The 71,167-nt window shown below is 49.4% G+C and overlaps 2 protein-coding genes across 2 annotated transcripts; one reads left to right on the top strand and one right to left on the bottom strand.

Annotated features, from left to right (window-relative positions):
* Window positions 1-31,980: 31,980 nt before the first annotated feature.
* On the bottom strand, window positions 31,981-35,407 carry LOC111589769 (pentatricopeptide repeat-containing protein At4g18975, chloroplastic). Its single transcript, XM_023300662.2, has 3 exons — window positions 34,688-35,407; window positions 34,199-34,411; window positions 31,981-32,597 (listed from the first exon to the last, which is right to left on the bottom strand). Exons 1-3 carry the CDS (start codon window positions 34,724-34,726, stop codon window positions 32,406-32,408), a joined length of 444 nt encoding a protein of 147 aa, XP_023156430.1. The 5' UTR covers window positions 34,727-35,407; the 3' UTR covers window positions 31,981-32,405.
* A 39-nt stretch (window positions 35,408-35,446) lies between these two features.
* On the top strand, window positions 35,447-37,348 carry LOC103634329 (pentatricopeptide repeat-containing protein At4g18975, chloroplastic). The gene is made up of 2 exons (XM_020541445.3): window positions 35,447-35,654; window positions 36,688-37,348. The coding sequence occupies exons 1-2, from the start codon at window positions 35,457-35,459 to the stop codon at window positions 36,877-36,879; spliced, it is 390 nt and encodes a 129-aa protein (XP_020397034.3). The 5' UTR covers window positions 35,447-35,456; the 3' UTR covers window positions 36,880-37,348.
* The last annotated feature ends 33,819 nt before the right edge of the window (window positions 37,349-71,167 follow it).

Raw genomic sequence — 71,167 nt, 5'->3', positions numbered from 1 at the left:
CAACACAACATAGAGCAACTAGAACAAGTGCAATATCACTTCAAATAAAACTCAAATTTATTTTGATTCAATTTTAGCATATATGGATCATCCTTTGCCACCACTTGGTCTGTTTTTGCAAATCAAACTCAAATCTCTATCTCTAAGTCAAACACACATGTTGAAGCATAAAGAGAGTCATTCCACAAGAGATTGATCAAAGATTTCAAAAACTCCCCCTATTTCCCATAATCAATACTTCTCCCCACAAAAAGCCAACTTTTGACAAGAGAGACAACAAAAGAGTTTTGACAAACCAAAAGCTCTATTCTACTATTACAAGAGAGACAACAAAAGAGTTTTGACAAACCAAAAGCTCTATTCTACTATTTTCAAAATCTCTATTTTCAAAATCTCTCAAGTGGTAGCTGATCCATTTATTGCTTTGGCCTTTATTTTCTCCCCCTTTGGCATCAAGCACCAAAACAGGATCAATCTTGGCCCCAGAACCCCATTGCCTCACCAAAATCTTCAATAAGAATACAAAGGCAATAAGAGTACATGAGATGAACTTGGAATAAGTTACCCTCTCATCGGAGTGCAGTGGAAGTCTTTCATGGTCCAAGTCCACCTTTTCCCTTTTAATTCTCCTTTGAGACTAAAACAAGCAAACTCAAGCATACGGTTAGTCTCAAAGGGTCAAGTTGTAACACATCTCCCCCTAAAACTGTGCATCACTTTGCAACGGACTTGTGAGGTCCAGGGAGTGTTTGTACAACTTGAGCACCACAATAAGCAACAAAATGCAGAATGAACATGATCAAAGGCATAAACACATGTATGCTACAATTCAATCCAAGTTCCGCGAATCTAAGACATTAAGCTCACTACGCAACCTGCAAAAGGTCTTCTCATCTAGAGGCTTGGTAAAGATATCGGCTAGCTGGTTCTCGGTGCTAACATGAAACACTTCGATATCTCCCTTTTGCTGGTGGTCTCTCAAAAAGTGATGCCGGATGTCTATGTGCTTTGTGCGGCTGTGTTCAACAGGATTTTCCGCCATGCGGATAGCACTCTCATTATCACATAGGAGTGGGACTTTGCTCAGATTGTAGCCAAAGTCCCGGAGGGTTTGCCTCATCCAAAGTAGTTGCGCGCAACACTATCCTGCGGCAACATACTCGGCCTCAGCGGTGGATAGGGCAACGGAGGTTTGTTTCTTAGAGTTCCACGACACCAGGGACCTTCCTAAGAATTGGCACGTCCCTGATGTACTCTTCCTATCGACCTTACATCCAGCATAGTCGGAATCTGAATATCCAACCAAGTCAAATGTAGACCCTTTTGGATACCAGAGCCCGAAGCAAGGCGTAGCAACCAAATATCTTAGAATTCGCTTCACCGCCACTAAGTGACACTCCTTAGGAGCGAATTGAAATCTAGCACACATGCATACGCTAAGCATAATATCCGGTCTACTAGCACATAAATAAAGTAAAGACCCTATCATTGACCGGTATGCTTTTTGATCAACGGACTTACCTCCTTTGTTGAGGTCGGTGTGTCCGTCGGTTCCCATCGGCGTCTTTGCGGGCTTGGCGTCCTTCATCCCAAACCTCTTTAGCAAATCTTGTGTGTACTTCGTTTGGGAGATGAAGGTGCCGTCCTTGAGTTGCTTCACTTGGAACCCAAGGAAGTAGTTCAACTCGCCCATCATCGACATCTCGAATTTCTGCGTCATTACCCTGCTAAACTCTTCACAAGACTTTTGGTTAGTAGAACCAAATATTATGTCATCGACATAAATTTGGCACACAAACAAATCACCATCACATGTCTTAGTAAAGAGAGTTGGATCGGCTTTCCCGACCTTGAAAGCATTAACAATTAGAAAGTCTCTAAGGCATTCATACCATGCTCTTGGGGCTTGCTTAAGTCCATAGAGCGCCTTAGAGAGCTTACACACGTGGTCGGGGTACCGTTCATCCTTGAAGCCAGGGGGTTGCTCCACGTACACCTCCTCTTTGATCGGCCCGTTGAGGAAAGCGCTCTTCACATCCATTTGGTACAACCTGAAAGAATGGTGAGCGGCATATGCTAGCAAGATACGAATTGATTCTAGCCTAGCCACAGGAGCAAAAGTCTCCTCAAAGTCCAAACCTGCGACTTGGGCATAACCTTTTGCCACAAGTCGAGCCTTGTTCCTCGTCACCACTCCGTGCTCGTCTTGTTTGTTGCGGAACACCCACTTGGTTCCTACAACATTTTGCTTGGGACGAGGTACCAGCGTCCAAACTTCATTTCTCTTGAAGTTGTTGAGCTCCTCTTGCATGGCCAACACCCAGTCCGGATCTAGCAAGGCCTCTTCTATCCTGAAAGGCTCAATAGAAGAGACAAAGGAATAATGCTCACAAAAATTAACTAATCGAGATCGAGTAGTTACTCCCTTGCTAATATCACCCAGAATTTGGTCGACGGGATGATCCCTTTGAATCATCGCTCGAACTTGGGTTAGAGGTGTCGGTTGCGCTTCTTCCTCCATCACTTGATCACCTTGTGCTCCCCCTTGATCACACGCCTCCTTTTGATGAACCTGTTCATCGTCTTGAGTTGGGGGAAGCACCATTGTTGAGGAAAAAGGTCGATCTTGCTCCAATTGTTCCTGTGGTCGCACATCACCAATCGCCATGGTGCGCATAGCGGCCGTTGGAACGTCTTCTTCATCTACATCATCAAGATCAACAACTTGCTCTCTTGGAGAGCCATTAGTCTCATCAAATACAACGTCGCTAGAGACTTCAACCAAACCCAATGATTTGTTGAAGACTCTATACGCCTTTGTATTTGAGTCATAACCTAACAAAAACCCTTCTACAGCTTTGGGAGCAAATTTAGAATTTCTACCCTTCTTCACTAGAATGTAGCACTTGCTCCCAAATACACGAAAGTAAGATACATTGGGTTTGTTACCGGTTAGCAGCTCATATGAAGTCTTTTTGAGGAGGCGATGAAGGTAGACCCTGTTGATGGCGTGGCAAGCTGTGTTCACGGCTTCCGACCAAAAGCACTCGGGGGTCTTGTATTCTCCAAGCATCGTCCTTGCCATATCGATTAGCGTCCTGTTCTTCCTCTCTACCACACCATTTTGCTGTGGTGTGTAGGGAGCGGAGAACTCGTGCTTGATCCCTTCCTCCTCAAGGAACTCCTCCACTTGAAGGTTCTTGAACTCGGACCCGTTGTCGCTCCTTATCTTTTTCACCTTGAGCTCAAACTCATTTTGAGCTCTCCTGAGGAAGCGCTTGAGGGTCCCTTGGGTTTCAGACTTATCCTGCAAAAAGAACACCCAAGTGAAGCGGGAAAAGTCATCAACAATAACTAAACCATACTTACTTCCTCCTATGCTTAGATAGGCGACGGGTCCGAAGAGGTCCATATGTAGTAACTCTAGGGGTCTTGAAGTGGTCATCACATTCTTGCTGTGATGCGCTCCTCCCACTTGTTTACCTGCTTGACAAGCTGCACAAGGTCTATCTTTTTCGAAATGCACATTAGTCAAACCTATCACGTGTTCTCCCTTTAGAAGCTTGTGAAGGTTCTTCATCCCCACATGTGCTAAGCGGCGATGCCACAGCCAGCCCATGCCAGTCTTAGCAATTAAGCATGCATCTAGACCGGCCTCCTCTTTTGCAAAATCAACTAAATAAAGTTTGCCGTCTAATACACCCTTAAATGCTAGTGAACCATCACTTGTTCTAAAGACAGACACATCTACATTTGTAAAAAGACAATTATATCCCATATTGCATAGTTGGCTAACAGATAGCAAATTGTAGCCAAGAGACTCAACTAAAAACACATTAGAGATAGAGTGCTCATTAGAAATTGCAATTTTACCTAACCCTTTTACCTTGCCTTGATTCCCATCACCGAATATAATTGAATCTTGGGAATCTTTATTCTTGACATAGGAGGTGAACATCTTCTTCTCCCCCGTCATATGGTTTGTGCATCCGCTGTCGATAATCCAGCTTGAACCCCCGGATGCATAAACCTGCAAGGCAAATTTAGGCTTGGGTCTTACGTACCCAACTCATGTTGGGTCCTACCAGGTTAGTGCAAATATCCTTAGGGACCCAAATGCAAGTTTTGTCTCCCTTGCATTTTGCCCCTAACTTCCTAGCAACTATTTTCCTATCCTTTCTACAAATAGCAAAGGAAGCATTTAAAGCACAATAAATTGTAGAAGGTTCATTTACTTTCCTAGGAACATTAACAACATTTTTCCTAGGCATATTATGAATAACATTTCTCCTACCAACATTTCTATCATGCATATAAGAAGAACTAGAAGCAAACATGGCATGAGAATCAAAGACATTATATGCATTACAACTCCTATAAGCATTTCTAGGTTGTCTTCTATCATGGTACATAAAGGCATGGTTCTTTTGCACACTACTAGCCATAGGGGCCTTCCCTTTTTCCTTGGCGGAGATGGGAGCCTTATGGCTTGTCAAGTTCTTGGCTTCCCTCTTGTAGCCAAGTCCATCCTTAATTGAGGGGTGTCTACAAATCGTGTAGGCATCCCTTGCAAATTTTAGCTTGTCAAATTCATTCTTGCTAGTCTTAAGTTGGGCATTAAGACTAGCTAATTCATCATTTAATTTGGAAATTGAAACTAAATGATCACTACAAGCATCAATGTTAAAATCTTTACACCTATTACAAGTTTCAACAATTTCTACACAAGAATTAGATTTACTAGCTACTTCTAGTTTAGCATTTAAATCATCATTAAAACTTTTTAACTTAGCAATAGTTTCATGAAAAGAAGATAATTCACTAGCGAGCATTTCATTCCTCTTAATTTCTAGAGCAAGAGATTTCTGAGCTTCTACAAATTTATCATGCTCTTCATACAACAAATCCTCTTGCTTTTCTAAAAGTATATTCCTATCATTCAAGGCATCAATTAATTCATTAATCTTGTCTACCTTGGTTCTATCTAATCCCTTGAATAAGCATGAGTAATCTATCTCATCATCATCACTAGACTCATCCTCACTTGAAGAAGCGTAAGTACTAGTATGAGTGCTTACTTTCTTCTCTCTTGCCATGAGGCAAGTGTGACGCTCGTTGGGGAAGAGGGATGACTTGTTGAAGGCTGTGGCGGCGAGTCCTTCATTGTCGGAGTCGGAGGAGGAGCAATCCGAATCCCACTCCTTTCCGATATGTGCCTCGCCCTTGGCCTTCTTGTAATGCTTCTTCTTCTCCCTTTTGTTCCCCTTTTCCTGGTCACTTTCATTATCGGGACAGTTAGCAATGAAATGACCAAGCTTACCGCATTTGAAGCATGAGCGCTTCCCTTTGGCTTTGGTCTTGCTTGGTTGTCCCTTGCGACCTTTAAGCACCGTCTTGAATCTTTTGATGATGAGAGCCATCTCTTCATCATTAAGTCCGGCCGCCTCAAACTGTGCCACCTTGCTAGGTAGCGCCTCCTTGCTTCGTGTTGCCTTGAGAGCAAGGGGTTGCGGCTCGTTGATCTGACCATTCAAGGCGTCGTCCACGTACCTCGCCTCCTTGATCATCATTCGCCCGCTAACGAATTTCCCAAGAACTTCTTCGGGCGACATCTTGGTGTACCTGGGATTTTCACGAATATTGTTCACCAAATGAGGATCAAGAACGGTAAATGACCTTAGCATTAGGCGGACGACGTCGTGGTCCGTCCATCGCGTGCTCCCGTAGCTCCTTATTTTGTTGATAAGGGTCTTGAGCCGGTTGTATGTTTGTGTCGGCTCCTCGCCCCTTATCATCGCGAACCGTCCAAGCTCGCCCTCCACCAACTCCATTTTGGTGAGCAAGGTGACGTCGTTTCCCTCATGAGAGATCTTGAGGGTGTCCCAGATCTCCTTGGCATTGTCCAAGCCGCTCACCTTGTGATACTCGTCCCTGCACAAAGAAGCTAGCAACACAGTAGTAGCTTGTGCATTTTTATGAATCTGTTCATTAATAAACACAGGGCTATCTGAGCTATCAAATTTCATTCCACTTTCCACAATCTCCCAAATGCTTGGATGGAGAGAAAACAGGTGAGTACGCATTTTGTGGCTCCAAAATCTGTAATCCTCTCCATCAAAGTGAGGGGGCTTGCCAAGTGGAATGGGGAGCAATTGAGCATTTGAACTATGCGGGATGCGCGAATAATCGAAAGAAAAGTTTGAGTTAACCGTCTTTCGTCTATCGTAGTCATCGTCGTCCTTTTGGGAGGAGGAAGATTTGTCGCTGTCGTAGTAGACAATTTCCTTGATGCGCCTTGTCTTCTTCTTCCTCCCGTCTTTTCTTTTGTGGCCCGAGCCTGAGTCGGTGGGCCTGTCATCATTGGACTCGTTGACGAAGGTCTCCTTCTCCTTGTCGTTGATCACCATCCCCTTGCCCTTAGGATCCATCTCTTCGGGCGGTTAGTCCCTTTCTTGAAGAGAACGGCTCTGATACCAATTGAGTGCACCTAGAGGGGGGTGAATAGGTGATCCTGTAACACTTCAAAAACTTAAGCCACAAAACTTGGTTACTTGTTAGCACAGTAATTTGCCAAGTGGCTAGAGAGGAGTCAAAACACAATAACCACAATAAATCAATCACAGAGATGGCACGGTGGTTATCCCGTGGTTCGGCCAAGACCAACGCTTGCCTACTCCACGTTGTGGCGTCCCAACGGATGAGGGTTACAATCAACCCCTCTCAAGCGGTCCAAAGACCCACTTGAATACCACGGTGTTTTGCTTGCTTTTTCTCAATCCCGTTTGCGAGGAATCTCCACAACTTGGAGTCTCTCGCCCTTACACTTGAAGTTCACAAAGAAACACGGAGTAAGGGAGGGAAGCAACACACACAAATCCACAGCAAAATGCGCACACACACGGCCAAGAATCAAGCTCAAAAGACTATCTCAAAGTTCTCACTAGAACATAGATCGAATCACTGAGAATGATAAACGAATGCGCAAAGACTGAGTGTGGATGATCAAGAATGCTCTAAGGTTGCTTGGTGTGCTCCTCCATGCGCCTAGGGTCCCTTTTATAGCCCCAAGGCAGCTAGGAGCCGTTGAGAGCAAATCTGGAAGGCCAATCTTGCCTTCTGTCGTCGGGCGCACCGGACAGTCCGGTGCACACCGGACAGTGTCCGGTGCCCGATTTCCTTCCTTAACTGGCGCTGCCGACCGTTGGCCGCCAGAGAGCCGTTGGCGCACCGGACATGTCCGGTGCACACCGGACAGTCCGGTGCCCCCTTCCGACCGTTGGCTCGGCCACATGTCGCGAGCGGATTCCGCGGCCGACCGTTGGCTCACCGGACAGTCCGGTGCACACCGGACAGTCCGGTGAATTTTAGCCGTACGTCGTCGGCGAATTCCCGAGAGCGGCCACTTCGCGCCGAGTCAGCCTGGCGCACCGGACACTGTCCGGTGCACCACTGGACAGTCCGGTGTGCCAGACCGAGCTGAGTCTTGGCTGTACACAGCCAAGTCTTTTTCACCTCTTTTCTTTTCTTCTTCTTTCTGTTTCTAACACTTAGACAAGTATATTAGTACACAAAACCAATGTACTAAGGCTTAGAAACATACCTTTACTCTTGATTTGCACTTTGTCCATCCATGAGCATAAATTCACATTTAAGCACTTGTGTTGGCACTCAATCACCAAAATACTTAGAAATGGCCCAAGGGCACATTTCCCTTTCAATTTGTTAGTTAAAACATAGGATGCATCAAAAGTTTTAAATGAAATGTTATGATCATTTGATGCACTAGGAGTTTTTTTCTTAGGCAACTTAGCACGGGTTGGTTGCCTAGAACTAGATGTCTCACCCTTATACATAAAAGCATGGTTAGGGCCAGAGTGAGACTTCCTAGAATGAATTCTCCTAATTTTGCTCTCAGGATAACCGGCAGGGTACAAAATGTAACCCTCGTTATCTTGAGGCATGGGAGCCTTGCCCTTAACAAAATTAGACAATTTCTTAGGAGGGGCATTAAGTTTGACATTGTCCCCCTTTTGGAAGCTAATGCCATCCTTGATGCCAGGGCGTCTCCCACTATAAAGCATGCTACGAGCAAATTTAAAATTTTCATTTTCAAGTTCATGCTCGGCAATTTTAGCATCTAATTTTGCTATATGATCATTTTGTTGTTTAATTAAAGCCATGTGATCATGAATAGCATTAATATCAACATCTCTACATCTAGTGTAAATAGTAGTGTGTTCAACGGTAGATGTAGAGGGTTTGCAAGATTTTAATTCTACAACCTTAGCATGCAATATATCATTTCTACTTCTAAGGTCGGAAATGGTAGCATTGCAAACATCTAATTCTTTAGCCTTAGCAAGCAATTTTCATTTTCAATCCTAAGGCTAGCAAGAGACATGTTTAATTCTTCAATCTTAGCAAGCAAATCATCATCATCATTTCTAAGATTGGGAATTGAAACATTACGAGCAATAGAATCAACCTTAGCTAACAAATTAGAATTCTCATTTCTAAGGTTGTCTATAGTCTCATGGCAAGTGCTTAGCTCACTAGATAATTTTTCACATTTTTCAACTTCTAGAGCATAAGCATTTTTAATTTTAACATGCTTTTTGTTTTCTTTGATTAGGAAGTCCTCTTGGGAGTCCAAGAGATCATCCTTCTCATGGATGGCACTAATTAATTCATTTAATTTCTCTTTTTGTTGCATGTTTAAGTTGGCAAAAAGAGTACGCAAATTGTCTTCCTCATCACTAGCATTATCATCACTAGAGGACTCATATCTAGTGGAGGATTTAGATTTAACCTTCTTTTTGTCGTCCTTTGCCATGAGGCACTTGTGGCCGACGTTGGGGAAGAGAAGGCCCTTGGTGACGGCGATGTTGGCGGCGTCCTCATCGTCGGAGGAGTCGCTAGAGCTTTCGTCGGAGTCCCACTCGCGACAAACATGGGCATCGCCGCCCTTCTTCTTGTAGTACCTCTTCTTCTCCTTTCTTCTCCCCTTCTTGTCGTCGCCCCTGTCACTACAAATAGGACATTTTGCTATAAAGTGACCGGGCTTACCACACTTGTAGCAAACCTTCTTGGAGCGGGGCTTGTAGTCTTTCCCCCTCCTTTGCTTGAGGATTTGGCGAAAGCTTTTGATGACAAGCGCCATTTCCTCGTTGTCGAGCTTGGAGGTGAGAGCACCTAGAGGGGGGGTGAATAGGTGATCCTGTAAAACTTTAAACTTAGGCCACAAAAACTTGGTTAAGTGTTAGCACAATAATCGCCAAGTGGCTAGAGAGGAGTCTCAACAAAACATAATAACCACGAAGATATCAATCACAGAGATGGCACAATGGTTATCCCGTGGTTCGGCCAAGACCAACGCTTGCCTACTCCATGTTGTGGCGTCCCAACGGACGAGGGTTGCAATCAACCCCTCTCAAGCGGTCCAAAGACCCACTTGAATACCACGGTGTTTTGCTTTGCTTTTCTTAATCCCGTTCGCGAGGAATCTCCACAACTTGGAGTCTCTCGGCCTTACAAAGATGTTCACAAAGAAGCACGGAGTAAGGGAGGGATTAGCAACTCACACAAGACACAAAGATCACAGCAAGTACGCACACACAAGACCCAGACTTAAGCTCAAAAGACTAGCACACTAGAACGGAGCTCAAATCACTAGAATGTCGAACAAGTGCGCAAGAATGGAGTGTGAGTGATCAAGAGTGCTCAAGGAATGCTTGGTGTACTCCTTCATGCGCCTAGGGGTCCCTTTTATAGCCCCAAGGCAGCTAGGAGCCGTTGAGAACAATCCGGGAAGGCAATTCTTGCCTTCTGTCGCCTGGCGCACCGGACAGTCCGGTGCACCACCGGACACTGTCCGGTGCGGATTTCCTTCCTTATTTGGCGAAGCCGACCGTTGGCAGCCTTGGAGCCGTTGGCGCACCGGACACTGTCTGGTGCACACCGGACAGTCCGGTGCCCCCTCCCGACCGTTGGCTCGGCCACGTGTCTTGCGCAGATCGCGCAGCCGACCGTTGGCCCGGCCGACCGTTGGCTCACCGGACAGTCCGGTGCACACCGGACAGTCCGGTGAATTATAGTCGTACGCCGTCAATTTCTTCCCGAAAGCAGCAAGTTCGCCTGAGCCAGACTGGCACACCGGACACTGTCCGGTGCACCACCGGACAGTCCGGTGCACCTAGACAGAGCTAGCTTTGGCTGAAACAAAGCTATCTCTCTCCAATTTGTTTTCTCCTGTTTCCAGCACTTAGACACAATACATTAGTCCATAAAACAATGTACTAAGTCTAGAAACATACCTTTTGACATGATTTGCACTTTGTCCACTACATTGCATAGATCAACACAAGAGCACTTGCGTTGGCACTCAATCACCAAAATACTTAGAAATGGCCCAAGGGCACATTTCCCTTTCAATCTCCCCCTTTTTGGTGATTTATGCCAACACAACATAAAGCAACTAGAACAAGTGCAATATCAATTCAAATAAGAACTCAAATTTGTTTTGCATCAAATTTGGCATATATGGATCATTCTTTGCCACCACTTGGTTTGTTTTTGCAAATCAAACTCAAATTTCTATCTCTAAGTCAAACACACTTGTTAAGACATAAAGAGAGTCATTCCAAGAGAAATTGATTCAAGATTTCACAAACTCCCCCTTTTTCCCATAATCAACACTTCTCCCCATAAGAAGCCAACTTTTGATAAAAAGAGCCAATAAGAGTATTTTGACAAAACAAAAGCTCTATTCTATTATTTTCAAAATTCTCAAGTGGTAGCTGATCCATTTATTGCTTTGGCCTTTATTTTCTCCCCCTTTGGCATCAAGCACCAAAACGGGATCAATCTTGGCCCTATAACCCCATTGCCTCACCAAAAATCTTCAACTAAGAGTAGAAGGCAATAAGAGTACTAAGATGAACTTGGAAAAAGTTACTCTTTCATCGGAGTGCAGTGGAAGTCTTGCATGGTCCAAGTCCACCTTTTTCCTTTCAAACCTCCTTTGAGACTAAAATAAGCAAACTTAAGCACACGATTAGTCTCAAAGGGTCAAGTTGTAGCACATCTCCCCCTAAATTTGTGCATCACTTGCAAAGGACTTGTGAGGTCCGGGGAGTGCTTGTACAACTTGAGCACCATAAATAAACAACAAAATGCATAAGGAACATGATCAAAGGCATAAACACATGTATGCTATAAATCAATCCAAGTTCCGCGAATCTAAGACATTTAGCTCACTACGCAACTTGCAAAAGGTCTGCTCATCTAAAGGCTTGGTAAAGATATTGGCTAGCTGGTTCTCGGAGCTAACATGAAACACTTCGATATCTCCCTTTTGCTGGTGGTCTCTCAAAAAGTGATGTCGGATGTCTATGTGCTTTGTGCGGCTGTGTTCAACAGGATTATCCGCCAAGCGGATAGCACTCTCATTATCACATAGGAGTGGGACTTTGCTCAAATTGTAGCCAAAGTCCATGAGGGTTTGCCTCATCCAAAGTAGTTGCGCGCAACACTGTCCTGCGGCAACATACTCGGCCTCAGCGGTGGATAGGGCAACAGAGGTTTGTTTCTTAGAACTCTATGACACCAGGGACCTTCCTAAGAATTGGCACGTCCCCGATGTACTCTTCCTATCGACCTTACATCTAGCATAGTCGGAGTCTGAATATCCAATCAAGTCAAAGGTAGACCCCTGTGGATACCAGATCCCGAAACAAGGCGTAGCGACTAAATATCTAAGAATTCGCTTCACAGCCACTAAGTGACACTCCTTAGGGTCGGATTGAAATCTAGCACACATGCATACGCTAAGCATAATATCCGGTCTACTAGCACATAAATAAAGTAACGACCCTATCATTGACCGGTATGTTTTTTGATCAACGGACTTACCTCCTTTGTTGAGGTCGGTGTGTCCGTCGGTTCCCATTGGAGTCTTTGTAGGCTTGGCGTCCTTCATCCCAAACCGCTTGATCAAGTCTTGCGTGTACTTGGTTTGAGAGATGAAAGTTCCATCCTTGAGTTGCTTCACTTGGAACCCAAGGAAGTAGCTTAACTCGCCCATCATCGACATCTCGAATTTCTGAGTCATCACCCTGCTAAACTCTTCACAAGACTTTTGGTTAGTAGAACCAAATATTATGTCATCGACATAAATTTGGCACAACAAAAGATCACCATCACAAGTCTTAGTAAAAAGAGTTGGATCGGCTTTCCCAACCTTGAAAGCATTAGCAATTAAAAAGTCTCTAAGGCATTCATACCATGCTCTTGGGGCTTGCTTAAGTCCATAGAGCGCCTTAGAGAGCTTACATACGTGGTCGGGGTACCGTTCATCCTCGAAGCTAGGGGGTTGCTCCACGTACACCTCCTCCTTGATTGGCCCGTTGAGGAAAGCACTCTTCACATCCATTTGGAACAACCTGAAAGAATGGTGAGCGGCATATGCTAGCAAAATACGAATGGACTCTAGCCTAGCCACAGGAGCAAAAGTCTCCTCAAAGTCCAAACCTGCGACTTGGGCATAACCTTTTGCCACAAGTCTTGCCATGTTCCTTATCACCACCTCGTGCTCGTCTTGTTTGTTGCGGAACACCCACTTGGTTCCCACAACATTTTGCTTGGGACGAGGCACCAGTGTCCAAACTTCATTTCTTTTGAAGTTGTTGAGGTCCTCTTGCATGGCCAACACCCAGTCCGGATCTAGCAAGGCATCCTCTACCCTGAAAGGCTCAATAGAAGAGACAAAGGAGTAATGCTCACAAAAATTAACTAATCGAGATCGAGTAGTTACTCCCTTGCTAATATCACCCAAAATCTGGTCGACGGGATGATCCCTTTGAATCATCGCTCGAACTTGGGTTAGAGGTGCCGGTTGCGCTTCTTCCTCCATTGCAAGATCATCTTGTGCTCCCCCTTGATCACACGCCTCCTCCTCATCATCTTGAGTTGCGGGATGCACCATTGTTGAGGAAGAAGGTTGTTCATCTTGTTCCTGTGGTCGCACATCTCCAATCGCCATGGTGCGTATTGTGGCCGTTGGAACTTCTTCTTCATCTACATCATCATAATCAACAACTTGCTCTCTTGGAGAGCCATTAGTCTCATCAAATACAACGTCGCTAGAGACTTCAACTAATCCCGATGATTTGTTGAAGACTCTATATGCCTTTGTATTTGAGTCATAACCTAATAAAAACCCTTCTACGGCTTTGGGAGCAAATTTGGAATTCCTACCCTTCTTCACTAGAATGTAGCATTTACTCCCAAAAACTCGAAAATACGAAACATTGGGTTTGTTACCGGTTAGTAGCTCATACGACGTCTTCTTGAGGAGGCGATGAAGGTAGACCCTGTTGATGGCGTGGCAAGCCGTGTTCACGGCTTCCGACCAAAAGCGCTCGGGGGTCTTGAACTCTCCAAGCATCGTCCTCACCATGTCTATAAGCGTCATGTTCTTCCTCTCTACCACACCGTTTTGCTGTGGTGTGTAGGGAGCGGAGAACTCGTGCTTGATCCCTTCCTCCTCAAGGTACTCCTCCACTTGAAGGTTCTTGAACTCGGACCCATTGTCGCTCCTTATCTTTTTCACCTTGAGCTCAAACTTGTTTTGAGCTCTCCTTAGGAAGCGCTTGAGGGTCCCTTGGGTTTCAGACTTACCCTGCAAAAAGAACACCCAAGTGAAGCGAGAAAAGTCATCAACAATAACTAAACCATACTTACTTCCTCCTATGCTTAGATAGGCGACGGGTCCGAAGAGGTCCATATGTAGCAGCTCCAAGGGTCTTGATGTGGTCATCACATTCTTGCTGGGATGCACTCCTCCCACTTGTTTACCTGCTTGACAAGCTGAACAAGGTCTATCTTTTTCGAAGGTAACATTAGTTAAACCTATCACGTGTTCTCCCTTTAGAAGTTTGTGAAGGTTCTTCATCCCCACATGTGCTAAGCGGCGATGCCACAGCCAGCCCATGCTAGTCTTAGCAATTAAGCATGCATCTAGACCGGCCTCTTCTTTTGCAAAATCAACCAAATAAAGTTTGTCGTCTAATACACCCTTAAAAGCTAGTGAATCATCACACCTTCTAAAGACAGACACATCTATATTTGTGAATAGACAATTATATCCCATATTGCATAATTGACTCACAGATAACAAATTATATCCAAGCGACTCAACTAAAAACACATTAGAAATAGAGTGCTCGGATGAAATAGCAATTTTACCTAACCCTTTTACCTTGCCTTGGTTCCCATCACCGAATATTATTGAATCTTGGGAATCCTTGTTCTTGACGTAGGAAGAGAACATCCTCTTTTCCCCCGTCATGTGGTTTGTGCATCCGCTGTCGATAATCCAGCTTGTACCCCCGGATGCATAAACCTGCAAGGCAAATTTAGGCTTGGGTCTTAGGTACCCAACTCTTGTTGGGTCCTACAAGGTTAGTCACAATTTTCTTAGGGACCCAAATGCAAGTTTTATCACCCATACATCTTGCCCCTAACTTCCTAGCAATCACCTTCTTATCCTTTCTACAAATAGCAAATGAAGCATTGCAAGCATGATATATTGTAGAAGGTTCATTAACTTTCCTAGGAACATTAACAACATTTCTCCTATGCATATTATCAACAACATTTCTCCTAGCAACATTTCTATCATGCATAACATGTGAACTAGAAGCAGTCATAGCATGAAAGTCAAAAGCGTCATAACTTCTAAAGGCATTCTTAGAATGTCTCCTACTATGATACATGAAAGCATGGTTCTTTTGCACACTACTAGCCATAGGGGCCTTCCCTTTCTCCTTGGCGGAGATGGGAGCCTTATGGCTTGTTAAGTTCTTGGCTTCCCTCTTGAAGCCAAGTCCATCCTTAATTGAGGGGTGTCTACCAATCGTGTAGGCATCCCTTGCAAATTTTAGCTTATCAAAATCACTCTTGCTAGTCTTAAGTTGGGCATTAAGACTAGCCACTTCATCATTCAATTTAGAAATTGAAACTAGGTGTTCACTACAAGCATCAATATTAAAATCTTTACACCTAGTGCAAACTACAACATGTTCTACACAAGATGTTGATTTATTAGCTATTTCTAACTTAGCATTCAAGTCATCATTTATGCTCTTTAAACTAGAAATAGAGTCATGGCATGTAGACAATTCACAAGAAAGCATTTCATTCCTCTTTATTTCTAAAGCAAGGGATTTTTGAGCTTCTACAAACTTATCATGTTCATCATATAAGAGATCCTCTTGCTTTTCTAGCAATCTATTCTTATCATTCAAAGCATCAATCAATTCATTTATTTTATCCACCTTGGTTCTATCTAGACCCTTGAATAAACATGAATAATCTATTTCATCATCATCACTAGACTCATCCTCACTTGAAGAAGCATAAGTACTAGTGTTACGAGCGCTTACCTTCTTTTCCCTTGCCATGAGGCAAGTATGATGCTCGTTTGGGAAGAGGGATGACTTGTTGAAGGCAGTGGCGGCGAGTCCTTCGTTGTCGGAGTCGGACGATAAACAATCTGAGTCCCACTCCTTGCCAAGATGTGCCTCACCTTTTGCCTTCTTATAGTTCTTCTTCTTCTCCCTCTTGTTCCCTTGTTCCTGGTCACTATCATTGTCGGGACATGAAGCGTCCCGATCCTTTGGGACTCAAATGTGAATTAATTACTAGTCCCAGGAGGCTAGTAAACACATTCCTTACTTCAAATAGTACAGAGTTTAGATAAATTTATTACAATACCAGGGTACAAGCTCGAGAGAGCCAAATAGAGAAGCGCAGTAGGAAAATACATTAGCCCAAGCCACAGGCAGAACTGGGTGCAGACACAGCCCTCTCAATCAAGCATAGCAGAAAAGAAGTCCTCGGCTGCTGAAAAACATAAATAAATCTGGGTGAATACACTAGGTATTCCGCAAGCCCACCCCGCTCCCGTAGAGAGAAAGAGACCTATGATGTACATGCTCAATTTGGTGGAGTTGATGTCACTCATCATTTTCTTAGAGAAAGGAAGTTGCTTGAAGGTTTAACCCATTGTCTTTAAAAGTAACCAAAACTCAACCACCACTGAGCTTCCCGCTCCCGTGGCCTTAGTTCTTTCTTAACACTTATTCACTCGCACATTCCCCCTTTTCTTGAAATTCATAGAGGAAGTTCTAATTGTCATACCACACCGGACTCATCCATACCAGTGGACACGGACTATTCGAATAGGTTTCAACTCTGCGCAGAGGGGTACACTTTACCCACTAGCCCGGTTTCTGCGATCTCACCGTCGCGAGACCCGAATGCCGGATCTCTTTCCTTACCCGTACGTCCTAACCTTAACGGTTATCCGGAAGGAGTCAGGCCACCACCATGCCCAAACCGGACAAAACTTTCCCCCTCCTTATCCTCCCGGTGCTCCCCAGCCTTCTTAACCCTGGGGTTGGACCGTACGAGTTCGGATCGAGTGACTGCCCACACAGTCTCGAGTGGTTGTACGATAAAGGAGTACAGGTAGTGAAAAAATGACAAGCCGGTCCTTATATGAGGGGACGATCCTTCTGCTCACGCCTAAACCAGCTGAGCCAACACCTTAGGCCCTCCCCTAAACCAGGGAGTCCCTGATCACCCCACTCTCAAGGTGATGAGGGTGAGTACCCTTCATCGCATAACTTTTCAGAAAGAGGTTTTATTTGAAGAAACACTTTGCCCTACTTCCAGATCCACATTTCGTAATCGGAAATAATATGTTAATGCGGGCCATCTCTTACTCACAATGCAATATTCCCCCATAGTTCCCGGCCTAGGCAGTGGTAGAGAGAATAGGTAATTTATGCATCAAGGGAAGGATGGACTTGCCTTCGTCGAAGCTTTCCTGGCACAGAAGACCTACTTCCGGAAGTTCGGGCTCTGGTCCCTCTTCCGGGGCTACGGGTTCCGGATCAACGATCCCTGCTTCTTCTAGGAAAACAGGCAATAAAACAATACATCAACAGGGATTTACAAATTATAGTGTGTCATTTTCTAATATCAATGTTGTATGAGATCTTTAGAAATTCTTTGGATAATTTTTGGTGCATAAAATATTGAAGAATACTAATTAAATGGGAAAAAGGGGTGGAAAAAGAAAAGAGAAAGGAATCCCTCTTATCTGGGCCAGGGGCAAGGATTTTGGCCCATCCCGGGCGCGAGCGCGCGCGCTGAGGCGCTTTCAGCCCAGGGGCGGCCCACGAGCGGGGAGAACGGCACGGCCGCGGGAGGGGGGTGACGGCGTCGCATAGGGCCCACTTGCCAGCGAGAGGGGGGGAAGAGAGGGAACGGCGTTACGGTTGACGGGGGGGTGAACCGGCCGTCCGCGGGGAGGACTCGGCCGCCGGTGGGCTCGGTGGCAGTTCGCCGCCGGTGGCCCGGTTCTTGGGCAATGTGGAGGTGGCTTAGCATGGGGAGGGGATGGCGGACCTAGAGGTGGGTTCAATTTGGTCAGAGGAGGTCGGGAGGGGGCTGCCCGCGGGGAGGTGGCGGAGCTTCGCGGCGGGGGTTGCCGTCGGTGAGCTCCGGGCGAGCAATCGGGGTGGGGGAGTGGTGTATTGCGTTTGCGGTAAAGTGAGGAAGCTGCTAGGCTAACTCAATCGCTTGCTGGGCTAACAGAGAGGAAGAGAGAAGAGGGGGAGGGACTCACCGGAGGGGAGAGCGACGTCGGCGCCTCGCGAATTGTGCTCAGGGGAGAGGAGGAGAGGGATGGCCGGGGCTGGTGCGAGGAAGGAGGGGCTCGGGGCGAGCCTTTTATAGGCGCGCGGGGGAAGGGGGGGCGGTGGAGCTCCCTGACTCCGGCGAGCTTCCCAGTGCCGCCATAAATGGCGCACAGCGCTGCCGAGGGGACGCCACGGCGAGGTGGTACCGGCGAGGACGCTGGTCAAGGGGAGGAGGACGGAGCGGTGCCAAACTTCCCTGTGCGGCAGGATGGCAGAGGGGAGGACGGAGGCGACGGCCGGAGGTGACTTCGGCGAGGGGACGGCGGACGGACGACGAAGCAGCTGACCTGTGGGGTCGCTTGGTCAGAGGGAGCGAGTGCGCGAGAGAGAGAGCGGCTGGCGGGTGGGGACGCCTTGTCAGCGAGAGCGAGGGCGAGGAGCGGGCTGGCGCGCGCGCGGAGGCGGGCCGCAGTTGGGCCGAAAGCGGGGAGCGCGGGCGCGTGGGAAAAGGGGGGGGGGGGGTCGCGGGCTTGGGCCGGAATTCGGTCCAGCAGGGGGGAGAGAGCTTTTCCCCTTTTTCTTTTTACTTTCTAATTTCTATTTCCCATTTTGTCCCTTTTTCTTTTGAAAAGAAATATTTTGTGGATACTCTAAGTGTTTAGAAAATAGAATCTAAGTGAGGTGCTTGTGATCAAACAAAATGTATGCATATGATGAAAGAAAAACTTAGTGAAGAGCTTAGAATTAGAGGGTGAAGGGAGGGAAAAAGGTGGATTAGGGTTTCAAACCTAGATTAGGATTTTTGGGATGCTACAAACCTACCCCACTTAAAGGAATCTCGCCCTCGAGATTCAGACGGGGCTCGAGAAAAGGTAAGGGTATTCCCTCCTCAGAGAGTCCTCACTTTCCCAGGTGGCTTCTTCTTCTCCATCTCTGCTCCACTGAACCTTACAGAGCTTTACTTCTGAATTGCGGGTCCTTCTGACTGTTGAGTCAAGAATCTTCACTGGCTTTTCCCGGTACTGGAGATCTTTTTGAATCTGAATTGCTTCTGCCTCGATACGGGTTTCTGGTACTTTTAGGCATTTGCGGAGTTGGGACACATGGAACACATTGTGAATATCTGACATGGATTCTGGTAGCTCAAGACGGTATGCCACGGGTCCTATTCGGGAAATGATAGGGTAAGGACCGACGAAACGGGGTGCTAGCTTTCCTTTCATCTGAAACCTCTTGACACCACGCATTGGGGAAACCTTGAGATAAACAAAATCTCCTTCCTCAAATCTGAGTTCCCTTCGCCTATTGTCTGCGTAACTCTTCTGTCGACTCTGAGCTTCAAGTAACCTTCTGCGGATCAAAGCAACTTTTTCTTCGGCTTCTTTAACAAAGTCGGGTCCTTCTAGTGTCCTCTCCCCTACATTGGACCACATTAGGGGAGTCTGGCATTTTCTTCCATACAGTGCTTCGAATGGTGACATTTTGATGCTGGCTTGATGGCTGTTGTTGTATGAGAATTCGGCGTACGGTAAACTAGACTCCCAATCTCTGTCGAAGGCTAACACGCAGGCCCTGAGTAAATCTTCGAGGACTTTGTTGACTCTTTCTGTTTGACCATCTGACTGGGGGTGATAAGCAGTGCTGAAATCTAACTTGGTGCCCATTGCTTGCTGAAGGCCCTTCCAAAATTTTGAAGTGAACTGCGTTCCTCGATCTGATACTATCTTCCGTGGAATGCCATGTAGCCTGACTATCTCTTTAAGGTATAATCGGGCAAGGGCTGCTCCTCCAAAAGTGGTCTTTACTGGAATGAAATGGGCCACCTTGGTGAGACGATCGATGATTACCCATATGGAATCATTTCCTCTTTGTGATCTGGGTAGTCCGGTTACGAAATCCATGCCTATTTCTTCCCACTTCCATTCGGGTATTGGGAGGGGTTGAAGTAGGCCTGCAGGCTTCTGATGTTCGGCCTTTGTTCGCTGGCAGGTGTCACATCGGGCCACATACTGTGCTATTTCCCTCTTCATCCCTTTCCACCAATATCTGGCCTTAAGGTCTAGGTACATCTTGGTGGTCCCTGGGTGGATAGAGTAAGCTGAGTTGTGGGCTTCATTGAGCAGGGTTTCTCGTGTTTCTCCCACTGGTACGCACAGGCGATCCCTGAACCAGAGGGTTCCTTGATTATCTGCCCTGAGGTCCGGAAGTTGCTCCTTTCGTGCTCTTTCCATAAGCTTGGTTGTTTCTGCGTCCATGCGTTGGGCCTTGCATATGAGATCTTCTAGATTGGGCTTGACTTCCAGGCTACCGTTGTCTCCCAGACATGCATTTAGCTGAGCAGATTCTTTCTTCCAATCTTCCAGAAAGTTTGCTCCCTTAATCCCAAAGGGTTTTCTGCTGAGGGCGTCAGCTACCACGTTGGCCTTTCCGGGGTGGTAGTGGATTTCGAGGTCATAATCTTTGATCAATTCGAGCCACCTTCTTTGACGGAGGTTGAGGTCCGGCTGCGTGAAAATGTACTTTAGACTCTTGTGATCAGTGAAGATGTGGCATTTGTTCCCAATCAGATAATGCCTCCAAATTTTTAGGGCGTGCACTATGGCTACCAACTCCAGATCGTGGGTAGGATAGTTCTGCTCGTGCGGCTTGAGTAAGCGAGATGCATAAGCAATGACTTTCTCATTTTGCATTAAGACACACCCCAAGCCTTGCTTGGAAGCATCACAAAAGATGACGAAATCCTGGTGTATGTCTGGCAGAGTCAGGACTGGTGCAGTTGTAAGTTTCTCTTTAATGATTTGGAAACTTTCTTCACGCGTGGGAGTCCACACAAACTTATTGTCCTTTTTGAGAAGTTCGGTCAAGGGCTTTGCTATGCTGGAGAATCCCTTGATAAAACGGCGGTAATACCCTGCCATTCCCAGAAAGCTTCGTACTTCGCTGACATTGGATGGTTGCTTCCAATTTGAGACAGCTTCTACCTTGGATGGGTCCACTTCTATCCCTTCTGCAGTCAAGATATGCCCTAGGAAAGCTATCTTCTCCAACCAAAACTCACACTTGCTGATCTTCGCATAAAGTTGATGCGCTCTGAGTCTTCCGAGGACGATTCGAAGGTGATGCTCATGGTCCTTGCGATTCTTTGAATAAATAAGGATGTCGTCGATGAAGACCACGACAAACTTATCCAATTCTTCCATAAACACCTTATTCATGAGGTTCATGAAAAAGGCGGGTGCGTTGGTTAGTCCAAATGGCATCACTGTGAACTCATATTGCCCATATCTGGTGACGAATGCAGTTTTCTGAATGTCTGCCTCTTTGATTCTCAGTTGGTGATACCCTGACCTGAGGTCTATCTTGGAGAAGTATTTGGCTCCTTGTAGTTGGTCGAAGAGGTCATCGATCCGAGGAAGAGGGTACTTATTCTTGATTGTAACCTCGTTCAAGGATCGATAATCAATACACATCCTCATACTCCCATCCTTTTTGGTAACGAAAAGAACGGGTGCTCCCCAGGGAGACGAACTGGGACGGATGTACCCTTTTTGTTGTAGTTCCGAAATCTGAAGCTTCAATTCTGCCAACTCAGTGGGGGCCATGCGGTATGGTCTTTTTGCAATGGGTGCAGTGCCGGGAATGAGATCTATATAGAACTCTACTTCTCTTTCTGGTGGCATCCCGGGCAGCTCTTCTGGAAGTACATCTTCAAATTCCTTGATTACAGACATGCTTTCTACTACCAGATTAAATATCATTGGGTCATTTGCGGGCGGTTGGGCTTGACAGGAAACTGCCTTTCCTTGGTGATCTATGAGAAGAACAGTCTTACTTGCGCAGCTGATAACACCCTTGTGCTTAGCTAGCCAATCCATTCCTAGGATTACATCAATTCCTTGGGATGGCAAGATGGTTAAGTCTGCCAGGAACACTACCCCACTTAAAAGAATTCTGACTTGGGAACACCTGAGTTTGCACAGAAGGTCTGACCCCGGGGTTCGGGTGACCAAAGGGATAGCTAGAGGTGTAGAGGGTATGCCATGTTTCTCCACAAACTTAGCGGCTATAAATGAGTGGGATGCTCCTGAATCAAAAAGCACAGAAGCGGGAGTAAATTCAACGAGGAACTCACCGAGCACTACTCCCGGGGCTTGCTGGGCTTCCTGCGCGTCGACGTGGTTGACCCGGGCCCTGCCCTGGTACTGAGTCCTGCTCTGCTAGCTGTTGGAGGGGAGCGCCTTGGGGGTGGGTGCTGATGGAACCTTGGGGCCATTCACCGAGTTGGAGTAGGTTGGCCCTGGTGCCTTCAACTGGGGGCAGTTGTTTTTGAAATGACTGGGGTCCCCGCAGTGCCAACAGGCGTTTGCTGGCGGCTGGTTGCTTGCAACAGAAGGTGCCTGATGGGAGCTCTGACTCTGCTGACTGAAGCGTGATGGAGAGGGCCCAGATTGTTTATGAAAGCTTGGACCCCTGGGTGGGAGCCCAAAGGGTCGAGCTCTCTGGTGACGTTCTTGCTGTTGTGCTCGGAGGACCTGGAACTTTCTCTTGATGTGCCCTTTTTCTTCCTCTTTTGCTCTCTCCACTTGAATAGCTTTGTTGGAAAGGTGAGAGAAGCTGTGGAAGTCCTGGCTGGCGAGGATGGTCTTAAGCTCGGGTCTTAACCCTCTCAGAAAACGAGCCATCTTTCTGGCCTCGGTGCTGACATCCTCGGGCGCGTAGCGGGCCAACTCTGTGAACTTGTGCACATATTCACTGACTGTTCTTCCGCCTTGGGTTAGCTCCCGGAACTCATCTTCCTTGAGTTGCACTATCCCCTGGGGTACGTGGTGCTCACGGAAGGCTGCTTCAAATTCTGCCCAAGTAGCGTCTCTGATGGCTTCACTGAAAGTGTCCCACCATGCTAAAGCCATTCCTGAAAGCTGATGAGCTGCCAGCTGAACACGTTGATTCTCAGGACAAGCGATGGCTTCCAACTTCCTCTTGATTGTGCGAAGCCAGTCATCTGCATCGAGGGGATTGCTGGACCCCGCGAACGTGGGCGGCTTCAGTCTCAGGAATTCTCCCATCCTGTCCTGGGGCCTTCCACCGCCTGGGCGCTGGTTCTCCAGGCTTCGAGTGAGGACTTCAATGAGTCTGGTTTGATTGGCCAGAATTTGGGCTAGGTCTAGTGGTAGTTCTGGAGGTGCGGGGAGGTGGGTCTCACCCCCTTCTCCGCCAGCCTCTCCCTCAGCGCCTAGAGGAAGTCTTGCTCCAATCCCGGAGGCGGTAGGCGTGGTTCTATCCGAAGCCATCTGCCATGGGAAGAGAGTTGCTATTAAGCACATGCCATTTTTTTTTCTAGTTATTTTATTCATTACATCAAGCCATTACATTACATAGCACACCACTACCACAAGCTTATTACACACGAGTGCTACCTAGGGTACCCCCGAACTCTTTCTCTAAGGTGTCACCAAATTCCAAGAGAAGGTCATCAAGACTGGCCAGGGACATGTCCTCGGGGTCGGACTGGTTCCTGGGAGGGTTCTCTTCCTGCTGCTCAGTCTGACATCCTTGGCTTTTGGTCTTCTTGCGGGTTTTTCTTGCGGGGGCGAGCTTCTTCAGTTTCTTGTCGTAGTCCAATTTGAGGGTGCGGTAAGCTTCACGGGTATTGGCCTCTTCGCCTTCAGCTAGCGAGAGGCTCTCTTGAAGGGACGCTTTTTCTTCTGAAAGTTCCCTGACTTTCTGCTCCAGGCTTTCCACCTGGGAGGTTAGGGAGGTGCAGTGGAGGGCGAGGTCATCATATTGGTTATCAAGGGTATGAAGGTATCCTGCCATGTAGACAATGGTGGGATCATTCTCAATAGGATCTCCTCCTGATAGGGCCTGAAGTCTTTTCCTCCAGGTGGGGGTATTCTTGTTGCTGGGTGGAAAGTAGCGAAGGGGGGTTTCAATGATTACTTTGTTGTAGTTCTGACAAAGCTGTCGGAGGGCTTTTCGGGCGACATTTTGGCAAGCATCTAGGAAATGGGCTCCGGTAAAAGTGACTTGGAAGGAACGTTGGTTGGGATAGCTTTGGCTCTCCCCCAGGTAGACTGCCATAGAGCATCTTATCATTCCGCCCTCGAGATGTTCCGTCCAGACGTATTCCGGCTTCTTACGGATTCCCATGCGGAGCGCACAGCTTCGCAAGAGGCATGGGAACCCTTCCACTTCCGAGCAGTAGGATGACTTAATGGCCAGAGAGGCTTCCATCTGGAATAGGAAAAGAAGGGTCTTGTTAAAATTGGGGAAGAGAAAACTTTTCTTGAGGTAAGAGGTATTTTCTTTTTAGAGTAAGTTTTAGGGTCAGGGCTGCGACCTACGGCCAGTCCTATGGGCTCTGATACCACCTGAAGCGTCCCGATCCTTTGGGACTCAAATGTGAATTAATTACTAGTCCCAGGAGGCTAGTAAACACATTCCTTACTTCAAATAGTACAGAGTTTAGATAAATTTATTACAATACCAGGGTACAAGCTCGAGAGAGCCAAATAGAGAAGCGCAGTAGGAAAATACACTAGCCCAAGCCACAGGCAGAACTGGGTGCAGACACAGCCCTCTTAATCAAGCATAGCAGAAAAGAAGTCCTCGGCTGCTGAAAAACATAAATAAATCTGGGTGAATACACTAGGTATTCCGCAAGCCCACCCCGCTCCCGTAGAGAGAAAGAGACCTATGATGTACATGCTCAATTTGGTGGAGTTGATGTCACTCATCATTTTCTTAGAGAAAGGAAGTTGCTTGAAGGTTTAACCCATTGTCTTTAAAAGTAACCAAAACTCAACCACCACTGAGCTTCCCGCTCCCGTGGCCTTAGTTCTTTCTTAACACTTATTCACTCGCACATTCCCCCTTTTCTTGAAATTCATAGAGGAAGTTCTAATTGTCATACCACACCGGACTCATCCATACCAGTGGACACGGACTATTCGAATAGGTTTCAACTCTGCGCAGAGGGGTACACTTTACCCACTAGCCCGGTTTCTGCGATCTCACCGTCGCGAGACCCGAATGCCGGATCTCTTTCCTTACCCGTACGTCCTAACCTTAACGGTTATCCGGAAGGAGTCAGGCCACCACCATGCCCAAACCGGACAAAACTTTCCCCCTCCTTATCCTCCCGGTGCTCCCCAGCCTTCTTAACCCTGGGGTTGGACCGTACGAGTTCGGATCGAGTGACTGCCCACACAGTCTCGAGTGGTTGTACGATAAAGGAGTACAGGTAGTGAAAAAATGACAAGCCGGTCCTTATATGAGGGGACGATCCTTCTGCTCACGCCTAAACCAGCTGAGCCAACACCTTAGGCCCTCCCCTAAACCAGGGAGTCCCTGATCACCCCACTCTCAAGGTGATGAGGGTGAGTACCCTTCATCGCATAACTTTTCAGAAAGAGGTTTTATTTGAAGAAACACTTTGCCCTACTTCCAGATCCACATTTCGTAATCGGAAATAATATGTTAATGCGGGCCATCTCTTACTCACAATGCAATATTCCCCCATAGTTCCCGGCCTAGGCAGTGGTAGAGAGAATAGGTAATTTATGCATCAAGGGAAGGATGGACTTGCCTTCGTCGAAGCTTTCCTGGCACAGAAGACCTACTTCCGGAAGTTCGGGCTCTGGTCCCTCTTCCGGGGCTACGGGTTCCGGATCAACGATCCCTGCTTCTTCTAGGAAAACAGGCAATAAAACAATACATCAACAGGGATTTACAAATTATAGTGTGTCATTTTCTAATATCAATGTTGTATGAGATCTTTAGAAATTCTTTGGATAATTTTTGGTGCATAAAATATTGAAGAATACTAATTAAATGGGAAAAAGGGGTGGAAAAAGAAAAGAGAAAGGAATCCCTCTTATCTGGGCCAGGGGCAAGGATTTTGGCCCATCCCGGGCGCGAGCGCGCGCGCTGAGGCGCTTTCAGCTCAGGGGCGGCCCACGAGCGGGGAGAACGGCGCGGCCGCGGGAGGGGGGTGACGGCGTCGCATAGGGCCCACTTGCCAGCGAGAGGGGGGGAAGAGAGGGAACGGCGTTACGGTTGACGGGGGGGGTGAACCGGCCGTCCGCGGGGAGGACTCGGCCGCCGGTGGGCTCGGTGGCGGTTCGCCGCCGGTGGCCCGGTTCTTGGGCAATGTGCAGGTGGCTTAGCATGGGGAGGGGATGGCGGACCTAGAGGTGGGTTCAATTTGGTCAGAGGAGGTCGGGAGGGGGCTGCCCGCGGGGAGGTGGCGGAGCTTCGCGGCGGGGGTTGCCGTCGGTGAGCTCCGGGCGAGCAATCGGGGTGGGGGAGTGGTGTATTGCGTTTGCGGTAAAGTGAGGAAGCTGCTAGGCTAACTCAATCGCTTGCTGGGCTAACAGAGAGGAAGAGAGAAGAGGGGGAGGGACTCACCGGAGGGGAGAGCGACGTTGGCGCCTCGCGAATTGTGCTCAGGGGAGAGGAGGAGAGGGATGGCCGAGGCTGGTGCGAGGAAGGAGGGGCTCGGGGCGAGCCTTTTATAGGCGCGCGGGGGAAGGGGGGGCGGTGGAGCTCCCTGACTCCGGCGAGCTTCCCAGTGCCGCCATAAATGGCGCACAGCGCTGCCGAGGGGACGCCACGGCGAGGTGGTACCGGCGAGGACGCTGGTCAAGGGGAGGAGGACGGAGCGGTGCCAAACTTCCCTGTGCGGCAGGATGGCAGAGGGGAGGACGGAGGCGACGGCCGGAGGTGACTTCGGCGAGGGGACGGCGGACGGACGACGAAGCAGCTGACCTGTGGGGTCGCTTGGTCAGAGGGAGCGAGTGCGCGAGAGAGAGAGCGGTTGGCGGGTGGGGACGCCTTGTCAGCGAGAGCGAGGGCGAGGAGCGGGCTGGCGCGCGCGCGCGGAGGCGGGCCGCAGTTGGGCCGAAAGCGGGGAGCGCGGGCACGTGGGAAAAGGGGGGGGGTCGCGGGCTTGGGCCGGAATTCGGTCCAGCAGGGGGGAGAGAGCTTTTCCCCTTTTTCTTTTTACTTTCTAATTTCTATTTCCCATTTTGTCCCTTTTTCTTTTGAAAAGAAATATTTTGTGGATACTCTAAGTGTTTAGAAAATAGAATCTAAGTGAGGTGCTTGTGATCAAACAAAATGTATGCATATGATGAAAGAAAAACTTAGTGAAGAGCTTAGAATTAGAGGGTGAAGGGAGGGAAAAAGGTGGATTAGGGTTTCAAACCTAGATTAGGATTTTTGGGATGCTACAGGACAGTTAGCAATAAAATGACCAACCTTACCACATTTGAAGCATGAGCGCTTCCCCTTTGTCTTGGTCTTGCTTGGCTGCCCCTTGCGACCCTTTAGCGCCGTCTTGAAGCGCTTGATGATGAGGGCCATCTCTTCATCATTTAGCCCAGCCGCCTCAACTTGCGCCACCTTGCTAAGTAGCGCCTCCTTGCTCCTCGTTGCCTTGAGAGCAATGGGTTGAGGCTCATGGATTGGACCGTTCAACGCGTCGTCCACGTACCTCGCCTCCTTGATCATCATTCGCCCGCTTACGAATTTTCCAAGGACTTCTTTGGGCGACATCTTGGTGTACCTAGGATTTTCATGAATATTGTTCACCAAATGTGGATCAAGTACAGTAAAGGACCTTAGCATTAGGCGGACAACGTCGTGGTCCGTCCATCGCGTGCTTCCGTAGCTCCTTATTTTGTTGATAAGGGTCTTGAGCCGGTTGTATGTTTGGGTTGGCTCCTCGCCCCTTATCATCGCGAATCTTCCAAGCTCGCCCTCCACCAACTCCATTTTGGTGAGTAAGGTGACGTCGTTCCCCTCATGTGAGATCCTGAGGGTGTCCCAGATTTGCTTGGCATTGTCCAAGCCGCTCACCTTATGATACTCGTCCCTGCACAAGGAGGCTAACAACACAGTAGTAGCTTGTGCGTTTCTATGAATCTGCTCATTGATAAACATAGGACTATCCGAGCTATCAAATTTCATTCCACTTTCTACAATCTCCCATATGCTCGGATGGAGAGAGAACATGTGACTACACATTTTGTGGCTCCAAAATCCGTAGTCCTCTCCATCAAAGTGAGGAGGTTTGCCAAGTGGAATGGAGAGCAAATGAGCATTTGTACTTTGCGGAATACGAGAGTAGTCAAAAGAAAAGTTCGAATTAACCGTCTTTCTTTTGTCGTAGTCGTTGTCGTCGTTGTCCTTTTGGGAAGAAGTGGATTCATCACTGTCGTCGTAGTAGACGATCTCCTTGATGCGTTTAGTCTTCTTCTTCTTCCCATCTTTGCGTTTGTGGCCCGAGCCCGAGTCGGTAGGCTTGTCATCCTTGGGCTCGTTGACGAATGACTCCTTCTCCTTGTCATTGATCACAATCCCCTTGCCCTTAGGATCCATCTCTTCGGGCGGTTAGTCCCTTTCTTGAAGAGAACGCCTCTGATACCAATTGAGAGCACCTAGAGGGGGGTGAATAGGTGATCCTGTAAAACTTTAAACTTAGGCCACAAAAACTTGGTTAAGTGTTAGCACAATAATCGCCAAGTGGCTAGAGAGGAGTCTCAACAAAACACAATAACCACGAAGATATCAATCACAGAGATGGCACAGTGGTTATCCCGTGGTTCGGCCAAGACCAACGCTTGCCTACTCCACGTTGTGGCGTCCCAACGGACGAGGGTTGCAATCAACCCCTCTCAAGCGGTCCAAAGACCCACTTGAATACCACGGTGTTTTGCTTTGCTTTTCTTAATCCCGTTCGCGAGGAATCTCCACAACTTGGAGTCTCTCGCCCTTACAAAGATGTTCACAAAGAAGCACGGGGTAAGGGAGGGATTAGCAACTCACACAAGACACAAAGATCACAGCAAGTACGCACACACAAGACCCAGACTTAAGCTCAAAAGACTAGCACACTAGAACGGAGCTCAAATCACTAGAATGTCGAACAAGTGCGCAAGAATGGAGTGTGAGTGATCAAGAGTGCTCAAGGAATGCTTGGTGTACTCCTTCATGCGCCTAGGGGTCCCTTTTATAGCCCCAAGGCAGCTAGGAGCCGTTGAGAACAATCCGGGAAGGCAATTCTTGCCTTCTGTTGCCTGGCGCACCGGACAGTCCGGTGCACCACCGGACACTGTCTGGTGTGGATTTCCTTCCTTATTTGGCGAAGCCGACCGTTGGCAGCCTTGGAGCCGTTGGCGCACCGGACACAGTCCGGTGCACACCGGACAGTCCGGTGTCCCTCCCGACCGTTGGCTCGGCCACATGTCTTGCGCAGATTGCGCAGCCGACCGTTGGCCCGGCCGACCGTTGGCTCACCGGACAGTCCGGTGCACACCGGACAGTCCGGTGAATTATAGTCGTACGCCGTCAATTTCTTCCCGAGAGCAGCAAGTTCGCCTGAGCCAGTCTGGCACACCGGACACTGTCCGGTGCACCACCGGACAGTCCGGTGCACCCAGACAGAGCTAGCTTTGGCTGAAATAAAGCTATCTCTCTCCAATTTGTTTTCTCCTGTTTCCAGCACTTAGACACAATACATTAGTCCATAAAACAATGTACTAAGTCTAGAAACATACCTTTTGACATGATTTGCACTTTGTCCACTACATTGCATAGATCAACACAAGAGCACTTGCGTTGGCACTCAATCACCAAAATACTTAGAAATGGCCCAAGGGCACATTTCCCTTTCAGGAGGCGTCGATGGGTGTTCTACTTGGTGTAGTCTCCTCCTTCTTCTCCTTCGTCGCCTTAAATGCGACCGGTTGTGCTTCGGATGTGGAGGGGCCGTCAAGCTCGTTGATCTTCCTTGAGCCTTTGATCATAAACTCAAAGCTCACAAAATTCCCGATTACTTCCTCGGGAGTCATTAGTGTATATCTAGGATTACCACGAATTAATTGAACTTGAGTAGGGTTAAGGAAAATAAGTGATCTTAAAATAACCTTAACCACCTCGTGGTCATCCCATTTCTTGCTCCCGAGGTTGCACACTTGATTCACCAAGGTTTTGAGCCGGTTGTACATGTCTTGTGGCTCCTCCCCTTGGCGAAGACGGAAGCGACCGAGCTCCCCCTCGATCATTTCCAGTTTGGTGATCTTGGTTAGTTCATCACCCTCGTGCGCGGTCTTGAGCACGTCCCAAACTTCCTTGGCGCTCTTTAATCCTTGCACCTTGTTGTACTCCTCCCTACTTAGAGAGGCGAGGAGTATGGTTGTGGCTTGGGAGTTGAAGTGCTCGATTTGGGCCACCTCATCCTCATCATAGTCTTCATCCCCTACGGATGGTACCTGTGCTCCAAACTCAACAACATTCCATATACTTTTGTGGAGTGAGGTTAGATGAAATTTCATTAAATCACTCCACCTAGCATAATCTTCACCGTCAAAGGTTGGCAGTTTGCCTAATGGAACGGAAAGTAATGGAGTATGTCTAGAGGTACGAGGATAGTGTAAGGGGATCTTACTAAACTTCTTGCGCTCATGGCGCTTAGAAGTTACGGAGGGCGCGTCGGAGCCGGAGGTAGATGGCGATGAGATGTCGGTCTCATAGTAGACCACCTTCCTCATCTTCTTTTTCTTGTCCCCACTCCGATGCGACTTGTGGGAAGAAGCTTTCTTCTCCTTCCCCTTTCCCTTTTTACGGGACTCTTCCGATGAAGCCTTCCCGTGGCTTGTAGCGGGCTTGTCGCCGGTCTCCATCTCCTTCTTGGCGTGTTCTCCCGACATCACTTCGAGCGGTTAGCCTCTAATGAAGAACCGAGCTTTGATACCAATTGAAAGTCGCCTAGAGGGGGGGTGAATAGGGTGAAACTGAAATTTACAAACTTAATCATAACTACAAGTCGGGTTAGCGTTAGAAATATAATTGAGTCCGAGAGAGAGGGTGGAAAACAAATCGCAAGCGAATAAAGAGTGTGACACGCGGATTTGTTTTACCAAGGTTCGGTTCTTGCAAACCTACTCCCCGTTGAGGTGGTCACAAAGACCGGGTCTCTTTCAACCCTTTCCCTCTCTCAAACGGTCCCTCGGACTGAGTGAGCTTCTTCTTCTCAAACAATTGGAACACAAAGTTCCCGCAAGGACCACCACACAATTGGTGTCTCTTGCCTCAATTACAAGTGAGTTTGATCTCAAGAAAGATTGAAAAAGAAAAGAAGCAATCCAAGCGCAAGAGCTCAAAAGAACACAACAAATCTCTCTCACTAGTCACTAAAGCTTTGTGTAGAATTGGGAGAGGATTTGATCACTTGAGTGTGTCTAGAATTGAATGCTAGAGCTCTTGTAAGTAGTTGGAAGGTGGAAAACTTGGATGACTTGAATGTGGGGTGGTTGGGGGTATTTATAACCCCAACCACCCAACTAGCCGTTTGGTGGAGGCTGTCTGTCGCATGGTGCACCGGACAGTCCGGTGCACACCAGACAGTGTCCGGTGCGCCAGCCACGTCACCAGGCCGTTGGGTTCCGACCGTTGGAGCTCTGACTTCTGGGCCCGCCTGGATGTCCGGTGGCACACCGGACATGCATTGTAGAGTGTCTGGTGCGCCACTTCGCGCGTGCCTGACTTCTGCGCGCTCTGGCGCGCATTTAATGTTGTAGCAGGTGACCGTTGGCGCCGAATAGCCGTTGCTCCGCTGGCTCACCAGACAGTCCGGTGCACACCGGACATGTCCGGTGAATTATAGCGGAGCGAATTCCCGAAGCTGGCAAGTTCCAGAGTCGCTGTTCCTTGGAGCACCGGACACTGTCCGGTGTACACCGGACAGTCCGGTGAATTATAGCGGAGTGCCTCTGGATTTTCCCGAAGGTGAGGAGTTCAGCATGAAGTCCCCTGGTGCACCGGACACTGTCCGGTGGCACACCGGACAGTCCGGTGCGGCAGACTAGGGCACACTTCGGTTATCCCTTTGCTCTTTTGTTGAACCCAATTCTTGGTCTTATCATTGGCTAAGTGTGAACCTTTGGCACCTGTATGACTTATACACTAGAGCAAACTAGTTAGTCCAATTTATTTGTGTTGGGCAATTCAACCACCAAAATCATTTAGGAAATAGGTGTAAGCCTAATTCCCTTTCAGTTCCTTATCATAAACGCCAAAAAAAACTCTAACATCATTCAGCCAAACACTGACACGCAGCATGTGGGTTGAGTGTCGGGCAGAACAAACGGAACACAACTCACATGAACATTTGCTGAAGAAGGGTGGGCATAGAAATGGATAAGCCAACAGCTATGTGCCAGATCAAAAGAATAGAAGAAGTACGTAAACCCCGGGGCACCGCAACAAACAGAAAATGGTTCGTTGCGTGAAATCAGCAAGACATGGGCCCAGCCGTCAGGTATCGTCCCTCTCATGATATACACTTTCCAGTGGGTGTTCACAATTTCACAAGCACAAATCACCAAAATAGCACGGGACCATTCCGCAGGCACATACGCAAGTTAAAGCCATCACAATCACTGGACGCCTATGTAGTGCCTATTAAATCACTATCTCGCCGGTAGTAGCCAGCCACCCCCCATCCGCTCGTCTCCTCCACAGGCTAGAGCCATGGAACCAATCTCCAGTTTCCGTTCCATTCCACATAGGATAGGGACTAGTGCCGATATCCATGTGCCTGACTGTCACATCGGCAGTAACAGCTTCGCCCCTGCCCTACCGCCTACCGGCACGATACTCTGATAGGTTCGAGCATTTTTCAGAAAACGGGCACTACGCCAATGGTCCGTCCCTCCGCACGCGAACGCGCTCACCGTTGAAATGGATGTACTTCCACTTCTTCAAGTATTTCTCCAAGACATGCTTCTCTTTTTCTTCTTGGCCGGAAGCCACGAATGCCTTTCCGATCCGTCTCACTGTATCCTTGTCCGGACGCACACCTAATTCCTCCATATCCGCGAATATCTGAAATTGGCAACAAGAACACAGTAAAGGCTTCCAGGCATCTGTTTCTGAACAGAAAAAAGGTAAGCTACAAATCTGAGCAGCCAGCTAGACAAGTGTAATGGAAACAGGCCCGCTAGACCACATACAAGTAGACCTGAAACTTGGGTCGGGCCAAGCCGGCACGGCAGCCCATCGTGCCTTGGGCCTTAAGTCTTCGAGCCGACACGGCCCTTAATATTTTTGGGTCGGGTCGTGCTGGGCCAAACACTTAAAATCTAAGCCCGGCACGACACTAAAGCACGTTGTGCTTGTCTTGGGCCGGGCCGGGCCGGCCCAGGCACGGCCCACAACCAAGCAAGCCATTTTGAAGATATATATAATGAAGTCTAATATAATTTTGATGTCATATTTTTACCGGTCTTTTCGCCGTCGGGCCGGCCCGAGCACGGCCCAGTCACTCGTGCCGGGCCGGGCGGCACAATGGGCTGAAAATCAAAGCCCGGTCTAGCCCTTTATTCGTGCCGTGCTGGCACGACCCAATATATTTCGTGTCGAGCTATGCTTTGAGCCTGTTTTCTTGGGCCGTGCCTGGACGGCCCAAAACAGCACGGCCCAAACTTTCAGGTCTACATACAAGGAACCGCTTCCCATGCTGTTCCCATATGGCCTGTTAGTTATGATGAATAACCTGTCGCTTATGGTTAGGCTCCATGAACAGTACTAGATGGGTGACGGTGACGGTGACCACATGAATGCTGCTTAGCCTTGAACATTGAACAGCACATGACTTTGCGTGATTTTCAGAAATTAAGCATCAGTCAACTCATAATTTTGGTTCCAGTGGAAAGATTGACTCGTAATTTATTATCATAGAATTATTTCTTTTGACTCATAATTTATTGCCATAGAATTATTCATGTCCCGGTCAGCGAATATAGTTGGGATATAAAGAAAGCCAGTACTGAGCCATATATTCAATGACAGTGAGGGGAGGGGAGGGGGGATAACGTCGCTTAATCCTTGTCTCCAGCAACGTCCTCTATATCCATCCTCTATATTTGTACTTTACAGTCTCCTCTAAAAGATTTCATCCTCTATATCTTATTTCTCTTCAACAACGTCCTCTAAATCACGTCCTCTATACTCAAATATCTATATTAGATACATTTTTTATTTTTATTTTTTGTACATACGTATTTGTCATACTCTCAAATATATTGTACATATTTTAGTTTTGCTAAACCGGTTATTTAAAGTATTCAAATGGATAGAGGACCGTCTAGAGAAACTCTATATATAGAGAATCCAGCAGCGTTCTCTAAATTTAGAGAACCGTTTAGAGGACGCTGTTGGAGGGCGTAGAGAACCATTTGGTCCTCTATCAGGGGCGACGGCAGGGGGGGCACAGGGGGGCAATGTCCCCCCTAATGCTCCCCTAATTCTATAGAAGATGTTAGTTTTTTAAGCTAATTCTTATGTAAATAGTGTAAAAAATGCTTCTAACAGCCCCCTAATCTAATTTAGCCCCCCTAAATTTGGATCCTGGCTTCGCCCCTGTCCTCTATATTTAGGGTACAGAACCCTTTAGAGTGTATTGCTGGAGCTAGCGTAAGATATACCTCCAAAACTTTATCTGGACGCTGGTGAATGTCGTAGATCAAGATCATCCGAGAGAACAACCTCTTGGGCACTGAGCGGGTATGAGTCTGTATTACAGTGTTCCAAACTGACTCAGCTTCATCTACCCGTTTATCCATAAGAAGTGCGAGCAGAAGTGTATCATATGTTGTCCATGTCAGCACCTGTCCTTTGCTCATCAACCACTTGGTTACCTGTGAAAAAAGCATTGACATTCAGCAGGTGCCTGGCAAAACTAGTTTGTTATCAGAGACTGCAATAACAGAACTCCAAATAAGAACACCTAAACTCCTGAGTTGCTAGCAACTACTACAGTGTCTTTCGGTTGTTCGGCTGGCTGCAACGCATAGCTGTTGCTGCTGAAGTTCACCATATTTGTACAGTGTCTTACTCTCTGTACATCCCAGCAGCGGCAGCCGGAGCTGCTGGCTTTAAAGCAGCCGACCAGCATTTGTCCATAACGGCCATACCTGGATTATTCTTAACCATTGTCGTCGCCTTTTCAACATCCCCAAAGCTTTTGCTGCTGCTATAATAGGAAATTCAGGTTCAAAAGCACTCCACTTGTCCAATGCACCATAAATAGCTTCTCTTTCATTTGGTAACTTCGAAACCTAAAAGATATGGTTCCACAGACTGAATTGTTGAGAACATGTCAGTTTCTTAAGCCTGATAAGATTGTTATCATGATAACTAACAACTATTATTAATCAGAACACAGGAAAAGAGATATGATAACAGAAGAAGCCATTTGCTAAACTTTTCATATTTTAAGGATAGCTGAAGTGTGATAAAGTGATCTTATATCTTACGGTATCTTTTCATTTCACACTAAAAAGAGCGAGTTTTTTACGGGTCTTTCTCTATAATAACAATTCAATCTAGATGACGTGTTATGTGAAGTCTTCCGTTGTCCATGATCTTACATGTAACATGTAAGATTCCTCTAAAGCCATGTCTCGCAAATAAAGATAAACTAGAATCATGTGTGCTTCCTGTTCAGTCCGAAACCACCACGTTTCTTGGTGCACGCCCAAAAACCAACATATCTTTCCATCTGCTACTTTCTAGCGCAAATCCTCCCTCTTCGGATTGCAGTCCTGTATGAATCCTGCTGCGATGCGCAGGACGGGGAGGCGTACACCACGAAGGGTGAGTTAGTAGGGTGGATTGAGTGGAGGAGCGCAGGGAATAGGGCTCGCAGCGAGGCGGCTGAGGAACACGGTCACCAAGTGGTTGATGAGCAAAGGACAGGTGCTGACATGGACAACATATGATACACTTCTGCTCGCACTTCTTATGGATAAACGGGTAGATGAAGCTGAGTCAGTTTGGAACACTGTAATACAGACTCATACCCGCTCAGTGCCCAAGAGGTTGTTCTCTCGGATGATCTTGATCTACGACATTCACCAGCGTCCAGATAAAGTTTTGGAGGTATATCTTACCCATCTACACCTTCTTGTAGGATTAAGCGACGTTATCCCCGCCTCCCCTCCCCTCACTGTCATTGAATATGTGGCTCAGTACTGGCTTTCTTTATATCCCAACTATATTCGCTGACCGGGACATGAATAATTCTATGGCAATAAATTATGAGTCAAAAGAAATAATTCGATGATAATAAATTACGAGTCAATCTTTCCACTGGAACCAAAATTATGAGTTGACTGATGCTTAATTTCTGAAAATCACGCAAAGTCATGTGCTGTTCAATGTTCAAGGCTAAGCAGCATTCATGTGGTCACCGTCACCGTCACCCATCCAGTACTGTTCATGGAGCCTAACCATAAGCGACAGGTTATTCATCATAACTAACAGGCCATATGGGAACAAGATGGGAAGCGGTTCCTTGTATGTAGACCTGAAAGTTTGGGCCGTGCTGTTTTGGGCCGTCCAGGCACGGCCCAAGAAAACAGGCTCAAAGCACGGCCCGACACGAAATATATTGGGTCATGCCAGCACGACACGAATAAAGGGCTGGACCGGGCTTTGATTTTCAGCCCATCGTGCCGCCCGGCCCGGCACGAGTGACTGGGCCGTGCTCGGGCCGGCCCGACGGCGAAAAGGCCGGTAAAAATATGACATCAAAATTATATTAGACTTCATTATATATATCTTCAAAATGACTTGCTTGGTTGTGGGCCGTGCCTGGGCCGGCCCGGCCCGGCCCAAGACAAGCACGACGTGCTTTAGTGTCGTGTCGGGCTTAGATTTTAAGTGTTTGGCCCAGCACGGCCCGACCCAAAAATATTAAGGGTCGTGTCGGCTCGAAGACTTAAGGCCCAAGGCACGATGGGCTGCCGTGCCGGCCTGGCCCGGCCTAAGTTTCAGGTCTACTTGTATGTGGTCTAGCGGGCCTGTTTCCATTACACTTGTCTAGCTGGCTGCTCAGATTTGTAGCTTACCTTTTTTCTGTTCAGAAACAGATGCCTGGAAGCCTTTACTGTGTTCTTGTTGCCAATTTCAGATATTCGCGGATATGGAGGAATTAGGTGTGCGTCCGGACGAGGATACAACGAGACGGATCGGAAAGGCATTCGTGGCTTCCGGCCAAGAAGAAAAAGAGAAGCATGTCCTAGAGAAATACTTGAAGAAGTGGAAGTACATCCATTTCAACGGCGAGCGCGTTCGCGTGCGGAGGGACGGACCATTGGTGTAGTGCCCGTTTTCTGAAAAATGCTCGAACCTATCAGAGTATCGTGCCGGTAGGCGGTAGGGCAGGGGCGAAGCTGTTACTGCCGATGTGACAGTCAGGCACATGGATATCGGCACTAGTCCCTATCCTATGTGGAATGGAACAGAAACTGGAGATTGGTTCCATGGCTCTAGCCTGTGGAGGAGACGAGCGGATAGGGGGTGGCTGGCTACTACCGGCGAGATAGTGATTTAATAGGCACTACATAGGCGTCCAGTGATTTTGATGGCTTTAACTTGCGTATGTGTCCGCGGAATGGTCCCGTGCTATTTTGGTGATTTGTGCTTGTGAAATTGTGAACACCCACTGGAAAGTGTGTATCATGAGAGGGACAATACCTGACGGCTGGGTCCATGTCTTGCTGATTTCACGCAACGAACCATTTTCTGTTTGTTGCGGTGCCCCGGGGTTTACGTACTTCTTCTATTCTTTTGATCTGGCACATAGCTGTTGGCTTATCCATTTCTATGCCCACCCTTCTTCAGCAAATGTTCATGTGAGTTGCGTTCCGTTTGTTCTGCCCGGCACTCAACCCACATGCTGTGTGTCAGTGTTTGGCTGAATGATGTTAGAGTTTTTTTTGGCGTTTATGATAAGGAACGTCGCTGGAGCTTGGGGTTCGTTTCAGCCAGGCCAAGCGACGGACGCACCGGACAGTTGTGCTTGTCGCCTGGCACCAGAGCAGCTGGCAGTGTGGCACTAGCAAGCACCCGCACGAAGCGCGCGCGGCCTGCCCGTGTCGCTTTCGCCGTCACTCTATAGTTGTTTACTAGAGACTTCCGTCTCCCGCGAAACAAGAGAGCCACGTGGGACGAGCCGGTGTCCTGATCCGGCGGTCGACGGCAGTTTCACTCGACCCGGCTGGAGCCTCTCGGTGTGCCGCACGAATGGCTCGAATGCGGGCGGTGTGCCGCTTCATCACCTATCCAGTTCAGCCCCGACGCGTCCTCCCCCGTGGGCTGCGCGAACTGGCCCGGCGCAGCGTCTGTTCCTGCACTCCTCAGAGTCTGCTCGCGCTGCATGCGATGCGGTAGGTGGGGCTGCCGTCGTGGCGTAAATTACCGGAGAATTAGCTTTTGCCATTTTAGAAACTCGGCCTGGATCTTGGACGATAGCTTGTGCCAGGAGGCTCAGATCGGATCAACACGAGACAAGATTTTTTTACACTATTTATATTGTATTATGAATTACGATAGGTTATCGATTTGAGTATATGAAAACTGTAGGTGGACAGGTGACAAAGACCACTCTAGGGTCTGTTTGGTAATACAGTTTTGAAATACCATAGCTTACAATTAGACATGACACTAATACTACATCATTACCTTATCTTAGCAAAATCATATTATTGCTTAAAACCAAGATGTGTTTGATTTCATTAGATAATCAAAGTATTTGCGGAAAGAACAGAAGAAAACTGAAATCTTAAGTGGACTTTCCAAAACTCTAAAAATATTATAGTTTTATGTAAAATCATAGTATTTAAAACTATGTTTTACCTTACAAACTAAACGTTTTTTTTGGCTTTCAATATCATGATATCATTAAATACCATAATATTGTCTCAAAGTTGGAAAAAAAAATGCCAAGCCTCCAAACAGAGCCGGTCTCGTTACACTTCTTTCGATGAAAACGGCCTATAACATTGCGTTGACTATTTTCCCACCCATTTTTGTGTTTGCATCGTTATATTTTCGTGTGTGTAGAAATAGGAGAGAGATAGAGACAGATTTTTCCACTAGTTTTTCCCCAAGGAATCCCGTTTTTTTCTTCATTTTCTATGAATCCGTATTTATCCTGGTTTCATCTACAGATTGTGCCAAACAATTACACGTTCACCGTTTAAGCATGTTAACATATATTCCATCCGTACCAAAATTGTATTCGTTTTAGACATATTCAAATGCATAATGATGAACTAAATACATATATAAAACATAAATATTAAGGGCTCGTATGGATCTCAGGAGCTAAAACATTTATACAGTACAATTTGAATATTGGATACAAATATAAGATGACTGATATCCGTCGGATTTCGAATATCCGGATATCTTCTTGATACCTTTTCGAATTTCAGATTTTGGATATCCGAACATCTTTCTAGATACCTTACTATATTTCGAATATTCGGATAGTTACACGTGGAGTCACCTAATTATCCAGGATTCAACATAATTAATACTTTACTTTATCATTTTTCATATGGAGACTTGATGTTATATTCTTATAGAATGCTTATTGATCCTTGTAACTTATTTGAGATTTTCGGTACACTAGAATATTTTATGAATTTAATTGCATTTTGATAATTTATATTATATTATGAATTGCGTGGACTATTGTTTATCCACCCATTTTGCGCTTGCATTGTTCCGTTTTCGTGTGTATAAAAATAGGAGAGAGATAAAGACAGATTTTCCACTCGTTTTCCCCTCATGTGATCCCGGTTTTTTTTATTTTGTATGAATCCGTATTTATCCTGGTTTCATCGACGGAATGCGCCAGACGATTTCATGTTCACCATTTAAGCATGTTAACATATATTAACAAAAATGGCATGCGGTTCAATATTAAACTGATACTCATATATATACTTTAAAATATGAAATCATATGATCGTAAATTAGTTTTCTGACATAGTGTCTATTTCTATATGCACGCGAATATCCTGATTTTGTTTTAGATCTTGTTTTTTTACCTTAATCCTATTTTAAAATATAGAAATGGGATGGGACTTGAACTTTTTCCGTCTGTTTTCCATGAATTTCCATTCCTACTCTCACTTAGTTTTTAATCTTTTCCATATGTTCCCTTTAATTTCCATTCCTACTCTCACTTAGTTTTTAATATTTTCCATACATTATGTATGATTTATAAAAAAATAATCAATTCACACTTAAAAAATAATATAGAATCCATAATGTATAAGCTAACGTTAGCAATAATATGACAACATATTATTAGTATGCATCAAATTTTAAATATAATTTTGACAGAGTTTTTCTCCTCGAGCTTCGGAGGAGATGGGCATACGAACATTGACATAACACCAAAGAAAAACCGACATTGATCATTGAACCCTCATCGGGCTACTTTGGGACACGTGGGCGTTTCGGAAGTGCACAAAGTCAAAGGTATTGTAAGCAAACATCGATAAATGGAACCTTCGATGGAAGGAGTCGCCTAGAAGGGATTTTAGATAAGAGAAAATATAAGAAGTAGTGGCGAAGAGAAGACTTGTGTGACATGCCTGCACGGTGAAATGACATAAATGTAAAGAGTTGCTATGTAATAGAGAAAGGTAAAATATAATTTTATACGAAGGTGTACTAGAGCTCAATCCTATAAATATGTGAATAATGTGACCGATAGAAGGGTCGGTCACTCGTTGAAGTTGTGCTTGTTGTTACATTTATATTGCTAGAGAACCTCTAAAGGTATATCAATAATGCCAAAGCATGTATTTGTGAATGATAATACTTTAACGTTCATTCGTATCTGAAGCTTATGTTCACATATATAAAACATTTGTGATTCACACTATTGAGTGACCTTAGAATGTTACTAGTCAATTGCGCGCGTGCTAGCGCGCGCATATAAGAAATGCATAATTTATAGTTTAGAAATAAATAGTATTTTAAATAGGGATATGCAATTTGCAAGTTTCATAGCATTCATTGCAACAAAAAAACTTACTATTGTTATGAGGTTCAACAAGTATCTGTTTTCAATCAACCAGAAATAATTGAAGATCTAGAACTCTTGCCCATCCCTTTCTTTCATTAACAATTTTTCTTGTGTCAGATTAACATGGTGCAACATACCTTTCAGTCTTTCAGAAGTGGACCTCATGGTGAAAGGAGACCAATAATTTCCCTTGTGAAGTTGCCTTAGAGAACAAATTCTGATACATTACAGAGAAAAGGAGATGAACTGAGGCATTTCAATCTATTTTCTACCTCATTTGCAGTATCTTATATTTAAAGTTATAAAAATTTGAGAGATGAGCCATCACTTGGTAAAAGAGAACCAATTTGATGATGAACCTAGCCATATATCCTAAAAAGTTGAGGTTCATGACCACCATTTACAGTATTATCAATACGGTATGACCATGGATGTAAAAGCAAATAAACAGTTATAGTGGTGTCGGCGTTTCGAGACCGGGGGGTCCCTAAGCCGACGAGTGAGTGTGCCGCGTGCCCCAGCCCAGATGGGTCGAGCGCGTGGGCGAGCGCGAAGGGGGGAGAGCGAGGTGGCCGGAGACGGGTCGTGAGAGAGGTGGAAATCCCGCGGCCTTCGTGTTCGTCCCGCGCCCAGGTCGGGTGCGCTTGCAGTAGGGGGTTAGAAGCGTCCACGCGGGTGAGGGAAGCGAGCGGCCCCAAGAGAGCGCCTGTCCCGTCCTCGTCCCCGCGCGGCCAACCTTCTCTAAGAAGGCCCTGGTCCTTCCTTTTATAGGTGTAAGGAGAGGATCCAGGTGTACAATGGGGGTGTAGCAGAGTGTTACGTGTCTAGCGGAGGGAGAGCTAGCGCCCTAACTACATGCCAATGTGGCAGCCGGAGAGATCTTGACACCCTGCTGATGTGATGTCGTGGCTGTCGGAGGAGCAACGGAGCCTGGCGGAGGGACAGCTGTCGGAGCGGTTGAGTCCTTGCTGACGTCCCCCTGCTTCTGTAAGGGAGCTGAGAGCCGCCGTCGTCACAGGGCTAGCGGGGCGCCATCATTGCCTATCTGGCGGAGCGAGCCAGATGGGACACTGGTCTTGTTCTCTGCGGCCCGAGTCGGCTCGGGGCAGGGTGATGATGGCGCTTCCTGTTGACGTGGCGGGCCTGTGCCCTAGGTCGGGCGACGTGGAGGCTCCTCCGAAGCCGAGGTCGAGTCTGTCTTCCATGGCCGAGGCCGCGCCCGAGCCCCTGGGTCGGGCGAGGCGGAGATTGTTCGGCAGAGGCCTGGGCGGAGTCCGAGCCCTGGGGTCGGGCGAAGCGGAGTTCGTCGTCTTCTGGGGCTGAGCCCGAGTCCGAGCCCTGGGTCGGGCGGAGCGGAGTTCACCGTCTTCCGGGGCTTAGCCCGAGTCCGAGCCCTGGGTCGGGCGGAGCAGAGTTCGCCGTCTTCCGGGGCTTAGCCCGAGTCCGAGCCCTGGGTCGGGCGGAGCGGAGTTCGCCGTCTTCCGGGGCTTTGCCCGAGTCCGAGCCCTGGGTCGGGCAGAGCGGAGTTCGCCGTCTTCCGGGGCTTTGCCCGAGTCCGAGCCCTGGGTCGGGCGGAGCGGAGTTCGCCGTCTTCCGGGGCTTTGCCCGAGTCCGAGCCCTGGGTCGGGCGGAGCGGAGTTTCCTATGGCGCCTTTGGCAGGGCCTGACTGCCTGTCAGTCTCACTCTATCAAGTGGCACTGCAGTCGGAGTGGCGCAGGCGGCGCTGTCCTTCTGTCAGACCGGTCAGTGAAGCGGCGAAGTGACGGCGGTCATTTCGGCTCTGCCGGGGGGCGCGCGTCAGGATAAAGGTGTCAGGCCACCTTTGCGTTAAATGCTCCTGTGACTCGGTCGGTCGGTGCGGCGATTTAGTCAGGGTTGCTTCTGAGAGAAGGCAAGGCCTCGGGCGAGCCGGAGATGTGTCCGCCGTTAAAGGGGGGCCTCGGGCGAGACGGAAATCCCTCGGGGTCGGCTGCCCTTGCCCGAGGCTAGGCTCGGGCGAGGCGTGATCGAGTCGCTCGTATGGACTGATCCCTGACTTAATCGTACCCATCAGGCCTTTGCAGCTTTATGCTGATGGGGGTTACCAGCTGAGAATTAGGCGTCTTGAGGGTACCCCTAATTATGGTCCCCGACAGTAGCCCCCGAGCCTCGAAGGGAGTGTTATCACTCGCTTGGAGGCTTTTGTCGCACTTTTTTGCAAGGGGACCAGCCTTTCTCGGTTGCATTTTGTTCCGGTGGGTGCGCGCGAGCGCACCCGCCGGGTGTAGCCCCCGAGGCCTCGGAGGAGTGGTTTCACTCCTTCGAGGTCTTAGTGCCTTGCGTAATGCTTCGGCTGGTCTGGTTGTTCCCTCATGCGAACTGGCCATAGCCCGGGTGCACGGTCGGGGCCCAAGTTCTCGGGCTGGTATGTTGACGCTGTCAACGGTTCGGTCGGAGCCGGGTTTGCGAGAGCAGCCCCCGAGCCTCCGCACAGGGCGAGAGGGCGATCAGGGACAGACTCGGCTTTTTTACATACGCCCCTACGTCGCCTTTCCGCAAGGAGGAGGGGGGAGTGCGCCATGTTACCCTCGATGGGCACCGAACATGGTGTCTCCGGTGAGCTGCAAGCGGGTAATCCGAGTGGACGTCCATGCCCCGTTCGTTGGGGGTCGGCTAGGGGCCCAGAGGCACGCCCAAAAGTACCTGCGGGTGATCTGTCGGACCCGGTCCCCTGGCGACGGGGTCCGAGGGCTCGATGCCTCCCTCCGATGGGATTCCGTTACAAGATCGCTCCCGCTGGTCTCGGAAATGTCCTAGGGTACCTCGGGAGCGCAGCCCGAGCCTCAGTTATGTATCGAACGTACCCCTGGTCATCCCTCGCTCGGCGTCTGAGGCGACTGTGAACCCTTCGGGGGCCAGCCTTCGAACCCCTGATCAGTAATGGGCGCGGAGCCCGAGTAGCCTGAGGCGGCTGTGGAGCCCTTCGGGGGGCCGGCCTTCGAACCTCTGACCAGTAGTGGGTGTAGGGCCCACGCGATCTGAGGCGACTGTTGAACCCCTCGGAGGGCCAGCCTTCGAACCTCTGATCAGTAGGGGGGGCTCGGAGCCCGGTTCCTTCACAGGGAAGGATCCTTTTCGGGGTATCCCCCTTTCCCGGTCCCTGTTGCAAGAGATAGAGAAAGAGGAAAAAAGGAAAAGGATACGAAATCGAATGACGTGGCGTACCTTTTTTGGCGCGGTTATTACGGCGAAGGCGAAGCGTCGCCCGCTTTTCCTGCCGGAAGCGCCGCCTGTCCCGCCGCGGAGTTAATGCGACGGGGCGAGTGGTTGGCGGGGCGGCCGTTGCGCGTGCGCGAGCCGTTCGAGGAACGGTTCACGGGCGCGTCGTCTTCGCGCCGTGAGAGGAGGCTCTCTTGCTGCCCCTGGATAGGACGTGAGCCTGGCTGACGACGTGACCGCTGCTCCCGCCCGCCTGCCACCGTCATTACTGCCGGCCCACTTTCGCCCGCATTGACCATCGTGCCAGGCTGGCGCTGCTGGGTCGTGCGCTGGGTCGCCTCGAGTCGCGGCATTGGTTCCGCAACCGAAGAGGCGCGATGGTGGCGCAAGTGGCGGTGGCAGTTGCCTGCATGCAGCATCCGGCGCGCCGGTTGCGTGACGCGTGGGTCTGGGCCTCCACGCTAGCGCGTTGGGAGTCGGAGAAGTGTGTCCACTTGGCGCGGTTGCATGCCGCCTGCATGGCTGCCCACTCCTTCCGCCCGTTGGTCTGGGCAAAAGTGGGGGGTCGCTTGTAACCGCTGGGCGGTTGTGTGCACCAGGCGCGGCGCTTTGGCTTCTTCTGCTCTGAGCCGGTTTGCATGACATGCGGGACCCAGCCCCCGCGCCGCAGGGGAAGGCCTTGGAGCATGTTGGAGAAGACTCAGCCCGCGGCATTTGGGGGCGCACGTAGGGAGAGTTGCCTTTAAAAGGAGGGCGACCCCTTTCGGAAGGCGACCATGTCTTCTTCCTCCCTTATGCGTCGCGTCTTTCCATCTTCCAAGCCCCCGGATGGGGGATACCCGCCGTCTTTCCGCCTCATCGTTGGAGGAACGCAACTCCGCGGGAGTTGGTACCTTTCAGCCATCGTTCGGCTTCAAGGATTTTCATCACGCAGCCCGGTCGCTCCCCCCCGCTGGTGGCCACCCACGACGGTGACCGCCAGTTCCTGGGTGGGGAGAAGCAAGCCGGGCTGCGATCTTGGTCCCACCCTCAGCTTCAAGGATGTTCATCATCCTCGCTGGGGTGGGGGCCGGGCTGAGCCGGCGCTCTACCCCCCACGCGGGTTCGCGGGTCACCCCTTCCCGCGGCGTTCGAGGGAGGGGGCGCTCACTGGCCCTGCGGGCGGCCCGGACTTCGACAACGCGGGGCTGGTCGACGGCGGGCGTCGTCACCTCCAGCGTGTCGGGCCCGTCGGCTCGGCTTCCGGCGGCCCCTCCTGCCGGAGGGCGGCTGCCGCGCCGTGTGCACGGGAGGACCACCCAAGATGCCGCGCGCTGCTAGGGCGGCGTTCGTGTTCTGGGGTGGTCCTGCTTTTGCACCGGGATGGCGCCCTCACGCGGGGGTCGGTGCCCCACTCGCCCAGGAGGATCTGAGTGGGGATCTGCCGGGGAGCCGATGGGCCCTGCCGTCGGTGCCGAGGCGGAGGCGGCTCGAGAAGTCCCCGTCACCGACGGGATCACCGCCACCATCCGCGCCTCTGGCCTCCGGCTCTTCGCACTTGTCCTCGCCCCTCGAGTGTCGATGTGGGCGAGGGCAAGATTGCAGCAGCGCCCACCCTGAGGTCTGCGCTGCTGCAGCTCGACCATCCGGAGCGGGGATCGTTGCCGTCGTAGTCAGAGCGGGCGGCGGCGAGCCGCTCGTCAGTCTTCTGTTGCTCCGCAGGCCTTCCCCCACGGAGTGGGGTTGTTCGTACCTGCGGAGGGGGAACCGGGGTTCCGTTTGTAATGGCACTTTGAATGCCAGTGTTTTTGTTCATTGTGGCTGTCGAGGCCTGAACATGTATGTAATTTCGGCACGGAGCCGTGTCTTCTCCTCATTTTCGAGCACTAAGTCTCGCCTGTTGATTATCTGAACCACTTCACCAAGCATGAGTCGCCCCGTGTCAAGGTGACGAGTGAGGTATCCGTATCCCAGAGGCGTAGGAGTCCCTCGGCTCGATCGACCTTGTTGTCTGAGGCTCCTCTAGCTTAGTTAAATAGACCCTTTGGCCGCTCTTCGATGAGCCGAGGCCAGGGGTAGCGATATCAGCACGAACAGGGGCGGAGTTGGCTCGAAAATGGGAACCTGGTTGGCCGGAGCCTAGCCGGGTTGTCCGTCAGCGGGACCGATGCCGGAGTTGACCAGCCGAGGCCTCGGGCCGGGCTGGCGCCCTTGGAAGATGGTTGGCCGAGGCCCCTGAGGCACTCGGCCGAGCCGCCGGCTCAGGCCGGATTCCCGGGGAAGTCCCTGGACCGCGTCGCCGTCCGAGGCTGGGTCGGACCTCACTGAAGGTGTCGTCGATGCCGAGGGTGCTACAGCCCCCTTCCAGCGTGAAGACCCGAGCATGCAGGATCAGATTGTCTTGTAGCGTGTGCCTTCTGCGGCTGCAGGGGCCAGAAAACACACCCTCGCTGCGTTGTAAAGCTGCGTCTCCTTTCCTCTTGTTTCGAGTATCTGGACTTTTTGTCGGTAACAGGGATGTTTGTGCGGGCGAAAGTTGCTTCTCGCGGAAGGTGACGAGTGAGGTATCCGTATCCTAGAGGCGTGGGAGTCCCTCGGCTCGGTCAGCCTCGCCGCTTACGCGTACTTTCACTCGTCCATGAGGCCCTGTCTCCGACTCAGTCGAGAAGGCTCGAAGGATCCGCTTCGGCAGAAGAGCTTCCGAACGTAAAGACTTGTTCGGTCCGCGGAATCATTTTATCCGAACGCGAGTTACTTATCGCAGAAGGTGATGAGTGAGGTATTCGTATCCCGGAGGCGTAGGAGTCCCTCGGCTTGGTCAGCCTTGGCTGCTTACGTGTACTCCGTCGTTTCCAGGGTCCGCTTTTCGAAGTAGTCAAAAAGCACGAAAGATATTCTGCTAAAAGAGATCTTTTTTCGAGAAAATTTCGACGCAGAGGGGGTCTCCCCCCTTTTAGCCCCCGAGGGAGGGTCGGGCTTTGCCGAGGCGAGGCCGACCCTTCCTTGATGACTAAACTTTGCGCGAGTGCGAGGTATATGAACAACTTGAAAACATCTTAAGGGTAGAAGCGACGTAGCTGTTTGATGTTCCAAGCGTTGCCGTAGATCTCGCCTTGATTGTTGGCCACCTTGTATGTTCCGGGCTTCAGAACTTTGGCGATGACGAATGGCCCCTCCCAGGGGGGCGTGAGCTTGTGCCTCCCTCGGGCGTCTTGCCGCAGCCGAAGCACCAGGTCGCCCACCTGGAGGTCTCGGGGCCGGACCCCTCGGGCGTGGTAGCGTCGCAGGGACTGCTGGTACCGCGCCGAGTGTAGCAAGGCCTTGTCCCGAGCCTCTTCCAGCTGGTCCAGCGACTCTTCTCGGCTAGCTTGGTTGCTTTGATCGTTGTAGGCCCTCGTCCTTGGGGAGCCGTATTCCAGGTCAGTGGGCAAGATGGCCTCGGCCCCATAGACCAGGAAGAACGGCGTGAAACCCGTGGCTCGGCTTGGCGTTGTCCTCAGGCTCCAGACCACCGAGGGGAGTTCCTTCATCCATCGCTTGCCGAACTTGTTGAGGTCGTTGTAAATCCGGGGCTTGAGCCCATGTAGAATCATGCCGTTGGCACGCTCTACTTGCCCATTCGACATGGGATGAGCCACGACGGCCCAGTCCACCCGGATGTGGTGATCCTCGCAAAAATCCAAGAATTTTTTGCCGGTGAACTGGGTACCGTTGTCAGTGATGATGGAGTTCGGGACCCCGAAGCGATGGATGATGTTGGTGAAGAACACCACCGCCTGCTCGGACCTGATGCTGTTCAGGGGTCGGACCTCGATCCACTTGGAGAATTTGTCGATGGCGACCAGCAGGTGCGTGTAGCCCCCGGGCGCCTTCTGCAAGGGACCGACGAGGTCCAGACCCCATACAGCAAAGGGCCAGGTGATGGGTATCGTCTGTAGAGCCTAAGCGGGCAGGTGGGTCTGCTTCGCATAGAATTGGCACCCTTCGCAGGTGCGGACAATTCTAGTGGCGTCAGCCACCGCCGTTGGCCAGTAGAAGCCTTGCCGGAAAGCATTCCCGACAAGGGCTCGAGGCGCTGCATGATGGCCGCAAGCCCCCGAGTGTATTTCTTGCAGGAGCTCCTGACCTTCGGCGATGGAGATGCATCGCTGGAGGATGCCCGAGGGGCTGCGGTGGTAGAGCTCCTCCTCATCGCCCAGCAAGACGAACGACTTGGCGCGCCGCGCTACCCGCCGAGCCTCGGCCTGGTCAAGGGGTAGCTCTCCTTGGCGGAGATATTGCAGGTACGGGGTCTGCCAATTTTGATCAGGCGTGGCCCCGCTCTGCTCCTCCTCGACGTGCAGTGCCTCGCCCTCGGGGGCCGAGGGTACCTCGGGCTGAACCGAGGACGCCTCGGGCTGTGCCGAGGGTGCCTCGGGCTGTGCCGAGGGTACCTCGGGCTCGGGCGTGCCGTCGATCTTGACGGAGGGTTGATGCAGATCCCGGGAGAAGACGTCTGGGGGAACCGTCGTTCGCCCCGAGGCTATTTTAGCCAGCTCGTCCGCAGTCTCGTTGTAGCGCCGAGCGATGTGGTTGAGCTCGAGCCCGTAGAACTTGTCTTCCAGGCGCCGAACCTCATCGCAGTAGGCCTCCATCTTCGGGTCGCGGCAGTGGGAGTTCTTCATGACTTGGTCGATGACGAGCTGCGAGTCACCGCGAGCGTCGAGACGTCTGACCCCCAGCTCGATGGCGATCCGCAACCCGTTGACCAGAGCCTCGTACTCAGCCACATTGTTGAACGCTGGGAAATGGAGGCGTAGCACGTAGCGTAGGTGTTTCCCGAGGGGCGAGATGAAGAGCAGGCCCGCGCCGGCTCCCGTCTTCATCAGCGACCCGTCGAAAAACATGGTCCAGAGCTCCGGTTGGATCGGAGCCGTCGGCAGCTGGGTGTCGACCCATTCGGCTACGAAGTCTGCCAACACCTGGGACTTGATGGCCTTCCGAGGGGCGAACGAGATTATTTCGCCCATGATTTCCACCGCCCACTTTGTGATCCTGCCCGAGGCCTCTCGGCACTGGATGATCTCCCCCAGGGGGAAGGATAACACCACAGTTACCGGATGAGACTCGAAGTAATGTCGCAACTTTTGCCTCGTCAGGATCACTGCATACAGCAGCTTCTGAACTTGCGGGTAGCGGATCTTGGTCTCGGACAGTACCTCGCTGACGAAGTAGACTGGCCTCTGAACGGGCAATGCATGCCCTTCTTCTTGCCTCTCGACCACAATCGCGGCGCTAACCACCTGAGTGGTCGCGGCGACGTAAACCAAGAGGGTTTCTCCATCAGCTGGGGGCACCAAGATAGGTGCCTTTGTAAGGAGCGTCTTCAGGTTCCCGAGAGCTTCCTCGGCCTCAGGGGTCCAAGCGAAGCACTCGGTCTTCCTTAAGAGGCGGTACAGAGGCAGACCTCTTTCGCCGAGGCGTGAGATGAAGCGGCTCAGGGCCGCGAGACATCCCATGACCCTCTGTACGCCTTTTAAGTCCTTGATGGGCCCCATGCTGGTGATGGCTGCGATCTTCTCTGGGTTGGCTTCGATGCCTCGCTCGGAGACGATGAACCCCAAGAGCATGCCCCGGGGCACCCCGAAGACACACTTCTCGGGATTGAGCTTGACGCCTTTCTCTTTGAGACATCGGAATGTCACTTCAAGGTCGGAGAGGAGGTCAGAAGCCTTCCTTGTCTTGACTACAATGTCATCGACGTAGGCCTCGACCGTGCGACCGATGTGTTCGTCGAACACATGGTTCATGCACCGCTGGTACGTCGCGCCCGCATTCCTCAAACCGAACGGCATGGTGAGGTAGCAGTACATGCCGAAGGGCGTGATGAAAGAAGTCGCGAGCTGATCGGACTCTTTCATCCGGATTTGGTGATACCCTGAGTAGGCATCGAGGAAGGACAGGGTTTCGCACCCAGCAGTGGAATCCACGATTTGATCGATGCGAGGTAGAGGGTAGGGAACCTTCGGACATGCTTTGTTGAGACCAGTGTAGTCTACACACATCCGTCATTTCCCCCCTTTCTTCCTCACAAGCACAGGGTTGGCAAGCCATTCGGGATGGAATACCTCTTTGATGAACCCTGCTGCCATTAGCTTGTGGATCTCTTCGCCTATCACTCTGCGCTTCTCCTCGTCGAATCGGCGTAGAGGCTGCCTGACGGGTCGGGCTCCGGCCCGAATATCCAGCGAGTGCTCGGCGACATCCCTCGGTATGTCGGGCATGTCCGAGGGACTCCACGCAAAGACGTCGGCGTTTGCGCGGAGAAAGTCGACGAGCACTGCTTCCTATTTGGGGTCGAGCCCGGAACCGATCCGGATCTGCTTGGAGGTGTCGCCACTGGGGTCGAGAGGGACGGCCTTAATCGTCTCCGCTGGCTCGAAGTTGCCGGCATGACGCTTCACGTCTGGCACCTCTTTGGAGAGGTTCTCCAGGTCGGCGATGAGGGCCTCGGACTCGGCGAGGGCCTCGGCGTACTCCACGCACTCCACGTCGCATTCGAACGTGTGTTTGTACGTGGGGCCGACGGTGATGACCCCGTTGGGGCCCGGCATCTTGAGCTTCAGGTAGGTGTAGTTGGGGACGGCCATGAACTTCGCGTAGCATGGCCTCCCCAGTACCGCGTGGTAGGTTCCTCGGAACCCGACCACCTCGAACGTCAAGGTCTCCCTTCGGAAGTTGGAGGGCGTTCCGAAGCAGACGGGAAGGTCGAGCCATCCGAGGGGTTGGACGCGCTTCCCAGGGATGATCCCGTGGAAGGGCGCAGCGCCTGCTCGGACGGAGGACAGATCGACGCGCAGGAGCCTGAGGGTCTCGGCGTAGATGATGTTGAGGCAGCTGCCCCCGTCCATCAGGACTTTGGTGAGCCTGACGTCGCCGATGATGGGGTCGACGACGAGCGGGTATTTCCCCGGGCTCGGCACGTGGTCGGGGTGGTCAGCTTGGTCGAAGGTGATGGGCTTGTCGGACCAGTCTAGGTAGACTGGCGCCGCCACCTTCACCGAGCAGACCTCCCGGCGCTCTTGTTTGCGATGCCGAGCCGAGGCATTCGCCACGTGCCCACCGTAGATCATGAAGCAGTCGCGGACCTCGGGGAACTCTCCTGCTTGGTGATCTTCCTTTTTGTCGTCGTCGTGGGCCCTGCCACCCTCGGCGGGTGGCCCGGCCCTGTGGAAGTGGCGCCGAAGCATGACGCACTCCTCGAGGGTGTGCTTGACGGGCCCCTGATGGTAGGGGCACGGCTCCTTGAGCATCTTGTCGAAAAGGTTAGCACCTCCGGGGGGCTTCCGAGGGTTCTTGTACTCGGCGGCGGCGACAAGGTCCGCGTCGGCGGCGTCACGTTTCGATTGCGACTTCTTCTTGCCTTTCTTCTTGGCGCCGCGCGGAGTAGATGCCTCGGGAGCCTCTTCCGATGGGCGGCCCTGGGGCTGCTTGTCCTTTCGGAAGATAGCCTCGACCGCCTCCTGGCCAGAGGCGAACTTGGTGGCGATGTCCATCAGCTCGCTCGCCCTGGTGGGGGTCTTGCGACCCAACTTACTCACTTGGTCACGGCAGGTGGTGCCGGCAAGGAACGCGCCGATGACATCCGAGTCGGTGATGTTGGGCAGCTCGGTGCGCTGCTTCGAGAATCGCCGGATGTAGTCCTGGAGTGACTCTCCCGGCTGTTGCCGGCAGCTTCGAAGGTCCCAGGAATTCCCGGGGCGCACGTACGTGCCCTGGAAATTGCCGGCGAAGGCTTGGACCAAGTCATCCCAGTTGGAGATCCGCCCCGGAGGCAGGTGCTCCAACCAGGCGCGAGCAGTGTCGGAGAGGAACAGGGGGAGGTTGCGGATGATGAGGTTGTCGTCGTCCGTTCCACCCAGTTGGCAGGCCAGGCGGTAGTCTGCGAGCCACAGTTCCGGTCTTGTTTCCCCCGAGTACTTCGTGATAGTAGTCGGGGGTCGGAACCGGGTCGGGAACGGCACCCGTCGGATGGCCCGACTGAAGGCCTGCGGACCGGGTGGTTCGGGCGAGGGACTCCGATCCTCCCCGCTGTCATAGCGTCCCCCACGCCTGGGGTGGTAGCCCCGGTGCACCCTCTCGTCGAGGCGGGCCCGATGGTCGCGGCGATGGTTCTCGTTGCCGAGGTGGCCCGGGGCCGCAGGCGCGGTGTTGCGCGTGCGCCCGGTGTAGACCGAGGCTTCCCGCATGAATCGGGAAGTCGCGGCGTGAGGTTCCGAGGGGTATCCCTGCCTTCGGGAGGCAGAGCTCTCGGCCCGTCGGACCGCAGCGCCTTCCAGGAGATTCTTGAACTCTCCCTGGATTCGCCGACCCTCGGTGGTTGATGGCTCCGGCATCGCGCGGAGGAGCATCGCTGCGGCTGTCAGGTTCTGACCGACCCCGCTGGATGCGGGTGGCGGTCTGATCCTGACGTCGTTGGTGACGCGGTGCTGGAAACCTTGGGGCAGGTGACGCATTTCTCCGGCCGGGGGTTGGCCCGCCCATACCTGCCCGACGTCCCGACGGATCGGCTCAAGCGCTCCCGCTCCCTCGTCGAGCCTGGCCTGCGCCCCGCGGACTTGCTCGAGCTGTGGGTCGTGACCCCCCGCCGGAACAGGGACCACAGCTAGCTCCCGCGGGATGTCGGCGCGAGGCACCGGCCTAGAAAGATCACCGTCCTCCGGCATGCCGAGATGGTTGCCTTCGGAGGGATCCCCTAGCTCGACGTGGAAACATTCGCGGCTTGGGCCGCAGTCCTCGTCGTCAAGGCCGCGGCTACCGTCGGAACAGTCAGAGAGGCAGTAGTCACATGCGGTCATAAAGTCCCGCATGGCACTGGGGTTGCCAAATCCGGAGAAATCCCAACAGATGCTGGGATCGTCGTCTTCCTCGGACCTAGAGGGCCCGTAGGTCGAGACGTCCGTCAACCGGTCCCAAGGCGACCGCATACGAAACCCCAGAGGGGTTGCACTCGCCTCAACGAGAGCGCCCTCCAAAGCAAGGTCGCTAGGCGGGTTGAGGCCGAGTCGAAATGACGTAAGATGGGAATCAGTCGGTACCTTTTGGTCGACGAGGAGCGACATAGTCACGTCGGGGACTGGTTGCACCGTCGTCTCAGGTACGAGGGCGACATCCTGCAAGCTCTCCGCGAGCGCGCTGGCGTCGTCCACTTGCTCGGGATTGGTATGTCGCGGGGGGACGGCGCTCGCCTTCGTCTCAAATGCGAGGTCGACGCCTGACGCGCCCCCCGCTGGGGCGCTGGGGACGTCGATTCGCTCGACAGCCGATGAAGCGCGGCCTCCCGCTTGGCCTTGGTTGCCCCGCCTCCTCCTCCATTGGCGGGGGAGAGGACGGGGCGAGCTCGAATGTCGTTCTTCCACCGCGCGGGGAAGATGTCGTCGATTCCGCCGCCGGCGGGCGGGTTGTCGGCCGCCATTGTCGTTGTCGCGCGGCGGTGGAAGGAGTATCATGTCGTAGCTGCTGTCGAAGGACATGAACTCAAGACTCCCGAAACGGAGCACCGTCCCGGGCTAGAGAGGTTGCTGGAGACTGCCCATCTGGAGCTTGACGGGAAGCTGTTCGTCAGCACGCAGCAGGCCCCTACCTGGCGCGCCAACTGTCGGCGTTTTGAGACCGGGGGGTCCCTAAGCCGACGAGTGAGTGTGCCACGTGCCCCAGCCCAGATGGGTCGAGCGCATGGGCGAGCGCGAAGGGGGGAGAGCGAGGTGGCCGGAGACGGGTCGTGAGAGAGGTGGAAATCCCGCGGCCTTCGTGTTCGTCCCGCGCCCAGGTCGGGTGCGCTTGCAGTAGAGGTTACAAGCGTCCACGCGGGTGAGGGAAGCGAGCGGCCCCAAGAGAGCGCCTGTCCCGTCCTCGTCCCCGCGCGGCCAACCTTCTCTAAGAAGGCCCTGGTCCTTCCTTTTATAGGCGTAAGGAGAGGATCCGGGTGTACAATGGGGGTGTAGCAGAGTGCTACGTGTCTAGCGGAGGGAGAGCTAGCGCCCTAAGTACATGCCAATGTGGCAGCCGGAGAGATCTTGGCACCCTGCTGGTGTGATGTCGTGGCTGTCGGAGGAGCAACGGAGCCTGGCGGAGGGACAGCTGTCGGAGCGGTTGAGTCCTTGCTGACGTCCCCCTGCTTCCGTAAGGGAGCTGAGAGCCGCCGTCGTCACAGGGCTAGCGGGGCGCCATCATTGCCTATCTGGTGGAGCGAGCCAGATGGGACACTGGTCTTGTTCTCTGCGGCCCGAGTCGGCTCGGGGCAGGGTGATGATGGCGCTTCCTGTTGACGTGGCGGGCCTGTGCCCTAGGTCGGGCGACGTGGAGGCTCCTCCGAAGCCGAGGTCGAGTCTGTCTTCCATGGCCGAGGCCGCGCCCGAGCCCCTGGGTCGGGCGAGGCAGAGATTGTTCGGCAGAGGCCTGGGCGGAGTTCGAGCCCTGGGGTCGGGCGAAGCGGAGTTCGTCGTCTTCTGGGGCTGAGCCCTAGTCCGAGCCCTGGGTCGGGCGGAGCGGAGTTCGCCGTCTTCCGGGGCTTAGCCCGAGTCCGAGCCCTGGGTCGGGCGGAGCGGAGTTCGCCGTCTTCCGGGGCTTTGCCCGAGTCCGAGCCCTGGGTCGGGCGGAGCGGAGTTCGCAGTCTTCCGGGGCTTTGCCCGAGTCCGAGCCCTGGGTCGGGCGGAGCGGAGTTCGCCGTCTTCCGGGGCTTTGCCCGAGTCCGAGCCCTGGGTCGGGCGGAGCGGAGTTTCCTATGGCGCCTTTGGCAGGGCCTGACTGCCTGTCAGTCTCACTCTGTCAAGTGGCACTGCAGTCGGAGTGGCGCAGGCGGCGCTGTCCTTCTGTTAGACCGGTCAGTGGAGCGGCGAAGTGACGGCGGTCATTTCGGCTCTGCCGGGGGGCGCGCGTCAGGATAAAGGTGTCAGGCCACCTTTGCGTTAAATGCTCCTGCGACTCGATCGGTCGGTGCGGCGATTTAGTCAGGGTTGCTTCTGAGAGAAGGCAAGGCCTCGGGCGAGCCGGAGATGTGTCCGCCGTTAAAGGGGGGCCTCGGGCGAGACGGAAATCCCTCGGGGTCGGCTGCCCTTGCCCGAGGCTAGGCTCGGGCGAGGCGTGATCGAGTCGCTCGTATGGACTGATCCCTGACTTAATCGTACCCATCAGGCCTTTGCAGCTTTATGCTGATGGGGGTTACCAGCTGAGAATTAGGCGTCTTGAGGGTACCCCTAATTATGGTCCCCGATAAGTGGTGTATGCTGCTTATAATTTTTTTCTCGAATCTAGCTAACGACGCTAATGGCTCAGGTCTAGGCGTATAAGAATGGATTGATAGATTGTCCCCTTGCAGCAATTATAATATTGAACAATTCCATTTAGAGTCATGGAACGTCTTTCTACATGACAGAATAAAGCATAGCAATGCTGGCATTCATAATCTGGTGTTCCATAATGGGAACTATCTCGATATGAAGTTGTAAGATATATTCTTTAATACACTTTGGTAGGTAGTTATGGCAGTAAAAATGAGATGTAAAATTTAAACTACAGTTCACATACCTTCAACTATATACTCCATACAGAAGTAAACACCGAACATGGGTGTTCTCATTCTATGCTTAGGTGTTGTGTAGCAGTTAATGAAATATAAGACCATGATGCTAAAATACAATGGATTAGTACATTATATTTTATTCTCAACTACCTTTGTTCAACAATTGTTGTTGTTTAAGTGCTCGCTTTCGATTTTGGCGTGCAATTGTGGCATTCTTGTGCACATTAACTGTATAGATGCTTATACCACTAAAAGTGGGCTCTGGTATTGATTGCTGGATTTTATCAGAAATTTTCTTAGAAGGTGTGCGATCCTCGCTGACCATGTTCTGCATTCTAGAAACATTATTCATCCGAGATTTTTGAACATGGGGAGGTATATTTCTTAGGTGGACTTAATTAATTTATGTGTTTGTCCCTCCTTTTATATACCTTGTCTGAAAATAAACACACAATAATAGGAAAGCGAAGGATGCACTATTACAATGCCGATCAGCTAGAGTAAACAACATTCATTTTTTTGAGCATTTTTTTAAAACGTAGTCATCAATATAAGAAATATGTAACACCACCAACAACGAAAAATAACATAAGCAAAAGTGATAGTCGCCTAGAGGGGGATGAATAGGGCGAAACTGAAATTTACAAATATAAACACAACTACAAGCCGGGTTAGCGTTAGAAATAAAAACGAGTCCGCGAGAGAGGGTGCAAAACAAATCTCAAGCAAATAAGGAGTGTGACACAAAGATTTGTTTTACCGAGGTTCGGTTCTCGCAAACCTACTCCCCGTTGAGGTGGTCACAAAGACCGGGTCTCTTTCAACCCTTTCCCTCTCTCAAACGGTCCCTCCGACCGAGTGAGCTTCTCTTCTCAAATCAAAACCGGGAACAACCCCGCAAGGGCCACCACACAATTGGTGCCTCTTGCCTTGATTACAATGGAGTTTTGATCACAAGAACAAGTGAGAAAGAAAAGAAGCAATCCAAGCGCAAGAGCTCAAAAGAACACGTCAAATCTCTCTCGCTAATCACTAAAGCCTTGTGTGGAATTGGAGAGGATTTGATCTCTTTGGTGTGTCTAGAATTGAATGCCTAGCTCTTGTAAGTGGTTGAGAAGTGGAAAACTTGGATGCAATGAATGGTGGGTGGTTGGGGGTATTTATAGCCCCAACCACCAAACTAGCCGTTTGGAGGGGCTGACTGTCGTATGGTGCACCGGACAGTCCGGTGCACACCGGACATGTCCGGTGCGCCAGCCACGTCACCAAAGCCGTTGGGATTCGACCGTTGGAGCACTGTCTTCTGGGCCCGCCTGGATGTCCGGTGGCGCACCAGACATGTACTGTAGAGTGTCCGGTGCGCCAGTATGGGCATGCCTGACTTCTGCGCGCGCTGGCGCGCATTAAATGCGCTGCAGGTAGCCGTTGGTGCCGAAATAGCCGTTGTCCCGCAGTTACACCGGACATGTCCGGTGAATTATAGCGGAACAGCCGTCGCGGTTTCCCGAAGCTGGCGAGTTCCTGAGGCGCCGTTCCTTGGAGCACCGGACACTGTCCGGTGTACACCGGACAGTCCGGTGAATTATAGCGGAGCGCCTCTGGAAATTCCCGAAGGTGACGAGTTTGGGTTGGAGTCCTCTGGTGCACCGGACACTGTCCGGTGGTGCACCGGACAGTCCGGTGCTCCAGACCAGAGATGCCTTTGATTGTCCCTTTGCTCTTCTGTTGAACCCAATACTTGATCTTTTTATTGGCTAAGTGTGAACCTTTTACACTTGTATAACTTATACACTAGAGCAAACTAGTTAGTCCAATTATTTGTGTTGGGCAATTCAACCACCAAAATCAATTAGGAAAATAGGTGTAAGCCTAATTCCCTTTCAATCTCCCCCTTTTGATGATTGATGCCAACACAAACCAAAGCAAGTATAGAAGTGCATAATTGAACCAGTTTGCATAATGTAAGTGCAAAGGTTGCTTGGAATTAAGCCAATATAAATACTCACAAAATATGCATGGATTGTTTCTTCATTTTTAACATTTTGGACCACTCTTGCACCACATGTTTTGTTTTTGCAAATTCTTTTGTAAATCCTTTTCAAAGTTCTTTTGCAAATAGTCAAAGGCAAATGAATAAGATTTTGCAAAGCATCTTCAAGATTTGAAATTTTCTCCCCCTGTTTCAAATGCTTTTCCTTTGACTAAACAAAACTCCCCCTTAATGAAATCCTCCTCTTAGTGTTCAAGAGGGTTTTGATATTAATTTTGAAGAGGGTATACCAATTTGAAATTATATCACAAGTAAGATACCAATTTGAGAATACTCTTTGAAAAACTAAATTTTTGAAATTGGTGGTGGTGCGGTCCTTTTGCTTTGGGCTCATACTTTATCCCCCTTTGGCATGAATCGCCAAAAACGGAATCATTAGAGCCCTTTTATTACTCTCTCCCCTTTGGTCATAGGTAAATGAGTGAAGATTATACCAAAGACGGAGTCCTTTTCTCCCCCAAAGATGGAGAGTTGCTTGGAGTGACGGCGAAGGATGAGTTGCGGAGTGGAAGCCTTTGTCTTCACCGAAGACTCCAATTCCCTTTCAATACACCTATGACTTGGTTTGAAATAGACTTGAAAACACATTAGTCATAGCATATGAAAGAGACATGATCAAAGGTATATAAAGGAGCTATGTGTACAAATCAACAAAAGAAATTCCTAGAATCAAGAATATTTAGCTCATGCCTAAGTTTGTTAAAAGTTTGTTCATCAAGAGGCTTGGTAAAGATATCGGCTAATTGATCTTTAGTATTAATGTAAGAAATCTCGATATCTCCCTTTTGTTGGTGATCCCTTAAAAAGTGATACCGAATGGCTATGTGTTTAGTGCGGCTATGCTCAACGGGATTATCCGTCATGCGGATTGCACTTTCATTATCACATAGAAGAGGGACTTTGGTTAATTTGTAACCGTAGTCCCTAAGGGTTTGCCTCATCCAAAGTAGTTGCGCGCAACAATGGCCTGCGGCAATGTACTCGGCTTCGGCGGTAGAAAGAGCCACCGAATTTTGCTTCTTTGAAGCCCAAGACACCAAGGATCTTCCCAAGAACTGGCAAGTCCCCGATGTGCTCTTTCTATTGATTTTACAACCCGCCCAATCGGCATCCGAATAACCAATCAAATCAAAAGTGGATCCCCTAGGATACCAAAGCCCAAACTTAGGAGTATGAACTAAATATCTCAAGATTCGTTTTACGGCCGTAAGGTGAGCTTCCTTAGGGTCGGCTTGGAATCTTGCACACATGCATACGGAAAGCATAATATCCGGTAGAGATGCACATAAATATAGCAAATAGCCTATCATCGACCGATATACCTTTTGATCGACGGATTTACCTCCTTCGTCGAGGTCGAGATGCCCATTGGTTCCTGAAAGGGAATTAGGCTTACACCTAGTCCCTAATTAATTTTGGTGGTTGAATTGCCCAACACAAATTATTGGACTAACTAGTTTGCTCTAGTGTATAAGTTATACAGGTGCCAAAGGTTCAAACTTAGCCAATAAAAAGACCAAGTATTGGGTTCAACAAAAGAGCAAAGGCACAACCGAAGGCACCTCTGGTCTGGCGCACCGGACTGTCCGGTGTGCCACCGGACATGTCCGGTGCACCAGAGGACTCCAAACTCAAACTCGTCACCTTCGAGAAATTCCAGAGGCGACTCCGCTATAATTCACCGGACATGTCCGGTGTGCACCGGACTGTCCGGTGTGACAAGGAAGAGCGGCCTCAGGAACTCGCCAGCCTCGGGAATTCATTTGGGCTGCTCCGCTATAATTCACCGGACATGTCCGGTGTACACCGGACTGTCCGGTGTAACAGCGGGGCAACGGCTACTTCGCGCCAACAGTCACCTGCAACAGCAATTAATGCGCGCCAGAGCATGTAGAAGTCAGGCACGTGCGTAGTGGCGCACCGGACACTCTACAGTACATGTCCGGTGCGCCACCGGACATCCAGGCGGGCCCAGAAGTCAGAGCTCCAACGGTCGGAACCCAACGGCTTTGGTGACGTGGCTGGCGCACCGGACTGTCCGGTGCACACCGGACTGTCCGGTGCACCATCGAACAGACAGCCTCCACCAAACGGCTAGTTTGGTGGTTGGGGCTATAAATAACCCCAACCACCCCACATTCAAGGCATCCAAGTTTTCCACTTCTCAACTACTTACAAGAGCTCTAGCATTCAATTCTAGACACACCAAAGTGATCAAATCCTCTCCAAACTCCACACAACGCCCTAGTGACTAGTGAGAGAGATTTGCTTGTGTTCTTTCGAGATCTTGCGCTTGGGATTGCTTTCTTCTTTCTTTGATTCTTCATTGCGATCATACTCACTTGTAATTGAGGCAAGAGACACCAATCTTGTGGTGGTCCTTGTAGGAACTTTGTGTTCCAAGTGATTGAGAAGAAAAGCTCACTCGGTCTGAGGGACCGTTTGAGAGAGGGTAAGGGTTGAAAGAAACCCGGCCTTTATGGCCTCCTCAACGGGGAGTAGGTTTGCGAGAACCGAACCTCGGTAAAACAAATCCGCGTGTCACACTCCTTATTTGCTTGCGATTTGTTTTGCACCCTCTCTCGTGGACTTATATTTATTTCTAACGCTAACCCGGCTTGTAGTTGTGTTTATATTTGTAAATTTCAGTTTCGCCCTATTCACCCCCCCTCTAGGCGACTTTCAATTGGTATCGGAGCCCGGTGCTTCATTAGAGCCTAACCGCTCGAAGTGATGTCGGGAGATCACACCAAGAGGGAGATGGAGACCGGCGACAAGCCCACTACGAGCCAAGGGAGCACTTCATCGGAAGAGTCCCGCACCAAGAGGAAGGAGAAGAAGAAGAACTCCTCCAAACGGAAGGAGAAAAGATCTTCTCCTTCACACCACAAGGAGAAGAAGGAGAAATCTTCTTCTCACAAGTCACATCGGAAAGGCAACAAGCACAAGAGGATGAGGAAGGTGGTCTACTACGAGACCGACACTTCATCAACATCGACCTCCGACTCCGATGCGCCGTCCGTAACTTCTAAGCGCCAAGAGCGCAAGAAGTTTAGTAAGATCCCCTTACACTATCCTCGTACATCTAGACATACTCCATTACTTTCCGTTCCATTAGGTAAACCGCCAACTTTTGATGGCGAAGATTACGCTAGGTGGAGTGATTTAATGAAATTTCATCTAACCTCACTCCACAAAAGTATATGGAATGTTGTTGAGTTTGGAGCACAGGTTCCATCCATAGGGGATGAAGATTATGATACGGACGAAGTGGCCCAAATCGAGCACTTCAACTCTCAAGCTTCAACCATACTCCTCGCCTCTCTAAGTAAGGAGGAATACAACAAGGTGCAAGGGTTGAAGAATGCAAAGGAGATTTGGGACCTACTCAAGACCGCGCACGAGGGTGATGAACTCACCAAGATCACCAAGCGGGAAACGATCGAGGGGGAGCTCGGTCGTTTTCGTCTTCGCCAAGGGGAGGAGCCACAAGATATGTACAACCGGCTCAAAACTTTGGTGAACCAAGTGCGCAACCTCGGGAGCAAGAAATGGGATGACCACGAGGTGGTTAAGGTTATTTTGAGATCACTTATTTTTCTTAACCCTACTCAAGTTCAATTAATTCGTGGTAACCCAAGATATACACTAATGACTCCCGAGGAAGTAAATCGGGAATTTTGTGAGCTTTGAATGTATGATTAAAGGATCAAAGAAGATCAACGAGCTTGATGAACCCTCCACGTCCGAAGCACAACCGGTGGCATTTAAGGCGACGGAGGAGAAGAAGAAGGAGTCCACACCGAGTAGACAACCAATTGACGCCTCCAAGCTCGACAATGAGGAGATGGCTTTAATCATCAAAAGTTTTCGCCAAATCCTCAAGCAACGGAAGGGGAAGGATTACAAATCCCGTTCCAAGAAGGTTTGCTACAAGTGTGATAAGCCCGGTCACTTTATTGCTAAATGTCCATTATCAAGTGACAGTGACAGGGATAACGACAAAAAGGGCAAGAGGAGAGAAAAGAAGAAGTACCACAAGAAGAAGGGCGGCGATGCCCACGTGTGCCGCGAGTGGAACTCCGACGAGAGCTCCACCGACGCCTCCTCCGACGACGAGGACGCCGCCAACATCGCCGTCACCAAAGGACTCCTCTTCCCCAACGACGGCCACAAGTGCCTCATGGCAAAAGACGGCAAAAGGAAGAAGGTTAAATCTAAATCCTCCACTAAATATGAATCCTCTAGTGATGATAATGCTAGTGATGAGGAAAATAATTTACGTACCCTTTTTGCCGACCTAAATATGCAACAAAAGGAAAAACTTAATGAGCTAATTAGTGTCATCCATGAAAAGGATGATCTCTTGGACTCCCAAGAGGACTTCCTAATCAAGGAAAATAAAAAGCATGTTAAGGTTAAGAATGCTTATGCTCTAGAGGTAGAAAAATGTGAGAAATTATCTAGTGAGCTAAGCACATGCCATGACACTATTGCCAACCTTAGAAATGAAAATGCCAAATTAATTGCTAAGGTTGATGCTCATGTTTGTGATGTTTCAATTCCCAATCTTAGAAATGATAATGATGATTTGCTTGCTAAGATTAAGGAATTGAATGATTCTCTTGCTAGCCTTAGAGTAGAAAATGAAAATTTGATTGCTAAGGCTAAAGATTTTGATGTTTGCAATACTACTATTTCCGACCTTAGAACTAAGAATGATATGTTGCATGCTAAGGTTGTAGAATTAAAATCTTGCAAACCATCTACATCTACCGTTGAGTACACTTCTATTTGTACTAGATGTAGAGATGTTGATATTAATGCTATTCATGATCACATGGTCTTAATTAAACAACAAAATGATCATATAGCAAAATTAGATGCTAAAATTACCAAGCATAACTTAGAAAATGAAAAGTTTAAATTTGCTAGAAGTATGCTCTATAATGGGAGACGCCCTGGCATCAAGGATGGCATTGGCTACCAAAGGGGAGACAATGTCAAACTTAGTGCCCCTCCTAAAAGATTGTCTAATTTTGTTAAGGGCAAGGCTCCCATGCCTCAGGATAACGAGGGTTACATTTTGTACCCTGCCGGTTATCCCGAGAGCAAGATTAGGAGAATTCACTCTAGAAAGTCTCACTCTGGCCCTAACCATGCTTTCATGTATAAGGGTGAGACATCTAGCTCTAGGCAACCAACTCGTGCCAAGTTGCCTAGAAAGAAAACTCCTAATGCATCAAATGATCATAACATTTCATTTAAAACTTTTGATGCATCTTATGTTTTAACTAGCAAATCCGGCAAGGTAGTTGCCAAAATTGTTGGGGGCAAACACAAGGGCTCTAAGACTTGTGTTTGGGTACCTAAAGTTCTTGTTTCTAATGCCAAAGGACCCAAAACCGTTTGGGTACCTAAAGTCAAGAACTAAAATTGTTTTGTAGGTTTATGCATCAGGGGGCTCAAGCTGGATACTCGACAGCGGGTGCACAAACCACATGACAGGGGAGAAGAAGATGTTCTCCTCTTATGAGAAAAACCAAGATCCCCAACGAGCTATCACATTCGGGGATGGAAATCAAGGTTTGGTTAAAGGATTGGGTAAAATTGCTATATCACCTGACCATACTATTTCCAATGTTTTTCTTGTAGATTCTTTAGATTACAATTTGCTTTCCGTTTCGAAACTATGTCAAATGGGCTACAACTGTCTATTCACTGATATAGGTGTCACTGTCTTTAGAAGAAGTGATGATTCAACAGCATTTAAGGGAATGTTAGAGGGTCAGCTATACTTGGTAGATTGTGATAGAGCTGAACTCGACACTTGCTTAATTGCTAAGACTAACTTGGGTTGGCTCTGGCACCGCCGACTAGCCCATGTTGGAATGAAGAATCTTCATAAGCTTCTAAGGGAGAACACATTTTAGGACTAACAAATGTTCATTTTGAGAAAGACAGGACTTGTAGCGCATGCCAAGCCGGCAAGCAAGTTGGCACTCATCATCCACACAAGAACATCATGACCAGTGACAGGCCACTGGAGCTCCTACACATGGACCTTAAAGGGATTCTTGAGACGGGCTCAAAATGAGCATCGGCGGGAGTAAGTACTGTCTAGTTATTGTGGATGATTATTCTCGCTTCACTTGGGTGTTCTTTTTGCAGGAAAAATCTCATACCCAAGAGACCTTAAAGGGATTCTTGAGACGGGCTCAAAATGAGTTCGACTTAAGGATCAAGAAAATTAGAAGCGACAATGGGACGGAGTTCAAGAACTCACAAATAGAAGGCTTCCTTGAGGAGGAGGGCATCAAGCATGAGTTCTCTTCTCCATACACCCCACAACAAAATGGTGTAGTGGAGAGGAAGAATCGAACTCTATTGGACATGGCAAGAACCATGCTTGATGAGTACAAGACACCGGATCGGTTTTGGGCCGAGGCGGTCAACACCGCCTGCTACGCCATCAACCGGTTATATCTACACCGAATCCTCAAGAAAACATCCTATGAACTCCTAACCGGTAAAAAGCCAAATATTTCATATTTTAGAGTTTTTGGTAGCAAATGTTTTATTCTTGTCAAAAGAGGTAGAGAATCTAAATTTGCTCCTAAAACTGTAGAAGGCTTTTTAGTAGGATATGACTCAAACACAAGGGCATATAGAGTCTTTAACAAGTCCTCAGGACTTGTTGAAGTTTCTTGTGACGTTGTGTTTGATGAGACTAACGACTCTCAAGTAGAGCAAGTTGATCTTGATGAGATAGGTGAAGAACAGGCTCCGTGCATCACGCTAAGGAACATGTCCATTGGGGATGTGTGTCCTAAGGAATCCGAAGAGCCTTCACATGCACAAGATCAACCATCTTCCTCCATGCAAGCATCTCCACCAACTCAAAATGAGGACGAAGCTCGAGTTGATGAAGGACAAGATCAAAGAAATGAGCCATCTCAAGATGACGGCAATGATCAAGGGGGAGATGCAAATGATGAAGACAAGGAGGATGAGCAACCAAGGCCACCACACCCAAGAGTCCACCAAGCAATACAACGAGATCACCCCGTCGACACCATCCTCGGCGACATTCATAAGGGGGTAACCACTCGATCTCGTATTGCACATTTTTGTGAGCATTACTCTTTTGTTTCCTCTATTGAGCCACACAGGGTAGAGGAAGCGCTCCAAGATTCGGATTGGGTGGTGGCGATGCAAGAGGAGCTCAACAACTTCACAAGAAACGAGGTATGGCATTTAGTTCCACGTCCTAATCAAAATGTTGTAGGAACCAAGTGGGTTTTCCGCAACAAGCAAGATGAGCATGGTGTGGTGACAAGGAACAAAGCTCGACTCGTGGCCAAGGGGTATTCACAAGTCGAAGGTTTGGATTTTGGTGAAACCTATGCACCCGTAGCTAGGCTTGAGTCAATTCGTATATTATTGGCCTATGCTACTTACCATGGCTTCAAGCTCTATCAAATGGACGTGAAGAGTGCCTTCCTCAACGGACCAATCAAGGAGGAGGTCTATGTTGAGCAACCTCCCGACTTTGAAGATAGTGAGTATCCTAACCATGTCTATAGGCTCTCTAAGGCGCTTTATGGGCTCAAGCATGCCCCAAGAGCATGGTATGAATGCCTTAGAGATTTCCTTATTGCTAATGGCTTCAAAGTCGGTAAAGCCGATCCTACTTTATTCACTAAAACTCTTGCCAATGATTTGTTTGTATGCCAAAATTATGTTGATGATATCATATTTGGGTCTACTAACGAATCTACTTGTGAAGAATTTAGTAGAATCATGACACAAAAATTCGAGATGTCTATGATGGGGGAGTTGAAGTATTTCTTAGGATTTCAAGTCAAGCAACTCCAAGAGGGCACCTTCATTTGCCAAACGAAGTACACTCAAGACATTCTAACCAAGTTTGGAATGAAGGATGCCAAGCCCATCAAGACACCCATGGGAACAAATGGGCATCTCGACCTCGACACGGGAGGTAAATCCGTCGATCAAAAGGTATACCGGTCGATGATTGGTTCATTGCTTTATTTATGTGCATCTCGACCGGACATTATGCTTTCCGTATGCATGTGTGCAAGATTCCAAGCCGACCCTAAGGAATCACACCTTACGGCCGTAAAACGAATCTTGAGATATTTAGCTTATACTCCTAAGTTTGGGCTTTGGTACCCTCGGGGATCCACATTTGATTTGATTGGTTATTCGGATGCCGATTGGGTGGGGTGCAAAATTAATAGGAAGAGCACATCGGGGACTTGCCAGTTCTTGGGAAGGTCCTTGGTGTCTTGGGCTTCAAAGAAGCAAAATTCGGTCGCTCTTTCTACCGCCGAAGCCGAGTATATTGCCGCAGGCCATTGTTGCGCGCAATTGCTTTGGATGAGGCAAACCCTGCGGGACTATGGTTACAAATTAACCAAAGTTCCTCTTCTATGTGATAATGAGAGTGCAATCCGCATGGCGGATAATCCCGTTGAGCATAGCCGTACCAAACACATAGCCATTCGGTATCATTTTCTTAGGGATCACCAACAAAAGGGGGATATTGAGATTGCATACATTAACACTAAAGATCAATTAGCCGATATCTTTACCAAGCCACTTGATGAACAAACTTTTACCAAACTTAGGCATGAGCTCAATATTCTTGATTCTAGGAATTTCTTTTGCTAAACTTGCACACATAGCTCATAAGTATACCTTTGATCATATCTCTTTATATATGCTATGACTAATGTGTTTTCAAGTATATTTCAAAACCAAGTCATAGGTATATTGAAAGGGAATTGGAGTCTTCGGCGAAGACAAAGGCTTCCACTCCACTCTACTACTCCTCCTTCGCCGTCGCTCCGCTTCACTCTCTGTCTTTGGTATAATCTTCACTCATATGTTTTATTTGCCAAAGGGGAGAAAATAGTTGAGCAAGGGCTTATATCTCACTCAAAGTATCCGTTTTTGGCGATTCATGCCAAAGGGGGAGAAAGTATGAGCCCAAAGCAAAAGGACCACACCACCACCCTAATTTTTAAAATTAATGATTTTCAATTAGTAAATTTCAAATTGGTATATCTTTGTGTTCTAAAAGGGGAGAAAGTAGTATTTTCAAAATTGATATCTTAAAACCCTCTTAAACTCTAAGAGGAGAATTTATTTGAGGGGGAGTTTTGTTTAGTCAAAGGAAAAGCATTTGAAACAAAGGGAGAAAATTTCAAATCTTGAAAATGCTTCTCAAAATCTTATTCATTTACCTTTAACTATCTTGCAAAAGGACTTTGAAAAGAATTTACAAAAGAATTTGCAAAAACAAACATGTGGTGCAAACGTGGTCCAAAATGTTAATAATAAAGAAAACAATCCATGCATATCTTGTAAGTATTTATATTGGCTCCATTCCAAGCAACCTTTGCACTTACATTATGCAAACTAGTTCAATTATGCACTTCTATACTTGCTTTGGTTTGTGTTGGCATCAATCACCAAAAAGGGGGAGATTGAAAGGGAATTAGGCTTACACCTAGTCCCTAATTAATTTTGGTGGTTGAATTGCCCAACACAAATTATTGAACTAACTAGTTTGCTCTAGTGTATAAGTTATACAGGTGCCAAAGGTTCAAACTTAGCCAATAAAAAGACCAAGTATTGGGTTCAACAAAAGAGCAAAGGCACAACCGAAGGCACCTCTGGTCTGGCGCACCGGACTGTCCGATGTGCCACCGGACATGTCCGGTGCACCAGAGGACTCCAAACTCAAACTCGTCACCTTCGGGAAATTCCAGAGGCGACTCCGCTATAATTCACCGGACATGTCCGGTGTGCACCGGACTGTCCGGTGTGACAAGGAAGAGCGGCCTCAGGAACTCGCCAGCCTCGGGAATTCATTTGGGCTGCTCCGCTATAATTCACCGGACATGTCCGGTGTACACCGGACTGTCCGGTGTAACAGCGGGGCAACGACTACTTCGCGCCAACGGTCACCTGCAACAGCAATTAATGCGCGCCAGAGCGCGCAGAAGTCAGGCACGCGCGTAGTGGCGCACCGGACACTCTACAGTACATGTCCGGTGCGCCACCGGACATCCAGGCGGGTGTAACACTCAAAATTGTTTACAAGGAATAAAGAGTGAATTCCCTATTGTATGTGCCTTATTTGCATCATGAAAAGAGCATACATAAAATTAAGAGTGATTAAATTTAACCAATGACACTAAAATAAAACAAAGTGCATCTCGATGGAGTTTTATATGTTTGTGCATTAAATAAAAATAATAATAACATAAAAAGGGCTAGAAATTTGATTAAACCCTAAATTGAAGATTAGGGTTTGAAAGTAAGAAGAGAAATGATATGAAAATATAAATAATATAAACATATTTCTAAAGTTTATATTTTTCATTCCATAATATGATTTGATAACAAATTTGCACAAGGTTTGAAACTAAATTCAAATTCAAATTTAAACCGAGAAGAGAAGAAGAAAGAAAACAGAAAAATAAAAAGAAAAAGGATAAAAGGGCTACATGGGCCGACTGCATCATTTTCGGCCCAGTGCACCCACACCGCCCGCGCGGCAACCCTGAGCTTGGCGCCGACAAGCGGGCCCAGCTCGTCGGTCACTGGCGCGCGCTCAGCCTACTCCGTGCGGCTGCTTCGCGGGGCCCGCACGTCATTCTTTCGCGCTTGCACCGTCTTCGCTGCCGCCGTGGTGTGGGCCCGAGTCGTCAGATATCTCTTCCCCGTAGATCTCGCGTGCCACGAACGGGTCATGGTTGACTCCGCGCGGATTGAACGGCTCGGCTAGGGGATGATGGAGCGATTCGCCCGCCAGCTCTTGCGGAATCCGCGGCACTATAAATCCCGAGCCCTGCTCCCTCGCCCGACCCTGTGAACGAACGCCGAGGTCCACCGTGGTCACAAGAACAGAGGTGAGAGAAGTTGAGGGATGGATCGCAGGACTGCTACGTGCTCGTCGCGGTGGTGAACGGAAGTCTTCTCGGCGTCCAATTTGGTGGTGGCAGGGGCGGTGCTGGGCGAGCCCTCGCCGGACATCGCACTCCATGGCAGAATCTGTGCCACCATGTGCCGTGAATCGTGCTGCTGCGCACCGTGGGCAGCCATGCCTGTGCTTCGTGTCACGGTGAGACTTCCTTCCCAGGATTCGCATTCTTCTCCTCTGCGCGTAGAACCTTTCGAATCGTGGCTTGGGGGCGCCAGGGCCTCGGGCCATCTACTCGCCGGTGAACTACCGTCGTGGGGGGTTTGGCGGCGCCACCTGTGCCGGCCAGGGGTAGAAGGTAAGCGTTGTGGCCGTCGATCGGATATTCTGCGGCTGCAATTAGATCCGGGTCCCTTCTCGCATGGTCGATCTCTGCCCTCCATTAGAAATCGGTCGGCGGAGAGCGTGTCTTCACCGTGTTTGGATCTGAACCGTAGTTGGCTAATCACAGGGCTGTAGCGTGGTCAGTGGAGTGCATTGATCTTGCCCGCTGACCATCGATCGGGCGGTTACGGGTGAACACCGGCTCAGGATGAAGACACGATCTAATCACCGCCGTTGGTGAGCAATCGGGCGGCTAGGATTTAACCATACCCTTTCGGCCTTGACAAGTTGCTAAAGAGCCCTCGAATTTTAATGAAATGAACCCGCAGTCCGTCGGGGGGTTTGTCTGTGTCCTGGGATTTATTGCGTCTGGGCCCCTGACTTCTCTGGAAATCGAGGCCCCGTCCAGAATAGTTTTAACCCGAGAATTTAAATTTCAAATTGATTTTCAATGTATAAATAATGCATAGAACTTCAATAATTCATAAAAAATGCATATGAACTCCAAATTACTTCATTCCAGTTCCTAAAATTTTGTAATAATGTTGTTTATTACATAGCACCTCTGTTTTAACATGAAAATGGTATTAAAATTTATTTCTTAACTAATCTAGTATCAAATACATAAAACCTTAGGAAATTCGTATCTCCTTCGTTTTAAATCCGATTTGACTCGTTCCAGTTGCGTTAGTCTCATAGCAACGCGTAGATTATTATTACGCAATTTATTCTTATGATTGGTGTGATGTTAATCTTGCCTATACCATGTTTGTTTGTATTGCTACGACTAGCGTGAGGACACGTGTCATCTGAAGAGCAAATTGGTACCTGGAATCTCAAGTCCCAGGCAAGTTGTGCCCTTGATCACTTCTTTTTACCCAGCCATGTTCTGATTAATCATAATGATCTGCATAGGTTAATTTTGATGGGACCCAATAGGTTACCCTAGTTTGATTATCTTTATACCTTGTTACCACTGAACTTTTTGGGTAGTACTTGTTAGTGCTTTATGTGGTTTTGGGTATGAAGATACATTACTCATGATTATACTTTTGTTATCTGTTGTTATTTATCGTTCATGATAAGATCATTATGTTAATTGGAACATGGAGCGACCACCCGGGAAAACAGTGCTACCACAAGGGTTTAATGGGACGCCCTTGGCTGATTAATTAGGAAAGCTAGTGGAGGACTACCTTACCCGAAAGGGGCAAGGGCAGTAGGGGAGTGGTCAGTGTAGGGAGGCCCTCGGGAGGACTTTGCTGAGATGGCGGTCCTGCAAGGGATTCTTGCATTGGAGCTTCCTATAAACTGTAGCGGGTTTTCTGAAGCTAGTGGAACTTTGTAAAGGCCTCGTAGTGTTACCCTACCTCGCCTCCTCGGTAGAGGTGTATGGGAAGTCGCGATCCCTTGGCAGATGGGTAACATGACTTGTGGGTAAAGATGCGCCACCTCTGCAGAGTGTAAAACTGGTATACTAGTCGTGCTCACGGTCATGAGCAGCTCGGACACTCACATGATTAATTTATGGAACTTAAATTCAAGTTGTCATATGCATTGCATCGCAGGTGATGTTGTTACTTTTGTTCTACTATTTAATTGGGTTGGTATTTACTTATACTTAGTAATTGCTAATAAAATTTTGACCAACTTTAAAAGCAATGCTCAGCTTCAACCATCTTCTTTGGTAAGCCTTACACTTCACGTGAGCTCCCGCCTTTGGCGAGTTCATGCACATTATTCCCCACAACTTGTTGAGCGATGAACGTATGTGAGCTCACTCTTGCTGTCTCACACCCCCCCCCCACAGGTCAAGAACAAGTACCGCAGGACGAGGCGCATGGAGGATGCTGCGATGAGTTCGTGAGAGAGATCTAGGCCGTCGTCTCCCAGTCAACTTTGGGTTGCTGGACCGTTGTCTCCTTATAATGTAATTATTTATTTATTTTGTATAGAACTCCTATTATATAGTAAAGATGTGACATTCGATCTTGTGCCATGATTCATCATATGTGTGAGACTTGGTCCCAGCACACCTGGTGATTGTTCGCGCCCGGGTCTTGGTGCCCCGAAATCCGGGTGTGACAGCGGGCCCAGAAGTCAGAGCTCCAACGGTCGGAACCCAACGGCTTTGGTGACGTGGCTGACGCACCGGACTGTCCGGTGCACACCGGACTGTCCGGTGCACCATCGAACAGACAGCCTCCACCAAACGGCTAGTTTGGTGGTTGGGGCTATAAATAACCCCAACCACCCCACATTCAAGTCATCCAAGTTTTCCACTTCTCAACTACTTACAAGAGCTCTAGCATTTAATTCTAGACACACCAAAGTGATCAAATCCTCTCCAAACTCCACACAACGCCCTAGTTACTAGTGAGAGAGATTTGCTTGTGTTCTTTCGAGCTCTTGCGCTTGGATTGCTTTCTTCTT

The sequence above is a fragment of the Zea mays genome, chromosome 7 (assembly GCF_902167145.1).
Source record: "Zea mays cultivar B73 chromosome 7, Zm-B73-REFERENCE-NAM-5.0, whole genome shotgun sequence".
NCBI lineage: Eukaryota > Viridiplantae > Streptophyta > Magnoliopsida > Poales > Poaceae > Zea > Zea mays.
This window is presented reverse-complemented; position numbering and strand designations above follow the sequence as displayed.

What these genes read in the sequence shown, in the direction of transcription:
- LOC103634329 (XM_020541445.3), top strand. Translation starts at nt 35,457, where the DNA reads ATGAGCAAAGGACAGGTGCTGACATGGACAACATATGATACACTTCTG. An exon ending in GTCCAGATAAAGTTTTGGAG is followed by an intron (nt 35,655 to 36,687) that starts GTATATCTTACC and finishes TGCCAATTTCAG; the next exon opens with ATATTCGCGGATATGGAGGA.
- LOC111589769 (XM_023300662.2), bottom strand. Translation starts at nt 34,726, where the DNA reads ATGTTGAAAAGGCGACGACAATGGTTAAGAATAATCCAG. An exon ending in AATGGTTAAGAATAATCCAG is followed by an intron (nt 34,412 to 34,687) that starts GTATGGCCGTTA and finishes CTTTTTTCACAG; the next exon opens with GTAACCAAGTGGTTGATGAG. An exon ending in GTCCAGATAAAGTTTTGGAG is followed by an intron (nt 32,598 to 34,198) that starts GTATATCTTACG and finishes TGCCAATTTCAG; the next exon opens with ATATTCGCGGATATGGAGGA.